Below are 72,089 nucleotides of genomic sequence, written 5' to 3'. Positions count from 1 at the left end.
TTTAAGAAGCAATTGAAGACATGGATGTTTCGGCAGGCCTTTCCTCCAGACAATTCCTGGTGTTTCTTTTCTTTTCCGCTGCACTTGGTTTCTATTTTTGTAAAGTTTTTATTATTTACGCTGTTCTATGTATGTATACTTTTATTATCTGATGTTAGCCGCCTAGAGTGGTCCTGAGTTGGCTAGATAGGCGGGATATAAATAAAATAAATAATAATAAAAATAATAATAATAAGCCGGATTTCATCAGTAGGAATGTGACAGTAAGATTTTGTTTTAGTTTCACACTTCCTTACATTAAATCTCAGGGCACGATCAGATGGGAAAAGATTGGATTGGTCTGGTTCACACTTAAATGGTTCTTATCTTCAGTGTCATCTATTTTATCTTCCACTTCTCTTCACACTGATCCGTTCTCCCCCCCCCCCCCCTGAGAAGGACACAGGCAGGTCTTGGGATCACTCCAGTGCACACACCCCTTTGATGGAAGGCATTAAACCAAAAGCTCCATGAGTGAATGTCCTGGAGTATCCATTACTTCTGAATAAAAGACTGGTGTTTATTTAATAGTTTTCTATTGAAGACATCCATAGTCATGATGAATATAAGGATGTCAGAGTGGGGACCCAATAGATATGCATGATCTTGGGGATGGACCAGAAACATAACCCATTCTATGTTTGATTCTCCTTTCCACAGTACACATTTCTTTTGTAGGAGTGGAGTGTATTGAATAGCAATGTTTGAAAGGCACAATAACCGTACCTGTGACTGAACTGCCACAAAACATTGGCTTTGGTTAATCTAGCAACCAAATCCAACAAGACAGTGCATTGTGTTAGAAATGCTTCTGGCAAGGGGGGAAAAGGTAGATTAACACTTGTTGAAAATCATAGTGCCATTTACCAGAAATGGACAGAACCACAAATTTTCATGCATTAGCCTTCCAAATGCAAAATCAATACCAATGGAAATATTTTCCTTAGGAGAAACGTCTCACCTCTCTTGAATGCCTAGTGTTGAAGTGTCGTCAGCTCGTATGAAAAATCTCTAAAATAAAAAAAATAATAACACAGAAGATGGGCTTATAATAAAAGATGGGTACTGCTCACATTAGGCATATTAGTTTGGGAAAGTAGATGGGCAAATGTGTGGCACTGGGTTTAATAGGGTCCAAAAGTGATAAATGTTGGCAAACAGAAGTAAAGCATCTTCCAACTGCACCCCCAAAGTCCCTTTCTTTTTCCTGAAAGAGACATTTCTTGGCAGATAAGAACCTTGCCAAGCCAGTTCATCCTCCCTTCAATATAAACCAGAGAACGTAATCATATGGAGGTGGATTTCCTGCTATCTGCTGACAAGTTATCTAAGTGGAGATGTGGATGTCATACAAGAACGGAAAAGGAGTAAAGTTGATTTAAACCTCATGCTTTTATTGTGTGTATATTTCTCCCATTATCACATGTGTGCTCCCCACTCAGTCTGAGAAAGCATTATAATGTTAAAGGTGGGAACACAGGCATTTTTATCTTTCATCCTTAATTATACTCATAAATCTCTCTCTCTCTCTCTCTCTCTCAAAAAGACAGACAGACACAGGCACATGGTTTTTCATGTATATTCCTGTAAAACCGTCTCCTAGCACTGATGAAACAGATTTTTCAAAATCAGTGTCTGTGTGGGGGGATATATTTGTAAAAACACTTGCAGACCCCTATATGAATCAATTTGCAGACTTTATTGTTTGATCTATTTTCCCAAATGTTTTAAGCCCTTGGCAGCCACCTAAAAACTTTCCCAGAGTGTGGAAGAAGCTTCTGGAAAGGCATGGCCTGTCACGTGGGGAATTATGGAAGCACAGTTCTTCCAGTCTTCCCTACAACCGTCCACAACATTGAAGAGGACCACAGAAAAGGGTGTGGGTCTTTTTTGACTACTGGGAAAGGAGATCTTAGGGATATCCTCTTCTTCTGACCTGCTTCAGCCAACATTTTTTCAGCATCAAAATTGTAGGTCTGGGGAGAAAAAAGTGTAGGTAGAGCCATTTTTGGTTGCAGCCTCACCACTCTATAGTTATTACACAGAGAATTTACTTGCAATGAAGAATTGTCCTGCAGGCTCCCCTTATAAATAACGAATCACACTGCCAAGGCATAATGCTTCATTTTGGGCAAATGTTCGTCCACAGCAATTGCGGGGGAGGTAGTTCAGAGGTCCAGGATCTTCACAGAGGCACCCTTGTACCATGTGGAGCCTGTAAGCCACACAATTCTCATTGCTGCTGTGATGGTGGTGATTCCCCCGGAGCTCCCAGCAACTAAGAGCACAAACAAACAAGCAAAATATCCCCGATGGAAAGAAAACACATAAATATCTTATACCTTAAGTTTCCAGTTCTCCCCAGTCACATAGTACACTCTTTCTCACATCTTTGCATATGCATTTTAAAAGAATCAGGATCGGAACAAAGAATGTAAGCAATGAGAAAAGTCATCTCAGGTTTGCTTTTCATTTCACTCTGAACTCACAAACTAGCTTTGATTTTGAGGGTCACTGGAGTGTGCTCCTAATATTGGGTGACCACTCAAAATTGTATTCTGTAAACCATTAGTGCTAGAAGGGGGCACTCCAACCCCCAAGTGTTATCACTTTTGGAAGAGTTCTTTTGTAGAGTGATTGTAGACAGCATGGATTTGCTCTCTGACAAATTTGGAAATGGTTGGACAAGTACTTTTAAAGTTCCAATGTCTGTTTTGGTTTATTTTTAAAACCTTCCCACTAACCCCGTGGTCTCATTGAACCACCATTTTTTTGGAGCTTGTAGATAATTCAGTGCGTTTTTTTTTTTTTAAATGCCTACTGCTGCTTCCTGAAAAGGAAATAATTTCTACTATGTGCTTTTTCTTGATTTAGCCTGTCACTTAGATTTTAGAAGACCTTAAAGATGATTGTTTTATCTAAATAACTTGTAGCAGAACAGCTTTGAGAATTGTTTTGTGTTTTAATGGCATGTGGTACTACTACTACTACTACTACTACTACTACTACTACTACTACTACTACTACTACTACTACTGATAGTGATAGTGATAGTGATAGTGATAGTACTAATACTGATACTACCAATACTACCAATACTACCAATACTACTACTACTACTACTACTACTACTACTACTACTACTACTACTACTACTACTACTACTACTACTACTACTACTACTAATACTAATACTAATACTAATACTAATAATAATAATAATAATAATAATAATAATAATAATAATAATAATAATAATAATAATAATAATAATAATAATAATTTATTGTCATTGTAAGTATATACACATACAACGAAATTCACAGACACCCAGAGACCAGACACATGCACACACATAAAATTCCCCAAACACTCCCCACCCACTAAAAGTCCCCCACTAAAAATACAAACATCTACACTGCAGGCCAAGTAACACAGTCCAACTAATTATTCACTACTGGTGGTCTTTAAGCTCATTATTAATTGCAATTATAGCTCTGGGATAAAAACTATTGAGAAAATGTGTGGTCCGAGTCTTAATTGTTCTATATCTTCTGCCAGATGGTAACAGTTCAAAAAAGTTATAAGCAGGATGGGAAGAGTCTCTCAGGATGCTATGTGATTTCCTTAGACAGCGGGATGTGAAGATGTCACCCAGGGTTGGTAGCTGGAGCCCGATGATATTCTGGGCAATTTTAATGGTTCTCTGTAGAGCTTTTTTGTCCGCTGCAGAGCTACTCCCAAACCATGCCAGAATGCCATAGGTTAGGACACTCTCAATGGTGCTACGATAGTATGACAGAAGTAAATACTGAGATAAATTTAACTTGCCGAGCATTCTCAGGAAATACAGCCTCTTCTGTTCTTTCTTCATTAGCATGTTGGCATTTATAGTCCATGAGAGGTCCTCTGAGATGTAAGTACCCAGAAATTTAAAACTACCAACTCTCTCCACTTCCTCACCGTTTATGTACAGTGGTAAATGTACATTTCTCTTCCTACTACTACTACTACTACTACTACTACTACTACTACTACTACTACTAATACTAATACTAATACTAATACTAATACTAATACTAATACTAATACTAATAATAATAATAATAATAATAATAATAATAATAATAATAATAATAATAATGTGAGGTTGTGGGATTTTCCCTTCCCTGGTGTCTTTGTGAGACAGTGAGCAAAATCCTGTAGACCATCTTGACTGCTGATATCGGTATATTTGTCAACATTCAGGCTGCCCTTTGTTTGCCATTTTTCCTATTGGCAATCCAGGTACGAGACTGCAAGGCAATGCCGGTCCTCAGCTTTGACTTGTAGACACAGAAGCAATATCCCACATTCATACATCAGAGGGCTTTTTTATATGAAGGATTGCATAAGTCATTAAGAACATAGGAAGAGACCAAAAGTATAGATAGTCCATTCTGTTCACTTGATGGCCAACTAATTTCCTGTGGGAAGGAAAGACTTGAGGGCATCTCCAACCATGTTTTTCCCCCTTGACATTTAGTCCAGTCGTGTCCAACTCTAGGGGGCAGTGCTATCCCCATTTCCAAGCCGTAGAGCAAGTGTTTGTCCGAAGACAGTTTCTGTGGTCACATGGCCAGCGTGACTTAGGCACGGAATGCTGTTACCTTCCCACCGAGGTGGTCCCTATTTATCTACTTGCATTTTTACATGCTTTCAAACTGCTACATTGGTGGGAGCTGGGACAAAGCGACGGGAGCTCATTCCGTCGCGTGGATTCAATCTTACGACTGCTGGTCTTCTGACCTTGCAGCACAGAGGCTTCTGCAGTTTAACCCGCAGTGCCACCACACCCCATGTTTATCATCAACTAATATATGAGTGTATGCTACCTCTGGTACTGAAAGGAACGTATGTTCATCGTGTCTAGTGACCACACGTAATACCATCCTCCATGATTTTGTTCTTTGAATTCAGACTCCCCAAGTGCTCTCCCCTTGAAATATGGAGGCAAACAAAACACCGAGCAAGCTTAGCAGACTGGCAATAAGGATTAATAACATGATGATTATGAATGCACTTGGGCCATTTAAAGAGCGTGTAACAAAAATACCCTCAGCAGTCCTTAGCATAATCTCAGTAACACAGTTAGCCTGAATTAAGGCATGTGCTACTTTAGAGCAGAATGGTTCTGGCTTCAGGAAAGAAAACACATCCAACCAATACCAGTTTAGAATGAAAACTAAGAAGACTTCTTTTGTTACAACCCATGAAGACTCGGAACAACTTCAGATGTTGTGGAAGAAACATCGCCAAGCGAGTGCCTAGTCACTTCCGAACAGGGCTGGCAGGGCTCAAATAGCCCCTGTCAGAGGAGGATTATCAACTCTCATTTTTGAGAGGAAAAGCGCCTCAGACTTGAGGCAGAGGATTTCTTCTTCTGAATAGTCTTACAGCCTGGCAAGGTCTCTAATGCTTCATTCTGTCTCCTCCAAGGCCCTCATTGTCCAACAGCTTCCACTGAATGACAGCAGCACATTTACTTTCCACTGCAAGGCCAAAAAAATAAGGAAATGATAGATCCAGTCAAAGATGTGCTATTTCTGTGCAATTGTAAGAATTGTCAAGGGCTTTTAACAAGGGAATGTGTACATTTTTAATGTTAAAGAAATTTGAACACCCTGGATGTTAAAAGTTCTTGGCATCCAGAAAATTGTGCATATGATTACAGTCTATGGAGCAAAGATTTGTCCTTAAATATTAGTAGCTTTTTTTGGGGGGGGCAGTGGGTGAGCTAAGTAACTCTCACTTTTGATATCACTGCTGAATGGCAAATGCCATTGACACTTGCAATTGCATTTCTCAGAACTCAAAACTACGGAACCAGAAGCTGTTTTACAAGCAATGTGTGCAAACTTTACACGGATGCGTGGCCTGCCCAGCTGGAAAAGTGTTACTTAAGCTCTTCTAGAGTAGCCATTTGCACAGGTAAATAAGCTAGTACCCTTAAGAATTATTCTGCTAACAACTAAGGGCGTATATCCACCCCAAAGAAAAGGCCAAAAAGCAAGGGACATTCATTTAAAAGTTGGCTGAATACCCCAGAGAGCAGAGGTTGGGAGTTCCATTCCCCACTCTGTCTCTCAGGAGAAAGAGCCACCCTGTGTAACCTTGGGCAAGCTACAACGTCGCAGAGCACCCCCAAAAGAAGACAATTTTAAACCACCTGATTATACGTAGAAGCCCCTGAAATGGGTTGCCATAAGTCATAATTGACATGACAGTATGTAATTATTGTTATTATTATTCACTCAACAGGCACATTATTTGAATAATATGTATATGGTACAAAATAGACACTGGCACTTCGTATTTGTTATCTCAAAGATAGAAATATGACCCACAGATGCCGTGGGGGCCCTATTTCTTCCCCCCAAAATGGCTGGGTCACTCATTGGGCTCTGTGTGGTACTGGGGTCCTTCGGTGGCGGCAGGACACCAATGCCAGTGGAAGTCTAGCTGGCCCTTCCCTGCCCCTCTGCACAGCTGACTGCTCATCAGCTGAGTGGGGAGACCCCACATCTTGCCTCCCTGCCAAAGTAGTTGGCTGCATGGGGAAGCAAGGAAAGGCCAGCCAGGTTCCAGCCAGCATTCGCTTGACAGAGATGATGAAGAACCCCAGTACCATGTGGAGCCTGGTGAGTAGCCCAGGCTGTTCTGGGGGAGCAATTTGGACCCCTGGGGTACCTGTGGTACTACAGGTCACAATTGCATCCATGAGATATAAACATGAAGTGCCCATCTCTAGTATGGTATCCTAATCCAGCGTGGTGCAGTGGATAGAGTGATGGACTAAGTCTCAGCTGAACTGGGTTTGAAGCCCATCTCAGCCATGGACACTCATTGGGACTTGGGCAGCACTGCTAAAGCATCATCTAGTCCAGCCCTCCTGCTTCATGCAAACCAGCCACAGGCACAACATTCTATTTTTGTACATCATTCAAACCAGACTTTGATTACTTTTGTAGCTTTGAAATAAAGCCTGTACAGTACATCAATAGTTCCCCATTGTGTAGAATTACCAAAATTGAAAGCGAGAATGAAAAAGTCCCAAATATTTATTGGAATTAATGGTATACAAAATAGACAAGACTGGGAGTCACCACCAAGAAGGCCCAATTCCTTTTCTTCACCTTTCTGGCCTCCCTTGGTGTGGCTACTTTTAGCAACGTGGACTGAGAGGTATGGATGAAATGAGTATCTGATTTCTGGGAGAGATGTTCCAACAAGTATCAAGGTCCTAAACTAATTAAGGGCTTTATAGGTCATAACCAGTACCTTGTAATGAGCACCAAAACTGACAGGGCAAGGTTATAAGGACAAAATGCAATCATCTGACCCATTCTTAACATCAGGCCAGGTCTGTGGTTCAGTGAGAAGTAACTTGCTAGTTATTTGTTATGGTTGCAGGAGAAACTTCAAAGACATCTCCGTCCATACTTAATGAAATATTTGTTTAATAAATGTGGTCTCCATCATAGTGAAATAGTGTGGATTTTTTTTAATGAAATGGCATGAGTTTGAAAGACCATATTTTATAAAGCTATTGTCAAGAAAACAGCTAACTAAACAGGCAGCAATATTCTAGGAAATGTATAAAACCTGTCAAAAGGAAAACTATTGCTGTTATTAGCCAATTGTTTGCCAGAAAAATAACAAAATGCTGCAATTACGTGAAAAGTGTTTCATAAAGCTAGCACTTAATGATGAGGTTATAATGATGGCATTTAGTTCATTACTTTAAGCTTCCTACATTTTTTCCCTTACACAAATGCCAGCAATCTTTAGAACAGAAGGAAACAAGACCCTAAATTTTAAATGCCTCCATTTTCATTTGGTTCACAACTTGATGTTTTCCTGAGAATGTGGGAAGTTATATATTTCCCTTCCCCTTCTCAGATTCATGTACTGAATTTTTTTTGTTTCTGGTCACAGCTTGGGACTTTGTGCTGCATTCAGTTAAGCACACTAAACAGCAGCAGCAGCAACATGTTTTTCATGTCCTACTGATGTCAAAGGAACTCTTTCTCCTTTTCTCAAACCATGTACCAAACTGGATTAGTTTTATTGATTACAGTTAAATCTATCTTCACCAAACCTTAGGAGCATTTGGCTTTCGAATTCTATACAGCAAGTGTCGATGATGTGGTCCAGATATTATTGGACTACAACTCTCATCAGCCTTAGCTATCATCACTAATGCTAAGGGATCACAGAGCATGCAGTCCTAAAACCTATAGAGAAGGGCACTCTACTCACCCATGACATGGCGGTACCAGGTGGGTGGTGCGGGGCACATTCAAAGATGTTTGAGAAAAAGACCACAATGTTATGCTGTTTGGCTATGAAGCATTCCAAAATAGGACTGGGAATGGTACAGCCTGAAAAAAAACTTTGAGGATAGGAAGGTAGTCAGTTTTTGTTTGGTAATGCATTGCCCTAGCATATTACTAAGTCAAATTATTTATTTTTATGAACCTCTTGTGTCATCTTCATTTTGCAGATCTCACCTTTTTCTCTCTCTCAATCTCGCTCTCTCCACCCCCTCTTCTGACTCCCTCTTCAAACCCCTACCTACTGTGTGTAGAGGAAAACTGTAAGAGATGCTCTGTGTGATTTAGCATTTGGAATTTGGATTTTCCAGAGGTCTAAATCATTCTGAGTTTCCATAAAATAAAGGAGGTTCTCTGCTACAGACAATTGCCCTCTGGTAAGAAAGGCAGTGAATGACATGAATGTAGTGTGAGTATACTAAGCACAAATATTGTAAGCTGCTTTGGATCTTTTAGGGGAAAGGTAAAGGTAAAGGTTTCCCCTTGACAATTTTTGTCCAGTCGTGTTCGACTCTAGGGTGTGGTGCTCATCCCCATTTCCAAGCCATAGAGCCAGCGTTTTGTCTGAAGACAATCTTTCCGTGGTCACATGGCCAGTGCGACTTAGACACGGAACACTGTTACCTTCCCACCGAGGTGGTCCCTATTTATCTACTTGCATTTGCATGCTTTCGAACCGCTAGGTTGGCGGGAGCTGGGACAAGCGACGGGAGCTCACTCCGTTGCGTGGATTTGATCTTACGACTGCTTGGTCTTCTGACCCTGCAGCACAGGCTTCTGCACGTCCCTTTTAGGGGAAAGCCGGTACATAAATGAATGAATGAATGAATGAATGAATGAATGAATGAATGAATGAATGAATGAATGAATGAATACCTGCTCATTTATTTGCCATCCCAAAAAGCTTTTTCAGTTCTAAAAGAGGGCTGCAGCAATAACTAAATGTGATCATAGTTCTGCTCTGAGCCAGCTCAGTTGGTTGGAGCAAGAAAGGTACAGTGCAGAACCATGCAAACCATCTAATTTTTACAGGTGAAAAGGGGGGGACCATACTTATAATCTGGCCATAATATTTTGTACTACAACCCCCTAGACCTTAGCATGAAAAATGTAGTTCAAGAAAGTAACTTATTCCAACTGCTGCATTACCATGCCAAGTCTGTCACAGCAAAAGTGAGTCCAAAGCACCTTAAATAGTAATAATTGAAAAGATCTTACCCTACTTTGCAGAAATTATTTGTTTTGTTGCACATCCCTTCATTCATTCCAATGGCACTGTGGTTTTGCAAACAGCTCTACAATGAATCCCTCACCCTCAAGTGGTCTACAAACACACCAGGGGCAGACTTAATCCAAATTGTAAAATTTACCCACAGATTGGAAGACTACAACTTTACTGTGGTGGTATCTGTGTTGGGGCTGAGCCTTACTTTCAAAGAGGGAGGAGACACCCCTGGCTGGCTCCTTTCATTTCCCATTACAATATTACCTTTCCCCCCCTTTCTTAATTTTCAACTTTGCTGCCACCAGTGTCCTTTTACTTAAGGACAGTTTAATTATTCAGGTGCAAAAGCCAGCACTTCGTACTTGCTCAAAGAAACCAATTTGCATAGGTAACATGAAACAAGAGCTTCGGCTTACTGGATGTCTGATTTAGGTATCCTTCAGTCTTGAGAGGCTATGGTAACGTGCTCTGTATGGAGGACTTGGAACAGCATAGGTGGAAGTGGTAGAACATTTCATTCAATTATTTATTTGTAGTTGTTGTTGTTGTTGTTTAGTTGTGTCTGACTCTTTGTGACCCCATGGACCAGAGCATGCCAGGCCCTCCTATCTTCCACTGCCTCCCGGAGTTGGGTCAAATTCATGTTGTAGCTTTGATGACACTGTCCAAACATCTTGTCCTCTGTTGTCACCTTCTCCTCTTGCCTTCACACTTTCATCAGGGTCTTTTCCAAGACCGATTGAGGCTTGGAAGAGTCTTCTCTTCTCATGAGATGGCCAAAGTATTGGAGCCTCAGCTTCAGGATCTGTCCTTCCAGTGATCACGCAAGGATGATTTCCTTCAGAATTGATAGGTTTGTTCTCTTTGCAGCCCAGGGACTCTCAAGAGTCTCCTCCAGCACCACAACTCAAAAGCATTCATTCTTTGGCGATCAGCCTTCTCCTCCTCCTTGAAATTACTAACATGTGAACCAGTGTTACTTCCTGCTGAGAAGGGGGTGGAGATGTAAAATCTGCCTCAGATGGAAAAAGGCAAATTTGGCCTTTTATCCATTGAGAGGGCCTGATCCTTCAGGGAAAGAGTGACCCCACCAAGATCAGGCAACAAATGACCTAACCAATCAAGATGCCCTCCCAACAGAAAGCTCTCCATCTTGTCTGGATTGAGCTTCAGCCTATTTGTCCTCATCTAGTCCATAACTGCAGTCAGACAATGCTCTAAGTTCTGTTCATCTACCCCAGCATAATGCTTGGCCTCTAATCCCCAGTCTCAACAACCAGTCCAGGAGGAGCATGCTTGACATTATCAAAGGTGGCTGAGAGATCCAAGACAACGAACAGGGTCACACTCCCTTGGTCAGCCTGCCATAACAGGTCATCTCACAGGGCGACCAGAACTGTCTCAGTCCCATGATGTGGCCTGAACCCAGACTGAAATGGATTCCGACTATCGGGATCCTCCAAGAACACCTGAAGCTGGTCAAGCACCAACCTCTGAATCAGTTTCTCCATAAATGGTATTTTAGCAACCAGGCAATAGTTGTTCAGGTCATTGGTTGACAAGTTGTCTTTTTTCAGAATGGGTTGGCTTGTCATCTCCTTCAGGATGGAAGGTAAATATCCCTCCTGAAAGGAGGAATTCATAATCTGAGTGGCCCATTCAATAGTCATTGTCCCAGCCGATTCTAAGGGGGTCTGATTGGGAGGTGATAGCCTTAGAGTGTGCAAGGGCCTTGTCCACATCATCAGCCAACACCGACTAAAATTGATCCAATATAACCAGACCATATAGTGTGTTGAACATCTCAATATGATTCATTGTACCTACGGAGTCAAAATCCCTATGGATAGCCTCAATCTTGGCACAAAAATGGACTGCGAACAACCGGTTGAGGACCTGCAAGTTGTCCTGCTCTGGTGAGGTTGTGGAACTGGGGCAGTTCCACTGTACGTGGAAACACAGATTCAGCACTGAATCTGACTATGGAAGGATTTACTAGCTGTGGAAGAAGACACTGCGACTCATAAAAGACATCATTTCCAAATGGTGATTATTTGTTTATTTGAGGAGGAATGGCAAAGTTAGATCTGTGGTTATTTAGTTCTTTCCTCACACCCACACTTCACACTTAGATACTGTTTCCTCTGCCAATTCCTTCATCTACAACTGTCTCACTTAGGAGACTTCATTGCTCTGAAAGTTTATTTAATTCTGTACACCGTGGTGCAAATCTGTATCTAAGCTGGCATTTAACAGCAATGTGAAAGCTTCACACAAATTTGCCTCAGACGGGTATAATTATATTTTAGCCTGCTGTTATTGTTACCACATAGTTTAGGTATATCTGTATTTATCTTTCCAATCTCTGAACTCCTCTGGAGGTATTATGCCTTATTGAATATGGAACTGTAAATAGTTAATGTTCAAGTTCTCATTGACTTCTTTGGAAACTGGATTACATCCAGCTGGAAAATCTTAACTTGATACATGTATATAATATACCCTGCAAAATAACCAACTTTTGTAAGCAGTTGGTATGTGGAGGATAGAATAAAAATATTTTAACAATTTTTAACAAGAGGGACTTGTATCTTACCAAGTCTTTATTTTTAAATCACTTAACTGTTATCATTTGAAAGCAACCAAACTTTTCACAATTTTTTTTCCTTTCATTTAATTTCATTTTTTATTAAAATCACAATGAAAGTTTCTTTTATTCAATTTTTAAATTTGGCAACTGTATTAATAACTTATATTCCAAGTCACCATGAAGACAATAATAAAGAAACAGGGATGAAACTGCAGGGTAGCTAACATGCTGGATTCTTCATCTTTTTTAGCTACAGGAAGTTGTGCAACAAGAACTCTAACATAATATGCTGCATACAAACCAATCTCCACTTCTTTAGCCAGTAATGATGTCTCCCCCCCCCCCCCCGGAATTTCTTTTCCAATATATTTTAACTTGAATGATCAATTGTACTGCATATTTTTACCTTTCACTTTTTGTGTATTTCATGAATTGAATGAGGGAGTGCAGAGAATACAAATAGTTAATACATTTGAAGACAAAAACACAATTTAAAAAGATCTTAAGCTCTGGGCTGTAAACAACAGAATTAAATTTAACAGGGATAAGTACAAAGTTCCATACCTACGGGGTGGGGGAATAAATGCACAGTTACAAGATGGGGGATATGTAGGTCCAAAATAGTAAAAGTGTGAAGGATCTTGGAATTATTATAGATCACAAGATGAATATGAGCCAACGGTGTGATTTGACTGCAAAAAAAGTCAAATGCTATTTTAAGGTGCATCCACAGAAGTATAGTCTCCAAATCCCATGATATACTATTCCCCCTCTATTCAGCACTGGTCCCATTTTGGAAACAACACTTTTAGAAGGATGTCAACAAACAAGAGTAAGTTCAGAGGAGGGGTGTGAACCTTCCGAAGGGCCCAAAAAAGCCACAACAACCATTAGATCCCAGCCGTGAAAGCCTTCGCGAATACACAACAAGGATAATCATGAGATTGGAAACCAAACCCTATGAGGAAAGATTGAAAGAACTGGGCATGTTTAGCCTTGAGAAAAGAGGACTGAGGGGAGATGTGACAGCACTTTTCCAATACTTGAAAGGTAGTTGTACAGAGGAGAATCAGGATCTGTTCTCAATCATTCCAGAGTGCAGGACATGTAATAATGATCTCAAGTTACAGGAAGCCAGATTTAGGTTGAATATTAGGAAAAACTTCTTAACTGTTAGAGCAGTGGGACAATGGAACCAATTACCTCACTCCCCAATGCGGGGACTATTAAAAAGAAAATTGGACAACCATCTGTCTGTTTTGACTTGGATTCCTGCAGTGAGTGGGGGGGGGGGTGACTCAATGGCTTTGTAGGCTCCTTCCAACTCAATTATTCTATGATTTCTTGGTATTTATCTGCTTTAATACTTCTTTACCAGTCACTCTCTTAATCCATGGAAGTCTTAGTGTCTTGTGAAAAATCCACATTCCAGCACTCTCATATTTTAATAACAGCCTGTGTTAAAGTCCGTGTTTCCATGTTAAATGATAGAACCTAAAATTTCTAGCATTCTAGATTATTTTCAATAAGATCCTGCATGCTTCTGTCCTCCACAGATTTGATGGGGTACATTGATTGTAATGCTGTGAAGGTCATGTGACTCCAAACTTCATTTCTGAACATTTCTTGATTAAAACGGTTCATCAATAAAACATCCCAAATGTGCTACAATTTAAATATAATGGCTACATTCAGACTGAATTCTAAACCATCAGCTGGAGAAGAATAAGCTTAGGCAGACTCATACAGCCACTTCTCACTACCTCCTACAACACTGTCACAAGGAGACTCAAAATGTCTCTTTTCATTTTACCTTACCCACAGATTAGTATATTACTAAAATTCCACACTGAACCTAGCCATAACTGTGGTTAGTAAAAGCAAGTTGGTTTGTTTCAAAGAACCATAGGTGGAGTTAATTTAAGTTTATTCAGAACTGGATAAAACAACCAGTAGTGATTAGTTTAAAAAGAAAGGCAAAGTTTCACCTTAACGTTAGACAAGGGATTAGGCCAGCCCAAAACTCATGTACGCTTGTTCATCCACCTGGTTTTGGTTAGTATTCAAAAACTAGAAAGGTTCTCACCATTTTGGTAGGTAATGTTTCTGTGCACTGAAGCCACTGTTTAAAAAACACATCTCCACTTCCACAATGTATGGTGCATTCTGAATTTCTGTAGGTCAGACTTCTCCCAGACAGGCGAGGTAGCTGGCATTTGCCTTCAACATGATGTTACATTCCAGAATCCATTGAGAAGCAGCTAAATTTGCCTTATCCCATATTTGAATCTCAGGACTCTTAGTTATAACCCACTGAACATAATTGGAGGCCATCAAAGTCTGAAGCCTATCCTTTCTGACAATGTAACTCCTTCATACTCTGTCACTTCATGCAATGCTAAAGAAATGATACTCTTTTTGTTTTATGTAATTACATGAGTGGAACAGTGTAATAGTTTCTGAAGCCACACTAGTAATACCCTGTCACAAAACCTAGCTAAAATGAGATTACTGTATACTCACCCTTTTTCTCTGGATTATACACAAGAATTACACAAGTAAAATTCCAGTTTCAATACTAAGAAAGTATACTCTAGATAGGTATCTAATGGTCGCTGCATACTAATTTTCCTTTCTAGTTGTGGAATAATTTTACTAGAAATGAATAGCTTTATGCCAGAGTTTCACAGATGACAAGATTATAGGAAGTTGTTTGCTTTCTGAAAGCAACCTGACTTTGGAGACCATCCACCCAGCCCTCTGATTCCTTGACCCCTTTCCCAAAAGTAGCAGTAGCAAAAGCTCTCTCCGTACAGGCAGAAAGGCAAACTGATGCCTTCCTCCAACTCCTCTCCAACGTGCTGGCAGTAGTTTTGCCAGGTCTTGGGTCACCATCTGAACTCTCAAGAAACTGCTTGCTACCTTGGGTTTCTAGATAGGGAGGCAAATGTGAGGATGAGCAGCATGGAAGAAGGGTGTGATTTTATGGTGTGTGGAGGCTTTAATCCTTACCTGGTCACCCATCTCATCCCCACTTCCAAATGACACCAGGGTTCAATGTGAAAATGTTGTAGGTTGCACACAATGGTCAAATTCCGGTTGCCCGAAGTACTATATATGTAACACAAGATTGCAGAAACAGTAGGGAAAAATGTAGCAGAGTAGAAATAATATTTACAAAACACATCCACAGTCATGTTATGCAACAGTCACAATGTAAACTGTGTGATCAATTGCTCAACCATGATGGAAACTGTGTGATCTTGAACCATGCAGTCATAAATAGTGTGTTAAATTGCACAATGTCTGGGTGTAAGGCCTGCACACTTTATCAGGTATAGCTTTATGTTATGCCAACCTAAAAGGATTTCAGTTCTATTTGTTTAGAGAAAAATGCAGGACATCCACATGCTCTGACTGCCTCTGCTGTGCATGCATGCACACATGCTACAATTCTTACACAAGGAACAATTTTCTTTGCTACCACAACAGCTGGGCCATCATGAAGTGCCACCCTCTGGTTTCATGCGTTGACCGTAAACTTTCATGGAAGGGAAGCTGCATCTGTTATATTCATCACTGACTGAATTTTATATTTCCTCTGTGGTTGGTGAATTTCAGTGTTTGGTAAATTGGGAAGTTTATCTTATCCCATTTTGGTTCTGGTTACTGTATAATTGTCTGATGGTTTAAGATTAAAAGAAGGGGGGGAAAACCATACAAAAACACTCCAAAGTATTGTGACACCTTCAAGACTAACCAATTCAGTGTGATTGTTTGTGATTTACAGATCTGTTTCTTTAGATGCAACAAGATGTAACTGTTTCACATCTTCAGGTGATTAAAGAGTGGCTGCAAACAATCATGAAAACTATCTTCTGCTATCATTCTCCACACTAGGATTTCTGTCTCCTTTCTAAAAAAGGAAAGACAACTAAATTCTCGCTAATCATACCAATGATTTCAATCTCATTAGTGGTGTGCATTTTCTACAAAGAACTTGCACATTTAGTCAGAGCAACCAAGCTGCCTGACATTCTGCACTACTAAATTTCAAAACATTTAAAATCACCCTGTCACACTTTGAGTAGGGTGATCAGATTCAAACCTTTGATTTCTTATCTCTTAAAAATGCATAAAACCTTCAGTTTGATACTGGATTAAATTATACACGAGATGGGTTTGTAATTCTGGCTTGTTTCCGCTGAATCTGATTTCAGTCGCTGTCATTAGATGTTTGGCAGAACAGAAATAAATCTCCAAAGCAGGCCTGCAATAAAGCTAGCAATTTCTCCTGTGTCCTTTGAGGCTAGTTACAGTGGGCTGTCTCTACCAGGGTACCTAATAAAAATCCATTGGGGGTGTGTGTGTGCGCGCGTGCGCGCTCAAGGGCATGTGTTTACACCCAACTATGGATGTGTGTATTGGTGGAATACTTGATTTCTTCATTGCAGACCCTCTTTTGCAATGCGAATTTAAAACGAATCCTCCTTTTACTCCATTTGGATGAACATTTCAGCTGACTCACTTTCAGCTATTATCCTTCCTTCGCAGCTAGATGCCCCACTTCTCTCCATTACCGGACACACATTTTAACACTGTTTTTGTTTCTCTCTAATTGAAAAGTACAGTAGGCTTTTAGTGGAATACACATGTGTATTACATGAGTTAGCCCTGCATCTTGGAACATTTTATAGACTATTACCTGAAACCAAAGAACACCACACAGAAATCACTCTGGAAACAATTACTAACCTTCAGTGCATAAAAGTTACCTTTAGAGGGAACCAAAGAGCTTTCTTTACCTAAATCATCATCCATAAAGTTTGGAAAACAATCTCCAAAGCCTCTTTCGCTACTGAGCTTTGTTTTCAACTGATAGGTGGGTGGAACCAGGGAGGAAGCTTTGCTTTCTCTCTCTTATTAGTAACACCACTTAGAAAGGTCAAGGCACCTGTGTTTCCTGGCTGTCATACTTCTATCTCCTAAAGTGCCACAGGCTCTGTTTAATTGTAGTTCCATTCATATCCACAACTATGACAGCTCAGACTTAATTTCAGCTGAATGTTAGGATGCTATAAATGACCTCTATACCATCTTCATTAAGCTGAAGGAACTTTGTAAGTGCAATAAAATAATATGGACAAGTGGACACAGAAGTTTCAAATCCACACCCTGGCAAGTATATTCTCCTGAACATTTAAGGCACAGACTTTATTTATTTCATGTACAGTGGTGCCCCGCATAGAAAGGTTAATCCGTTCCGGATTAACCCTCGCTATGAGGAAACATTGCTAAACGGGACGCAAAATGCCATTGGCTTCTATACTCACCGTTAAGCGACGTTTCCTCATAGCGCCGCCATTTTCGCGCCCTCGGTAAGCGAGGGCAGGGTGCAAAAATGGTTGCGGTGGCCATTTTGGGTCGTCCAGTGGCCATTTTGGAGCCGCTGAACAGCTGATTTCCCGGAGTCGCAATGCGAAGATCGGTAAGTGAAACTCAATGCGAGTTTTGGCCATAGAGGCCATCGGTAAGCGATCGCATTAGTGATCTCAAAAAAGAGATCGCTATGCGATTTCGTCGTTATACGGTGCGCTCGTTAAGCGAGGCACCACTGTATTTCTGTTCTTCTCTAAATCCCTTAAGGAGTCAAAGATGAGCTAAGAGACCAAACATTAACTTTTAGGATCTATTTATTTGTAGAAAGGTTTACAACCTTACAAATCAAAGGAATTAAAAGGAGAAGTAGAAGAATGTCACAGTCAACAGGATTCTGCAGATCATAATTATACACTGCAGCTACAAAGCCACAGAATCACACGTAGATAATACCCAATGTTTTGTTTTCTTTTGTTTAGTTTCACAGGTTGGAAACTATATACTGAGATACTTCCAATAATCATCTGAAAGTGTCCTTCTAGAATTTCAGCTGTTGTATTGGGTATCTATTTCTGTTAATTAATATTAAAAGGTACAATCATTTTGCCAATATGTTTTATCTCAGCATTACAATGGGTTTTTTTTGGGGGGGGGGAGAAGAGACATTTTTAAAAGCCACAATACAATGGCATGCATTTCTACAGTCAATGGAACAGAATTTGGTGGCAAGAAACCTGTTTGAAAACAAGCAGTATAGATATGCTGAGACATCTCCAGCAACTGAAGGCTCAACTCAAGGGAGTACTGTTTATTTTTAGACATATATCTCTACTCTACGTCTACGTTGGCTTGGGCATGTCATGAGAATAGCTGATGGTCGGATTCCAAAAGATCTCCTGTATGGAGAATTAGTGCAGGGAAATCGCCCCAGAGGTAGACCATAGCTTCGATACAAGGACATCTGCAAGCGAGATCTGAAGGCCTTAGGAATGGATCTCAACAGATGGGAAATCTTGACATCTGAGTGTTCATCCTGGAGGCAGGCGGTGCATCACGGCCTCTCCCACTTTGAAGAGACCCTCGTCCAGCAGGCCGAGGCAAAGAGGCAGTTATGAAAGCAGCAAAATCAGGGAGCTAGACAGGGGACAGACTGTATTTGTCTTCAGTGTGGAAGGGATTGTCACTCTCGAATTGGCCTCCTCAGCCACACTAGACGCTGTTCCAAGTCCTCCATACAGAGCACGCTACCATAGTCTTTCGAGACTGAAGGATGCCATTGATCGATCTCTACTCCATACATTGAGGAATTTAGGAATGCACAACTTATCTCTCACTTTGCTATGTAAAGGGATCTAGAAGGTCAATAATCTTATATGGGAATTAAGTAGAATATATTGTCCTGTGATGAGTTGAACCTCTTTGGGGATTGGTGGCCTGGCTCTTGCCTGGCTCCAGTTCTTGGAGGGCTGTTTCCAGAGAGTTCAGCTTGGAAAGAGTGTATCGGCCCCATGGCTTGTCATTTGTGGGGCCCCGCAGGGCTCAGTCATCTCTCCAATGGCCGCTGGGTGGGGTCATCTGGGGGAGTGGGGCTTTGTGTCATCAGTATGCTGATGACACACAGCTCTACATCTCCTTTTTTCCAACAGCAATAGATTGCCCGTTCGTTTCCGCATTGACTTCAAGGTGTTAATGCTTACATATAAAGTCTCAAACAGTTTAGGACCTCAATACCTGGCAGAGCGCCTGCTCCCACCTATCTCTACTCATGTCACTCGATCTAGCCAGGCTGGGCAGCTGAGGGGCTTTACCCCGAGAGAGAACTGGAAGGAGAGAACTAGAAACCAGGCCTGCTCAGTGGTGGCCCCTTGCCTCTGGAATACCTTGCTCCTGGAGAACTGCCTGGCACCCTCGCTGGGAGTTTTTAAGAACAAGCTGGAAGACTTAGTTCTTCAGCAGGCCTTTCCCCCTTCCTTTTCTTAATTTCCTAAGTCTTACCATCATGGTTTTGCTTATCTTTGTGTTGTCTGATATTGTTTGTTTTAAATTTTGTTTTATATTTGGAATGCAGATTCATTGAATCTAGATGGGCGGGGTAAAAGCCGGAAAAATAAAATAAATTAAAAAAAATTGTCCAATTTATCTTGTTTCTGGTATTTAGATGGTCTTTTTTTAAAAAAAAAAACTTTGAAATCATGGAGAAGTGACTCTGAAAAAAAATATTGAGGTCTCAATAATTATATAATTTCAGCATCAGTGAAAAATAATATCAGCTTACTTCTGGGGGGAATTTTATCATTGCTTTCCCAAGCTTGAATTAGTGGACGACATTATTTGCATGTTAGGCAAAATCCTAAGGGGGAGGGAACAAAAGGACAAAAAAAACACTATGTGGCACCTTAAAGACTAACTATTATATTTTAATGTGAGTTTTCATGCAGTTGCATTCAAACAATGGAACATTCAGTCCAAGTTTTCATAGTGGAAAGTGGGATCCCTCTAGGCACCTATCAGAACTGTTCTAATATCTACCGGTAAACAGTTTCTAATGCCACATTTATATGCCACTCACCAATTATTACTATTTATTTACAAGAAGGTAAAGGGATATCAGTGCAAACCTTGCAGGCTTTCTTATCTAGGACATATTCCTCTTATAGGCCTGGCCTCATTACATTTGCAAGTTATTCTGCATTTTCGGGATTGCCAAATCATGCTAGCCTGTGAGCAGTCCTATAAAGTGCATGCTCAGCTGAATTCTCTCTCCATGTGTGTGTGTGTGTTTATGTGTATGTGTGTGCGTGTGTGTGTGTGTGTGTGCAACCATTTCGCCCACCTTCCTCTCGGTCTCCCATTCAATGGGAAGGGTTTCAAGTAAAACACCAAGTAGGCGTAAAATAATCTACAACTTGTCAGACAAATGTGGACATGGAGTCCTGTTAATGCATTTGCACACAAAATGTTGGTTCTTTATCTGGGAGAATAATGCAGAACAGCTAGAACAAAATCAAAATGCCCCTAGAGCCACACTGTTGTGCAACACTTTGGACAAGGCCTCTGAGAACACCATGTTCAGAACTTTCAGACTGCCTGGGGATGCTACGTACCACTCTTCAGCTGCCCACTTTTGGTATCTTAAGTGAACTAAATTTACTAGCAGTGTTTAGTCCATAACTTCTCAAAGGAAAAAAAATACACACACCCAACCAAAAAATGCTAAACTTTTTTTAAAGGCTCAGTAGAAGCTACATAGTTGGTTTATACCCTTCATACAAAATACACCTCAGCTGCATGGAAAGTGGTTATTAAAGTTTCCCACAATAAAGACAATATCTGAAAGCTCACAAGGAATACTGAGTGGTCCATTTTACTAAGCTATTTGTAAATCTCCAAAGTTCAGTTGTCCTCACAGATACTCACCACACCCATTTGGGAAGATGGACTAATTTTATAATTTCCTGCTTACAGGTATGGAAACAAACGAACATGAAAATATAACATTTTCTCATTCTCTCTCTATCTATCTATCTTGTACATCACCCCATTAATGTGAACAGTCTACAGTCTCTTGGCAGTTCACAACATGTCAAATTAACATTAAAGTCAACAATACAAAGTTATGATATACAGTAAATTCAAAACAAAACCCTTGCCACTAGCTTAAAACTCTGCACTTAAATAGAAATGACAAATTTAAATCCAATTTGGGCATCTGATATGGTTAAGAGTACTAATAAGAGGCTGTTTTTATTAATTTCCTAAAAATGGAAAGAGAGGACACCTGACAAACCTGTAGGCAGCTTGTTCCAGAGTTAAGGGGCCAAGACAGAGAAACTGCAGTTCCTGGTTTTTAAACTCTTTTAGCTTCATTGGGTTATTTTTACCTTTTAACATCAGACACATTGAGAAGTGAGTGCAATGGGTGGCTGTTTTGTGGGAGAGATGTCTCAACATGCATGAAGGTACTAAATTGCTAAAGGGTTTTTATAGGTCCTAACCTGCACCTTGATTTGAACTCCAACTGACAGAAAGTCAATGAAGGTGCACCAAGACTGGGAGCATATGATCAAATTTACTAGCTCCCATAATCAGTCTGGCTGTCTGTTGAAGTTTCCATATTGACTTCAAGGGCAGCCCTTTTGGACCTGCTGAAGTTTCTGTACTGACTACAAGGACAGACTTACATAGAGAGCATTGCAGTAGCCTATTTTAGAGATTACTGATGCATGACATTGTTAGGCATCTCTTGTATAAGTAGGGGCACAGCTGGGCAATCAGCCAAAGCTATTGAAAGACACCCTTGGCCGCAGTAGAGATTTATACCTCCATATAGAGAGAGCTGGGACCAAGCATATCCTCAAGTTGAGAATCCAGTCCTTCTGGGGGAATGTATCCTCATCAAGGCCAGGTAAATATCCCTCTAATCAATCTGATGATTTTCCCAACAGTAAGATCTCCGTCTTACTTATTAGTCCTCATCCAGTCCATTATCGATGCTAGGCAGCATTCAAGGAACAGTACTGCATCGCCTGCCAATGTGGAAAATTGGAAATAGAGCTGTATATCAAACTCCAAATCTCTGTATGATTTATTCCAGCAGCTTCATATAGATATTAAAAAGCATTGAGGAAATCAGCAATAGCTGAGAGATCCCATAAGGGAGGTCCTAAGGGGAGGACATCACCTCCCCAGTCTGTACCATCAGCCCTTGACAAATGCTCTAGCCGCTGCTGAGCCAAAGCTTCGGCAGCGCAGCTCATCTTTGCCTTTCTCCCTGGATAACGCAGGACCCTAGGTCTCACAAGTGCAGTTGGGCGAGAGGGGGGAACACTAGGTTATTTAAGGGACATTTCCCCCCTGTCTCCGCCCTCTTCCTTTTCTGGCATCCACCCGCCCACCCCATATTCTGGTCACCTCTGGGGCTTGATAGGAATTTTTGACATGCATCCTGATTGGCTCTTGGACGCAGGGATTTTTCACCTGTCCCATACTGGAACTGGGTGCTGGCATTTTATGAGGTGGAAGTTCGGTCACACTGGTGAGTAGTGCGGATAAATCATTTTTTTTTTCTGGTGAGTCAGGTAAGCTAACAGCCCATCGGACCTCCCAGGGCTGCAGATCGTGCGATTACAGTGCTTGGGGGGAAACATGCGCTGGGCCACAACCAGACCAACAGTCAACAAGTAAAGATGGCTTGAGGTCTGTGGGTGGTCACATTGTGGCTGGCCAGGTTCTCACTGTCTTTAAGACTGGGAGAACCTGGGGCCGGGGACTCGCCCATTTGTTGATTAAGGGGTACTTTGAAACCTCTGCGATTTAACCTGATTCCACACTATGGCAGGGGCCCCTTTGCCAAAGGATGGCAGCATTGAATTATGATCAATAAAGTGTGGCCCATGTTTTAACCCATGATACTTGTCTGGCATCTTTATTCTGGAGTGGGGAGGGCAAAGGACTTGAACCACTGAAGAACGGCCCTCCCAAGCACTAAACTTGATAGCCATCTCAGGAAGATAACACGGCTAATGGTATCAAAGGCCACAGAAAGATCCAGAAAGACCAGCAGGGTTTCCCTCAGGAGATCATCTTGCAGAGCAACCAATGCAATTTCAGTTCCCTAGTACAGCTGGAACCCCAGTTTAAAGTGACCTAGGCTATCTGTTTCCTCAAAGAATACCTGCAGCTGATCGGCCACCACTCTCTTGATCAACTTGTCCAAGAATGGAATATTGGCAATGGGCCTATCATTATTAAAATATCCATTGTTAATTTTAGTTTCTTTTGAATGGGCCTCATAATGGCTTCCTTTAAACAGGAAAGTAAATGTGCCACTTGTAAAGATGCTTTAATGACATCTGTAGCCCATTTCATGGTCAACTCTTTTGCTGATTTTAAGAACTGCGATGGGCAAGGACCTAGAGACAAAGTGGTGGCTTTGCAGCATGCAAGGATTTGTCCACATCCTCAGGCTGTACTTATTGAAACTGATCCAATTTAGCCTGACTAGATGATGCATGAGATATCTCCTTCAGATCTATTGGTATCCCAAAGGAGTCATGGTCCCAATGGATGCTTTCTACCTTAGATTTAAAACGGGCTGTCGTATGAAATTGGTTGCAGTTGTCCACATTTTGATGTAAAGATCATTTTTGTCTGGAAGACTTAAGGCCATGGACTACATGGAAAAGTTCTGCCTGTTGGTTGGAAGCAGGCTGAATTAGTTGGATAGTATGGCTTCTTTTCATGATCTTACAGTAAATTTACTACAATATCTTCCAGTTGCTTCCTTGACAGCCACCAGATTGAATTCCATTGAAGCTTTCCTCCATCTGTTCTCTATGAATTATTTCCCATTTTGAAACCTCATACTATTATCAGGTGACTACAATAGTGAATTAAATGGCATTTTCTTTCTAATATTCTGTCTCCATATAGTGTGTGTCATCTGATAACAACATGAAAGTGAGCCCTATCTGGGGTGATACTCCATCTCTAGATAGTGCCTTCCCCCATTATTTGGGAAACACTCCAGAATTACTGTGCTCCTTTGCTCACATTCTCTATTACCAACGATTCTGCAGTCCTGTGGTCTCATATATGTTGATATGCTTTACTGTGTATTATACTGTACTTTTAATGCTGTGAAGCATTTGAAGATTTTTTTTAAAAAATAGCAAGCAGTGTTAAAAGTTTTAAAATTGAATGAAATAAAGGAAATCCCATTGTAACCAATGGGGAAGCATACCGTTCCAGATACAATTCATTTCCCTATACTGTAAAATGTTATCAAGTGAATTATTGTTGTTTTTACTAAGAAATTTAATTGGATTAGCTGTTACTACAAATATACATGAGCCAGTTTCTTGGGGGGGGGGGGGAGAAAGATTCTTGTGATATCTCCTAGTATTTGTCAGGAAAATTAATCTGATTACAATAAGAACATCAATCTACAAATCACAGGAAAAAAATCCTTTAGCTAGTAGTGACCTCCATTCCCAATCCACACCATGCTGTGCCATGTTGCAGAATATGATGTACGTGGACATGCAATACAAAGATCAGTCTTAACGGTAAACCAACCATCAGAGGGAAATATATAGAATGCATATAATGCTACAAAGCAGTATTTTGTTAGCCTTGTTCTACTAACAATACACCCTTCAAAGTAACTTTGACAAATTAAGCTTTCAGTCTGAATCACTAACAAAAACTTACCCATGCTTCCCATTCACAAAATCATAAGGATCTTCAGAAAAGAAATGCTTGGAAAAAGCTCCAGCTTTATACTGTGATGAAGAACCACCCTCTCCCCTCCAACACTCCCAGACTACTCAGTAGCAATATTTCGTATTTTCTTTTTCTTTCAGTTACTCAGCTTGTGAAAAAAAAAAAGTGATTATGCTCATACTTTCTGGTTCAGCATAAGCAAATGCACAGTGTTCATAGCTTCTGGATTTGCACTTCTGAAATGACTCTGTTTTCAACACTCCCCAAAGATTTGTGAGCTGGGCTTGTCTCTCCTGCCCGGCAGAATAGCAAAGTCAGAGGAACTGGGAAGATATAGAGCAGCCAATGCACACGTCCTGATTCCTACTTAAAAGAGTGCATCAGGGAAAGTCATGGTTACATACACAGAAGCCTACATAAAAGCAAAGATGGTCCAGCCCTGTTTAATTTTTGCTTATCTGAAAAGGACATTGGCTTCAAATCCTATTGTCTTGTATTCCCCACCGCCTTGCGTATAAAGTCTAAATGCAGTCAGAGATGAGCTCTCTCACTACTTCAGAAGAAAAGCTCAGGAAGTTCCAGACTCCTCCAGTTACAGATCAGCCTTGAAGAGAAGAATGATGGTCTTAAATGGAAAGGAAAAAGACAATTTAAACGGGCCTTGCTCTATAAGGTTTGAGTCCACATTTCATGACACCCGAGATTTGGTAATGAAAGTGTGATGAGATGATGGGAAAAGTGCACATCTGTTCATATCAGAAAAGGTCTCTTTGCAGGGAACAGTCTCCCTTAAATTCCATCTGTTGGGGAATTGCTCTAGCGGAGCCACAAAAGTAGCAGCCCTACATCATGGACTAGGGTTGGGATAGAGCACAATCACCTTTACATTGTGTGATTGCCAGGAAATGCATTGCACTAGACTGCTACACAAGTGGTCCAAAACAGAACCTATTTCTCTATGTGATAACACTCTAGATTGAGTAAATGGGGTAATGGTATCTCTTGGGGCTGGAAAGAAAAGATAAGGAAGAATCTATGAAGAGTTGTGCAGTAGTTAATCAAGACAAGCAGGCAGTACAAACCAATGATTCTCAATTTGTTTGTGTTGCATGGAGTACAAATGTAGGATATCCAAATTTAGTCTGAAGAGAATTTTATTCTAGCTCAGTTTTTATAAGAGTTTTCTGAGATTTGTTAATTTCTTCATTTTTGAAAAGAAAGCAGTGGAGTAAAAAGCAAGCAAACAAAACAAAACAGAACAAAACAATAACACACACAAACAAACCACAAAATATAACAACACACACAAAAAACTTTAATGCATGAGAAACTCAAATGCAGCATATAAATAAAACTAATAAATAAATGAACATCTATCAAGGTAAAAAGCTTCAAGCTGTTAACTCTCAGAAGTCTGGATTTGTATCTCTGTATATTTAAGTAGATTAGTACTAGATTAATGTTGCCACTTCTTCCTCTTCTTTTCTACCTCCTCATTCCAGACACTATCAAGTTTTAACTCACATATCTATGGATTTCTCACCATGCCAGGAATCTCTGTAGTCATTGTATTGTTAGAGTTTTTGCAATCTCGCATGCTGCCTCTAATCCGTGTGGCTGGAAAGGACCTTTCCAAGCTGGGGTGACTGTCAATCTATCCAGCACTAATCAATTGTTTTGTTCTGCTTCTGAATTCAAAGAGAGCTCCACCTCTCCAGTCTTTTTCCCTCTCTAGAGTCTGTTGCAGTCTGTTGCTGAAAGAGTCATAATCGTCAGTGTGCTGTTTGATTTATTCAATTGTAAATAAAAAGCATTTTATTCTTTGTCTTACAAATGTCTCGCAGTGAGTTTTGGGGACTGTAAGTGCCAGTTAAAAAGAAAAGGGGTGAACTTTGAAGCTATTTAGCTATGAATACCTAAACGTCTGCTGTGCAGCTAGAGAAATTTGACATGTATTTGGCTAGTGCAGCTACAAAACAAATTTGTTCAATTTTAAAGAATTTCCCAACATTTGTTAATCTCATATTTGGGACTGAAAGAACTTGAGGTTTGAAAAAAAATTGAATCTGGGAGTAAGCAAAATGGAAAGATTTCCCTGCCCCTGCCCCAAGCTGCATCAGATACAGAAAAACTTCTCTGACACTTAAGGCGTAACTACAAGTCATGTCAAGGATTTGGTTTTGTTTCTTTGTTTAGCATCCTGCGTTTAGCATCACATGTAGGTGCTCTCTTACCATAAACCACCCACAGCACTAAAATTAGATTTCAAAAGTTGAGCACGCAGAACAGATTTGGTGTTTCAGAGAAAGAATCCTACCTAGATTCCTGAGAAACAGCACCATGACATTAGGAGACATCAGCACCTCAAGCTGCTGTGTCTCACAGAAGAAGGCAATTTTGATAAAACAGCCCCCTAAACGCCCACAGTCGCCTCCCATTGTGAAACTGTAGCCAGAGGAAAGAGCTAAACTGGAAATACGCCTGCAATTTCCAAAGACTTCAGACTCCAAGGGAAATGTGCTCCCTAAGGTGAAGAAAAGCAACTGCTGTCTTAAAGGCAGGAAAAACACAGCCAACGATCAGCAAGATGTTTAGAATAGAAACTACTGATGCCCTAATATCACTGACAAGGCACGAAAAGCTGCATTGGAAAGAGGTCAAGAGGACAAGTAGCAGGCCTTGAATTTGGAATAACATGACTAATAATCGCCTGAGACACTGGTATGTAAACATCAGCGACCATTAAGATCATTAACCTTGTCACTGCTTGAAAAATGCAATATTTTGATCAAATTAATAAGGGGATATATTTACAGGGAGCTTGAGATATTAAATGGATGTCTAATGCTGGAGCACGAAGACCTAACTTCTGAAAAGTTCTTCTGTACAGAGAAAACAAACAGGACTAAAATCGAAGACAGCACTGCAGAAAACAAAACATTAGTATAGATTTTGCATTTACCAGAGAGTTGTATTCGCGAAGGCTTTCACGGCCGGGATCTAATGGTTGTTGTGGGTTTTTCGGGCTTCTTGACCGTGTTCTGAAGGTGGTTTTTCCTAACGTTTCTCACTGTCCTCTGAAGATGCTGGCCACAGAGACTGGCGAATCTTTAGGAAAAACCACCTTCAGAACACGGCCAAGAAGCCCGAAAAACCCACAACAACCAGTACCAGAGAGTTGTTAGTACCTACACAACAACAACTGCTTGGTTGTTGCATAGGTTATAGAATAATTTCTGATGCTATGTACCCCATGTACCTCACAAGTAGCTGTGATTGAAGGCATTTATAACTGAGAAGGTGAGCATGCAGCCTATTGTAGGTCAACTTCTGTGTGGTTTAAGCTACAAAAATCTGAACTAACTAATCAACACCAGGTGACTAGCAATAATAATGTAGCTGCTTATGTCTGGGGCTAGGCTTCTTCATTTTGCTTCCCCTTTATCTCAAAACTGGCGGGTCTCATTGCTGCTGTTTGGCTTTTCAGCTACGTGGAGTGCTGCTGAGATCCTTTCAAGGCACAGAGGGGGTTTTTTTTATCAGGTGTGTAGCCTGAGTGGAATAAGTAAACAGGTGGAAGGAACCACCTGCAGATATTTGACATGTAAATTAGATCTATGATAGCCAGACCTTACATAGGTAAAGCTACCTCCAAATGCTTGGGGAACCATTATCTTCTGAGTTTTTAACCTGTCACTCACTTGTTAGACATAGACCTCCATGGATTTCAGGGAAAAATGTGGATCCTCTGCCAAACCTCTGATTTTAAATAGGTGCCATTTATGAATTTCAATAGAAATTTTAAAATAAATGCTCATCTTGGTTTTAGCTAACAAGTTAGCAACCTTCATATGCAATAAAACACAAGTTATCCAGAATTATATATGATCTTTTCACATATTTTTCCTTTTAGCTATTTTATTTGCTCTGTGGAGTGGTTTCACCAACATTATATTCTAGTTGCTGTAGTTGGGACAGGATGGGCATATGAACAAGAGCACAAGGATCTTTAATATTGACCTGGAAGAGAGAAGTTCAGGATCTGCAAAAACTACACCTGATAAAATTCTGGTTTTCATGTGACTGCTAGAGGTGCAGGGATCTGTCTCCTTTCTTCTACGGCCTCTCCCCATAGCTTAAAGCCCTATTATCTTTCATGATGCCTGGTGATCAACCTCAAATACATAGCCAGGTAAAGGTAAAGGTTCCCCTTGACAATTTTTGTCCAGTCGTGTCCAACTCTAGGGGGCGGTGCTCATCCCCGTTTCCAAACCATAGAGCCAGCGTTTTGTCCGAAGACAATCTTCCGTGGTCACATGGCCAGTGCGACTTAGACACAGAATGCTGTTACCTTCCCACCAAGGTGGTCCCTATTTATCTACTTGCATTTGCATACTTTTGAACCGCTAGGTTGGCAGGAGCTGGGACAAGTAACAGGCACTCACTCCGTCACGTGGATTCGATCTTACGACTGCTGGTCTTCTGATCCTGCAGCACAGACTTCTGCGGTTTAGCCCACAGCGCCACGGAAGAAGAAATTGTAATAGGGCCCATGTACTTTGACTGTGTTCTTATGTTTCCTAGAAGCAGGAAAGGACTAATGTCATTTTAGGAGTCCTTCCCCTTTCAAATTTGATGTTTAAAGTTATTTCTTTTCCTGGAGGAGGGCTGAGGTAAAAAGTGGAAAGAGTCTTAAAGTGTCTGTAGAAATTTTGGTAGCAGAGGGAGCAAGGTAACATAGTGGCATGTTAGCACACCATTATAACTAGGTACATTAAAAATAATTAATGTAGGACTGGAAGAAGTAGGGCTGAGGACAGGACTGATCAAAGATGCCATCTCAGTTCTGTCTGAGAGAATTGCAGTAGTCATGCTGGACTGTTTGGACACTGTACTTCCAATTCAGGAAGCCCAGTCCTTCCTTAAAATGTGTGTGAGTTTTAGAAACTGGAACAGGAAGAACACTTACAAAGCAAGATTAAAATCAGCCTTTGAAATTACCTCTAGTTTTTATCAACCCAGCCACTCACTTAGCCATCTATGTTTTGTGTCCAAAGGCCTCAACTCAGTTATAGAACATCTTTGGGTGTATTGTTGGTAGTGGGTTTTCTTTTTTTTTTCCTTGGGGAGGTTGTTTATTTTGGGGGAAGATTGTTACAAAGGAAGATGAAATCATTCAATATAAAGGGGATCTTGTCATACAAAAGGCTATGTAGATTACGTAGAAAATAGTGTGCCACCAAAGTTTATTTAATGTTTTGTTCACTGATTTTGAACATTTCAGAACTGTCTAGCGTATAGCAATGAATGCAGGCCCTTGTACAAGGAATAATCCATCAATTCAAGCAGAATCCACTTACTGATGGCCAAGCAAAGTGGTCCAATCAGTTACCTGACCAACCTCCTGTTTTTGTTTCTTCCTCCAAAGTTACAAAAAAAAAAAAAAAAGGAATAGTAATTTTCAAGCAGTAGGTAGTTTGATATATTTGTTGACACTGATGGTTCAGGAAAAATTGTGATTCAGCATTCTTATGGCTTTCGAATTCTACTTGTATGATACTTGAAGTCTACAAACTCAAAAATCCTGAATGTCATCCACAACATATTCCTTAATACCACTTCTTCCTAATCATATGCATGCTCAGGGGCCACTGCATTGATGCCTATTGCTTAAGGAACATAAATGTTTGGCAAAAAGAAGACAAGTAATCATGTTTTGTTCTTTGCTAGGAGCCCATTTAAACTCTCAGCACATTTTGTAAGCTTTTCTGAAAAGATCATAATCAAACAAGTAGTAATACTACTGTCAGTCCAATGGAATATGTGATATATAGAGAGAATAAAAAAAGATTTATGGGAAACACACTTTACTGATGGAATATCATCATCAGTTTAGTCTCAGTTCATATATCTAGTTACGAAATCTTTAGCCAAACTTCAGCTCCTGTTTCTGAGATAAGCAGCAGTGCTTTTATCTTCATTCCAGATAGAAATATGTCTATTTCTTTCAACATATGTGATTTTTTTTCTTTTTAAAGAATGAATATATTTAGAATTATGCTTCGGCAAAGAATGGGGCATAGAGAAAGCACACAGAACAGAAGTTTTCATCAATGCTATTGCCATAATAGTCTGGATTAGGCACGGTGTTCTTCTTGGAGTAACATTCATTTGCTGTCAGCGCTCCTGTGTGAAAACAAATTTGCCAGATGATTAATGAATTTCACAAACAGCACGTGGCTTCCCCACTCTGATGGCTCGCCCTGGATGGGATGGGATGCCGCAGGGTCCCCTTGGCTTCACTCCGGCACCAAAATGTCTCTCCCAACATGTTATCAGATAAACATGTTTAGCTGTTGTTGCACTCTTCTCTGTCCTTCAGGACAATTATTTATTTATTGAAGATATTAAGTAGATTTTATCCATTGGTTGTGACAGTTATCTTATTCAAAAGCAAAAGCTTTGGAACAGAAAGTGATACACTTCCCCCTCCTTTCACACACAGCCAGGAGACTCTTCTGCCTTTTTTTTCCCTATTGTACTAACCCTGAAAAATAGCACACAGAGATGTCCATAAAGGAAGCACCACTCCCAGTGCTTCTTGGGAGCAAGAAACTGGAGCATTCACAGAGAACAGTGGAGCAGAGAAGTCAGGACAAAGCTTTTGGCACTAGAAAAATGCAATAAACAGCCTGGAACTTTGATAGGTGGAGATGAACTCTTGCTGGGCCCGACAGGGCACCATTATTTTCATGGGAAAACGGAATATTTAAATAAATAATGTCAGCTTATTCGACCATTTAATATGTCACTGCCAGCACTGATTGTTTTTTCATCTACAAGGGCTCTGGAAGATTTTTTTTTCCCACCGGCAGTTGCTCATCATTTAGTCATTATTAATATTTTATCTTATTTTATTTATATGCCACTTTTCTCCCCATAGAGAAGTCCAGGTGGCTCACAGTCAATTAAAGCTACACACTAATCACTATTAAAAACACTATAAGGGATAACCTTAAAAACAATTCATATAGCACAATATTAAAATTATAGTTTGAAAGACATTTTCAAAACATGTTAAAAATCTCTAAATCGAATAGATGAATCATCCCTAAGCCCCTTGCTTATGGTTTAAAAAACTGCCTGATGTTTTTCCTGTAGCACCTATATGAAAAAATCACTCAGTGAACAGCATGTAGTTATTTTTTGAAGCAAAACACGCTTGACTATAAGATGATGTCAGACCAGAAATGATTTAAAAAGTGGAGAGATAAGCATTCATCAAAAGTGGTGGCAGACATTGCTAAGGAACCTCTAAATAGAACAGCTCTACTTTGTGGAATAGAATATCGGGGGGGGGGGGGGGCGGGAATCTGCTGTTTTCTATATGACCTCAAATGCACTGATAGCCACTCATAGGGAAAGAGCTGTAATGAGGCATCCAAATTTGTGTAATGTCCAATTACTTTGCCCTATGTTTAGATGCCTGCCTTGTTCAGATTCAACAAAAACAAATGGTAGCGAGGTCAACTGAGCAAAGGTTGAACACCAGCACAAATTACAGCTCTAGGAGAATCTTGTCCCCAGCCTGGTATCTTCAGATGGGTTTGTTTGGCTACCATGGCCATGTTGCCTGCAGGGCAACTGCTATCATAGAATTGTTGAGAAAGGTTGTTTTAGATCATTTTCAGACTTTTGCAAGAAAGAAGGTCTAGATGGGCAAATAAAGGAGGGGGGGGGAACCAAATTCATAAATTTTTTCCCAGCTGTAGCTGGTAGGAAAATGTTCATAGGAAGTAAAATGCCCTTTTTCCTCCTGATGTGTCTCCCATTACTTGTGGTTAATCTCACAGTAGCAAAGCTGTGCTTCCCTTGATTTCCTCTCACTCATGCTGCAGTTAGAGGAGAACCTAGCCTCTGCCACTGGGAACTATTTCTCTGTCTTCACTCTTTTAATAGCACTGGAATCCCTGACCATCAAAACTATTTGTCAGGAAAGTTAAAACATGTCTCTTCCTTTTCCTTCCATTTTCTCCTGTGCAAATACACTGCAGTAAAAAAAAAAAAGGTGCTCATTAGAGATGGGGAAAAATAAAAAAAATGGCAATTAGTTTTGATCTGTTATTCGTTAAGGTTAACATATCAATAAATACGAATATGCGAATATTCTTCGATGAATCGATGGATCAATCCATCAATTTGTCTGCACTTTAAATGCCTATAACACTGGCCCCCAACCACCTAGAAACACCAAATTTGCAGAGAAGCTGCCTCAGACACCTTTCTACAACGCCTGAAAGTTTGGTGAACATGGAATCATGGACTCATGAGTTCTATAGTCACAAAGAGCACCACCAGGAAAGCTCCTCCAAGGTACTTAGAGAATCCAGAATCACAACAGAGCTTCCTATGACTTTCCCCAACACGCCTGCCAACTTTGGTGAATATTGGATATCGAACATCCGAGTTATTCATCCACAAATTGGGTCCCCCCAGGAGAGTTTACCACACGGCACAGAAGCCCTTTCTGCCTATCGGCTGCCAATCAGCTGATCAGAAGCCAATAGGCAGCCATGCCCACACATAGCCAGCCTCCCAACAGCCTCCCCACCCCTTCCTTTCCCTTCCTTAGCCCCCACCCCAGTCCCACCAACACCCCTTACCTTAATAGCTACTCCATCAGGCCTTTGCAGCCACAGTGTGTAAAAAGGGAGACTGGCTGCCCTTTGCAAATATGGCGGATGCGGCATCATTTAGGGTAGGGAAGCTGCAGCTGCCATCTTTGCAAAGGGCAGCCTGGATTCCCTTAAGGCAGGCTAAGGCAGAATCATTTTTACATGCATGGCTCCGAGGCCAGAAGACCTCGGCAGCAGCAATTAAGGTAAGAGGGTGTTGGTGGGGGTGGTGTGGTGTGGTGCCTAAGGTAGGGAAAGGAAGGGGTGGGGTGGTGGCTTCCTTTCTGCCACCAATCAGTTGATCAGTGGCTGGTAGGCAAAATGGTATTTTTGTTTGTTTGTTTTTTAAAACAAAAGAGGAATAAAAATGGGTAAATATTTGTCCCTTTGTATTTGTGGGGGTTTCTGGAACGCACAAATATGGATTGACAAATATTTAATGAATCGGCTATATTCGTTGGAAAAACCAATCTGTTTTTATATTCATCCCCATCTCTAGTGCCCATATGGTTCATACTTGAAGAAAGGTGACTATTGATGTCAGAAACAGACACCCTGCCATATGGAGGTGGGGGAAAGTATAACCTACAGAATTGCAATGACCTATAGAAGTTACATTTTACCAAACTCCGGGAAGCAATGGAAGACAGGAAGGCCTGGTGTGCTCTGGTCCATGAGGTCACGAAAAGTCGGACACGACTTAACAACTAAACAAAAACAACATAGAAGCTACCCTCATTGTTTGCATGTGTGTTACATAAATGCAAGAAATTTGTTCCTGAGCAAATAAAAATCGTGTTGCAATAATCTTCAAGGATTTCCTTAGTTAAAACAGTGTTTTGAGTGTTCAACTGCTATAATTTTAACCACCTAAGCTATTTCTGGTTTTTAATATAGTATATAGTTTCTAATTAAGGTAACACTTCTTTGTTCACTTAATACCATTAAAATTTTGGAACTGCAGCTTTCCTCTGCATATTCACAAACTCTCATTGCTTGGTGCTTAAGGTGGTCCTTCCCATTTCAATTGGACCTTGGATGTTCACATATAAATATTACTTCTGTCAACCCCTAACAATAAATGACACCCTAACTAGAAAATCCGCTGCATACTTAATAAGCTTAAAGCCATAACCCTTTGCATATTTATCCTGGAGTAAGTGCCATTAAGATTCCCAGAATGATGCAATGGAATAGAAAGATCGATTAGGATTTTGGAGAACAGGGTTTAAATGCCTGCTGAGCCACAGAAACTCACTGAAGGAGAGGAATGGGTAAAACCACCCCTTAAATATCTCACCTTGACAATCCTATTAGAGTTGCTATACATCAGTTACAAATTGACAGCACAGAACACAGAGACACACACAGATACAGAAAAACCCCATTAAACACAAGCTCTTTCATTCATTAGAAGAGCATCTGCATTTCACACACATAGAATAAAACGGACTACTCTGCCCACTCTCTTGTTGCTTTTGATACGTAAAAGAATCTAAAGAGGGAAAGGCTATCTATCCATATATCCTCTCCAAGTGAGCCAGAATTTTTTTGGGGGGGGGAGGGAACAGCATTAGCATAGTCCTCTCATCATATACTGTATAGCCTACACTCAACTTCACGCAAAGTGAATAAGTGCACAGTATGAACAACGAACAATAGTAGCCCATGGAACATACAGGATGATTGAATTCTGCATCTAAACCTGAACTCTGTTCCAGATATGTTCTTGGACAAACAGCTCCACTTTTGTTCACATTAATTTAATATAACAAATAATACAGTTTCATCTTCTAAATTCACTAGCAGCATAAGTTAAATGGGGAAGTTCTCTCTCTCTCTCTCTCTCTCTCTCTCTCTCTCTCTCTCTCTCTCTCTTGATCCCATGCAGGCATTTTATTTCAGTAAAAAAAAATATAAGAAACGTGAATGAGTATGGTGTGGAGAGAGAGAGAATTTTATTTAGAAATCTGGGAAGAACATCACATAAAGAAATAATAATTAAAAGAAGAAAGGCATTCGCTGCTTATAAACTGTAGTCTATTTTTGATTAAGTTCATGGAACAGAGTAAAAAAAAGCTACAGGAAAGGAAGGTTGCTAATTATCAAAAGATTTTTGATGTGTAAATAATGGAACCAAGCCATAAAACCTGCAATGTTACCAGAATTTTGCTGGACTTCCACACTGCTGTCACCTGCTGTCAAGTTGCCTCTGGTTTATGGTGACCCTATGTATTAGTGATCTCCAAAACGTCTTGTCCTCGGCAGCCCTGCTCAGCTCTTATAAACTCAAGGTTGTGCCTTACTTTATGGAGTCAGTCCATCTCATGGTCTTTCTTTTTTCCTGCTGCCTTCACCCTTTCCCAGTATTATTGTCTTTACCAGCAAAGCTTACCTTCTCATGATTTGGCCAGAACATGACAGTTTCAGTTTCATCATTATTGCTTGCAGAGAGAGTTCTGGCTTGATTTGATCTATTATTTTCTTGATTGTCTTTCTGGCAGAGAGGGAATCCATAAAGTTCTCTCCCAGTAGCATATTTCAAACAAATATATTTTTCCTCATCAGCTTTCTTTAAAGTCCAGCTTCCATACACATGTGATCAGGAATCCAATATTGTAGATGATTTTGGTCTTGATCTCCAGTGACACTCCTCACAATTTATCTTCTAGATCCTTTATTGCTCCCCTTCTGAGTGTGGGACGTGGTGGCGCTGCGGGCTAAACCGCAGAAGCCTGTGCTGCAGGTTCAGAAGACCAAGCAGTCGTAAGATCGAATCCACGCAACGGAGTGAGCTCCCGTCACTTGTCCCAGCTCCTCACCAACCTAGCGGTTGGAAAGCATGCAAATGCGAGTAGATGAATAGGGACCACTTCGGTGGGAAGGTAACAGCGTTCTGTGTCTAAGTCGCACTGGCCATGTGACCACGGAAGATTGTCTTCAGACAAACGCTGGCTCTATGGCTTGGAAACGGGGATGAGCACCGCCCCCTAGAGTCGAACACGACTGGACAAAAATTGTCAAGGGGAACCTTTACCTTTACCTTTACCTCTGAGTCTCAGTTGCCTTCTGATTTCTTGGCTGCAGTTCCCATTCAGACTGATGATAAAATCAAGATATACAAAATCTTTAACAATTTCAATTTCTTCATTGTCAACATTAAAGTTGTGAAGTTCTTTTGTAGGCATGATTTATTTTTTGTCTTCTTAACATTCAACTGCAGTCTTGCTTTGGCATTTCTTTCACTTTCGTTAAAAGTTGTTTCATGTTATTGATGCTTTCTGACAGTAATTGTTTAACCTAATATTTTTACATTATCTCATCTCACCTCTGGTTAAACTATAATAGGGAAGCAACAGACTCAAGCCAGGTACTGATGTTCTGCTGGCTACTATTGTTCATAAGATGCACAAGTTCAATTTTTTTAAATGGCCTTAAGCAAACCTCTTATTGCTGCTCATACATGTATCAGCATGTAAAACATTTCAGCATAAAGAGGGATAAACAGTTAATCATAATAATAACTAATAAAGATATAGTCAAAGTTATTGCAAGATCCTAATGTATACTGAAAGATTGGAAAACTCTGTATCAATTTTCTACCAGTCTTCCTTGTATCAAATGTAACTAATTATTGGCCAGATTTCTGAAACCAGAAACCAGATGCATGAATTTTCATTTAAGAACCAACCTTGGCAAGGAACCACATCTCCTTTACTTCATCATTCTCTGCCTGGCTTCCTTCCTCTCTCCCATCCATTGAAGACATTCCAAGCTTTCTGGTGGAAATACCCCCCTGGCTGGTTTTCCACTACAGGTTAATACCAGATTTAAGGTTGTTGTATTTTTTTCATGACATGTTGCCATCAAATTAAAATTATTAGACTTTTCTTTTGAAGAATTACCTGAGGTGAAGTCTAATTGGACTTCAGGCCATTGAAGGAGGACGCCAAAGAATGGGACTGCTGCCAGCAGGAGCTGAAATGGCTCACACATAGAAAGTAATCAGAGAAAAGAACTTGATTTCATGCCATGATTTCCAATAAGGCTGGATATCGGTCTGTTCTGGGGGATAAAGAGGACTGGTGCCTGTTACATAATTTAAAGTCAGACACTGTGCCTCACTTGTAAGGAAAGGCCACTGACATTAAATATCTTATTTTTCTAAGGTATACCATGGTCTCATATTGAATGGCAACACTGAACAAAGGAAAAACTGAACTCTTAGGTGTAACTGAACCACTTTCTCTTCCTCATTATGGAAATACAGAAGTTGCCAACAAATATTGCAAAGCTCATCTGTTCACTGTCTAAATTAAATTATGAGTTGCAAACTAGAAGTTAGATGCTGTGAGCCTCATCTGGCCATCAGGTTATCAGACATTATATTTTACTTAACTCAGTTGTTTGCTTGGTCTTCTTATGGAGTAAGGGGGTGATGTATACTCAACTGCACTGTATATGCACAGAATTGTGTATTTATTTAACCAGGGATAAAATAATACCATATGGTTGCCATATCAGACTGAGAATTGTGAATATGTAATTCAACCATTTTGTGGAGATGTATGTTCAGTAGATGGACAGTATAAAAGTATTTTTGCATGTCATAGATTTATTCCTTATGCATAGAGCTCAGCTCCTTTTTAACATGCTTCCTGATGGATTTTCTGAGAAGTTATAAGTCTACAAGCTGATGCTATTTACCTTGTATTAGAGTTCTTAAACTTACAATTGTGAGAATGATTTCATCACTAGCACAAAGTGGGATATTTACACAGCAGTGCTAATTTTAGTGACTACATTATTCTGTGCTATGCAAACTCTGCTTAAATGTTAACTAATTAATGTATTAACAATTACATACTGTATTTATTTACCATTGTTATTGTTAAAAATACAATGCTTCACTTGCAAAAAAGAACATTAAACACATTTTATACACATTTTACTGTAGAATGTGTTTATCCTCGCTCAAGACCAGTAAACCTTTTTGCTCTGGTCTGTAGGAATTGTTTATGAGAGAGCTATATAAAATCATATCCACTGCTAGATCCATTTAATATTATCAATGTGTATGATGCCTCAACTTGAAGCAGCAAACAGGTCTCCAAGCTTAATGGCACATTTTCTTACTTCATAGGTGGGAAAATTAGTTTTTAAAAACTGATGTTTATATCATCTTATTACAGCTATTATAATTATTTTTGAAATTTTTGAGGGATCTCCTGCAACTGTGGACAGGGGGAATCCAATGCTTATTTTCCCCCTTTCCAATCAGATGTTTTAGAGATTAAGGGAGAGCCAAACACAAGAGAAAAGAAAATCACAGCCATGTTCACCTTTCTTTGTCTTCCTGCACTCTTCCACCCCATTTCCAGCATCATGTAGTGCGTTTGACAAATGATGGTGTGTGGAGAAAACGTATTTTGGGTCTCAGGCCATTAGCACGTTATCACGAGAAAAACAGAAACCATGGACAGTGTCACTGGAGACCCATTCAAAATTCTTTGAAAGTGAGGCTTGGATGAAGATCTATCTCTGAAAGAACTGTGGCATAAGGCTGAGTTTAAAAGCCTGAGAGACCCAGGTGAAGACACTGAGCATTGCATGAGAAATGGTCAGAAACAGCCCATTCTGGAAAGGAAAGAGGGGATGGTATCTCTCTCCAGAGACTTGCGTAGTAAATGATTTAATGGCTACCTGTAGGAAATGCCTTTTGCTTTATTGCTTTCTTTCCATTTTATGAAAAAGAATAAGATGTTGTCTCTTTTCCCTTTTCCACCTTGCCTTCCCAACTCAGCAGGCTCCATTCTGTCACAGCTTGAGCCCTGTCATTTTGCTAGAGACCCTCCAAAATCACCTTGCACATGGTCCGGCGGATTAAACTGTGCGGTATTTAATGGCTACACGTTAAAATAATAATAATAATAACTCCCCACCCATAACTTCAGTTCTCTGCAGTGGGTTCCTGCTTCTGTGTGCTTCATCTCTGAAGCTTATTCAAGCAAAACCAGCAGGATAAAAGCTGAGAACTGACTCCTGACTTTTTAAATAGGTGTCAAGAAACATGGATCATTTTCCTAAGATTGCTTAGCACTTGTTCTGATTTATGATATTTGAAGAGCTAAGTTGATGCTGACACCTAGTAAAATGGATCTTCCTGATTCTCAATCAGCCATAATGTATACATTGGTTTGGTTGTTGTGGGTTTTTCGGGCTATTTGGCCGTGTACTGGAGGTTTTTCTTCCTAATGTTTTGCCAGTCTCTGTGGCAGGCATCTTCAGAGGACAGGAGGTAGAACTCTGTGTTCTGGTGTAGTGGGTGGGATTGTTGAGTATTTATAACTGTGGGATCAGGGTTTGTTGTTGTTGTTGTTGTTCTTTTCAGGAGATTGGGTATTTCCTATGATCAGGGTGTTTTTTGTTATGGATGTTTTGTTGTATAAAGGGGGGGTGATCTGTCACTGTGATTAAAACTATTCTGAATAAATATTCTAAATGAAGAAATATAAATAAAAAATGGAATTGCCTGAATGATAGGGCAGTAACTTTTTCTGATTCATGAGAAGCTAATTCTAATGTTACTTTTGAAGTCTAGGGCTCAAGAGCAGTTTCTCTGGCAGCAAAGGGGACTGTTTTCAGAATTTAAGTGAGTCAGGAGGTCTGCTGTTCAGGTTATAGGCACTACATGATGTCTATGTTAAAGCGTAGCTATTAGAGTTGAGCTATTTGTATTCATATCCCCAAGGATATGAATATAAATACAGTGGTGCATCGCTTAACGACGATAATCTGTTCCAGGAAAATCGCCGTTAAGCGAAAACATCATGAAGTGAAATAAAAAAACCCATTGAAACGCATTGAAAGGAGGGGCAGAATCTGTTCTCAGTCATCCCTGAGTACAGCATACACAACAGTGGGCTCAAATTACAGGAAGCCAGATTTTACTTTAGTATCAGGAAAAACTTTCTATTAGAGCAGTATTGCAATAGAACCAATTACCTTGAAAGATGGTGATTACTCCAACACTGGAAGCTTTTGAGATAGATTTAGACAACCTTCTGGCAGATATCCTTTGATTTGTATTCCTGCACTGAGCAGGAAGGATGCATGCTCACTGGAAGGACAGATACTGAAGCTGAGGCTCCAATATTTTGGCGATCTCATGACAAGAGAAGACTCCCTGGAAAAGCCCCTGATGTTGGGAAAATGTGAAGGCAAGAGGAGAAGGGGATGACAGAGGATGAGATGGTTGGACATTGTCACTGAAGCTACCAACATGAATTTGACCCAACTCTGGGAGGCAGTGGAAGACAGGAGGGCCTGGCGTGCTCTGGTCCATGGGGTCACGAAGACTCAGACACCACTTAACGACTAAACAATAACAACAATTGAGCAGGGAACTGAACTTGATAGCCTTATAGGCCACTTCCAACTTCATTATTCTATGTTTCTAATATTCTATTCTATCAATTTGGCAAATGTGTTCTTGTTTGTTATTCTGGGGAGTAAAAAGATGAATAGATTCAAATAAAAATTGGTTAGGAAGTTCAGGTCAATCTTTAGTGAGGAATGCCTCCTGTTCTGTATCCACCTTGAACAAAACAAGCCACTGTTTTGACAGACACAGTTATACTGTAATTCTGGAATGTTATGTGGAGGAGAAAAATAATGCGGTTTGTCATCAATTTCTTGGTGGTGCACACAAGACCTGACTTGTTGAAATATTGTAGCTCTGTATTTATAGAGAAAACAGAGCGCTGATGCTATTCAGCATCATATTAGTCCCAGGGAGTAAAAGAGTTGTGTTAGAAAAAGAGCTTTGGATTGTAACTTTTAGTAATAATTTAACCAATAAGGGGCTTCATATTATAAAACATACACAAGGAGAGAGAAACCCTGATAATTCAATTATTGCCAATATATCCATTGGCTCAATACGAGCACTATTAAGCAGTAGCAATGAAAGGATCTAATTTGTGCTGCCACTAAAGACAATGACTGCTTAATCAAAAACAGATAATAGAAAGCCACCAACAACCTTCCACCCCTCCCTGCTCCTTGGAAGAATGCCAAAATCAAAGATTTTTCAAGGCAATACCAAAGGGATGCTCACAAAGTGATCTAATCACCTAAGAAATTTACATTCAGGGAAAAATATTGAATAAGTGTATAAGTGAACAAAGGCTTGGGCAGAATTGGTCTTCCTCACCAAGAAGATACTGAGTTTGGTATCACCAAGACTTGCATTTACAAAGAACTGAAATCCCATGTACAAATTAATCTAGAAGTACTAATGAGTGGTCTTATCCTCCTTCTCACAAATGGGTCTTCATAACAATATTTACCAAATTTGCCAGTTCTGAATGTGTAGATTTAATGGTATGCATGGATCATCAGCCCTTCTAAGAAAAGACCTTTAGTGCATGGAGAGGCTATTTTTGATCTAAAATATACAAATTTGAAGTTCGTCGCTGTCGTTTAGTCGTGTCCGACTCTTCGTGACCACATGGACCAGAGCACGCCAGGCCCTCCTATCTTCCACTGCTTCCCGTAGTTGTGTCAATTTCATGTTGGTTGCTTCGCAGACACTGTCCAGCCATCTCATCCTCTATCGTTCCCTTCTCCTCTTGCTGTCATACCTTCCTAACATCAAGGTCTTTTCCAAGGAGTCTTTTCATGAGATGGCCAAAGTACTGGAGCCTCAGCTTCAGGATCTGTCCTTCCAGTGAGCACTCAGGGTTGATTTCCTTTAGAATGGATAGGTTTGTTCTCCTTGCAGTCCAGGGGACTCTCAAGAGTCTCCTCCAGCACCACAATTCAAAGGCATCAATTCTTCAGTGGTCTGCTTTCTTTATGGTCCAGCTCTCACTTCCATACATCACGACAGGAAAAATCATAGCTTTGACTATTCGGACTTTTGTTGGCAAGGTGATGTCTCTGCTTTTTAGGATGTTGTCTAGGTTTGTCATCGCTTTCCTCCCAAGAAGCAGGCATCTTTTAATTTCGTGGCTGCTGTCTCCATCTGCAGTGATCATGGAGCCCAAGAAAGTAAAATCTGTCACTACCTCCATATCTTTCCCTTCAATTTCCCAGGAGGTGATGGGACCAGTGGCCATGATCTTAGGGTTTTTTTTTGTTTTGTTTTTATGTTGAGTTTCAGGCCATTTTTTGCACTCTCCTCTTTCACCCTCATTACAAGGTTCTTTAATTCCTCCTCACTTTCTGCCATCAGAGTGGTGTCATCTGCATATCGGAGGTTGTTGATATTTGAAGTTACTTGAATTCAAATAGTCATTTCATTACAGAAGCAGAAAAACACGACCACTGCATCTTCAGGCCTTGTTTACTCTTGAGCAGGTACTGTATATCTATTTTGCATTTGCAAACAGTTGTTTAAAGACCTTTTTGTGGGACATCTCATGATCTTGCTCTGTTAAATGAGGGGTGGACAACTTCAATGGCTCTGGGAGCCATTTTCGACTCTCAGCATCGTCCAACCCCTCCCCCCCAAAGGTGGGTTTTGGAAATTAAGAGAGTTGATGTCAATCAGTTCAGGGGAGTCCTGCAACATATTGAAAAGGCAAAATGCAGATCTCAGAGGCTTCAGGAACAACAATACCTCTTTATTTTTTCTGGAGAAATTTTTTTTTACTGAGGAATTGGGGAGTGAGCCACATTTTGTCCATGTCAATATTTGATGGAGCTAAATGTAAGACAGATATAAAGCAAAAAATCCCAGAAAGCCTGCCAGGCATGGTAGGAAGTATAGAACAGGTGTGCCAATAATTTGAACCAGTAAAAGGTACTCTCCTTGTGTTCACCTCATGGAAATGCAGCATAAAATCACAACTTGCAGTTATCTTATTTTAAATAGAAAGTGATGTAACTATTTCCTTTTTCAATAAATACAGTGGGGTCTCTACTTAAGAACGTCCCTACTTAAGAACAATTCCACTTAAGAACAGCTCCATTTGCTAAATTTTGCTTCTACTTGAGAACAAAAATCCAGATAAGAACAGGAAAAAAAACCTTTCCTGCTCTTTTTTTAACCTTAGGTCATCTTAGGTTAAAAAAAGTTCTCCCCCTAGTGGTAGAGTATGTATTAACCAGCTTTGCATTAGTTCCTATGGGAACTAATGCTTCAATGTACGAACGCACCTCTACATTAAAAAAAAACCAGCCAGAACGGATTAATTGGTTTTCAGTCCATTGCTTCAAAATTAGCTTCGTCAGAAGTGCTTTTAACACTGTTCCCTGACCTAAGGGAAAAAAAAGAAAAAAAAAATCCCCCTCTAGTGGTAGAAGGCGGAATAGCAGCTTCCCATTAGTTTCTATGGACGGAAAAGAGCAGATACGGATTAAATGGTTTTCAATGCATTCCTATGGGAAATGCAGATTCTGCATAAGAACTTTTCCACTTGAGAACCACCTTCCAATACGGATTAAGTTCTTAAGTAGAGACCCCCACTGTAAAAAATATATAATTAAGTTAAATTATAATAATTAATAAAGAACACCTTTACCCCCTTTGAAGTGTAACTTTGTTCAGTTGCTTGTATAATTAGAGGGGATGTTTCCTCATTCAGTGGTGAAGCAGGAATGTCCAGAGCTTGGGAATTTACTTTTAAAATTGAATTAGTTACAGTTACAAGACCTGAGGAAGAAGTTGAACAAATAAATATTGTAAAAATAACATTCTATTTTCTCATGACACAAAGTGACTAAAATTGTTACTTTTTGTTGCTTTAAAATAAAGATGACAGGGGATTATGCTGCAAAATACAGTAAAACTGTATATTCCTTGTAACTAAAAACATAATTAAACAATTATAGTTGTACTGCAATAAAAATGAGATTATTCTTCATGTCACTGAAATTGCAACTTAGTTATCCCTTTACTACTGCAAAAAATAACTAACTACAAACTACATCTTTAACTAATTACCTTTAAAAGTAAATTTTCGGTCCCTCAATGAAATACCTTAAATAAATAAATGAAAGTGGCAGAAGACAGATTATAACTAGAGATGGGGGTATTCGTGTTCGTATGTGAATATGGATATCCCCTCCACAGGTGCAAATAATGAGGTTCCGGCCCCCTGGAGCCAGACCAATCACTCACACTTCCGCCACTGCCACAAGCTCTGCAGAGTGTTCCTATCACTCCATTGCTCGAGATGGATTAGCCACTCTGTAACCTGGCAGAGAGACTCATCATCCTGCCTTCTGCCAGGACTGGCTAATCTATCACGCGCAACAGAGTGATAGTAAGGTTCTGCGGAGCTCGTGGCAGCAGTGGAATCATGAGTGGTCGATCTGGCCCCAGTGGGCCGGATCCTCGTTATCTGCACCTGTGGGGGGGGGGGGGGGGACAAAGAATCCCCTTGAAATATTCCTCTTTTGATGCTAACTTCACCAATTTCTTCACCATAGGTCATTAAGAAATTTTTCCATTTCCATGTTTTTCTTGAGGAACTTCTGAATATTTTTACTAATTTCCCCCCTCCCAAAAAAATTAGGCAAGTGTTAATCCAGCTGTGTAGAAATGAGTCAAATGTCTTCTTATAGTCTATCCAGGCCATGTTAAAATTTGTTTTTTGTCTTTTTTGCATTCTTTAGTATAATTTCATCAATTAGTAGGTGATCTTTCATGCCTCTTGACTTTTTAAAGTTCACTTTCTATTCAGTTGGGTATAGAGAGCTTTCAGTTAAATAATTATATGTTGATCTTGCAGGTACTTCTGTGACGAGCTTGAACTTCGTTGGAAGGCATGTAATTGGTTGATAATTACTGGGTTTACTGCCCTTTTAATGAACTTTTATTATCAGAAATGTGCTAGCTGTTGTCATCCAATCTTCAGTTGTGGAATTCTGAAGTGATTAAATGGCACTGCTATTAATTGATGGGGACTTGTTAAATGCTTTAGCCAATATGTTGCAGCTCATTTGGACCAGGTGCACTCCCGTTTTTCACAACCTTTTCTTGCCTCATTTCAGAGTCAGAATCTGGCCCATGCCACCCTGGCAGCTGCAGGATCAGGGCCAGCCTGACCCAGGAATGACCTGGTGTTTGCAGGCTGAGGCTCTGGCAGCGTAGCAGCTACTGGAACACTCATGAGCCTCATCTGGAAATCAGGAGGGAAGGCCTATTTAAGGAGTGGTTCTCCCTCCCATAACTTGCCACAGCAACAAAGGTCTTTGGCCGCACTATGTTTAGTGTTCCTAGTGCCTTGCTGCTCCTGAGCAATGCTGTTCCTGAGCTCTTGAGTTCCTGTGTTCCAGTGTTCCTGCATCTGTATCTGTTCCTGCCTTGGTCCCGCTCTTGCCTCTGCTTGCCTCCTGCATCTCTGCATCCAGACCCCAGCATTCCTGTCCTTGCCTTGCTCCCTACTTACTTCTGCTGGCCTCCTGCATCTTAGTACCTTGTTCTGGCTCCATGCTCCCGCCTCTGTTTGGTCACAACCAACTGCACAGTGAGTGTCTTTGGATTTAATACCCTGCGTGGTGAACTAGGTCTTGGTCCCCTTGCCCTTGGAGGGAGGCTGCCTGTGACATCTTGGACTTTGACATTCAGTTGTTATTACAATATCATCCATATATTTTTCTTGAGCTCTTTTACAAATGTCTTTAATCCATGAGGTGTTTTTGTTATGTCCAGTTGGGCTTTCCCACATTTATTTCCAAAATTTTAGAGCATCATATTTACATGGGCCTAATTTCCTTTAGCGTGTTGGTTGGGATTGTTCTTTTGGCATCATTCAGTAGACCTTTCACTGCTTTACTTTACTTCCATAAGTTGTTCCTCTATTAATACATTTTCTTCCACTATTGTGTCTACCTCTACCATCCATTTCTCTTCCATATTGTGGTCACTGTTCTGTATTGTTTTTTTTTCTTTTGCCAGCTTTTCTAGTTCTTGCAATTCCAGTTCTGAAAATACTTTACTCCATTTGACAAACCTTCTCTGGCCCATTAATCATTGTTCACTAAGTTCAGTCATTACTTAGGTGTTTCCCTTTCCAAATTTCCATTATTCTTTTCTGAAAACCACGGGATGTTGGGTTTGCCTCATAATAACATTTCATAATTTCTAGATTTTCAGCAGGAGTCCACGTTTTGACTTTATGTTGTTCCAGTAGCTTTGCAGCATCCTGTCCTGGTTCCTCAACAGGGTCTGCTGAGCCCTGTAGCCCATTTGTCACCAGATTCCCAGGGGCAGTAGCATCTGACATGGTCCTTGATGACCTAGGCGACAACCAATCCAGTATGGATTTCTGTTTATTTCCTATCCTTATAATTGATGGTTGGTGGACACAGTTGGTCTTGCTTCTCAGCTGAGACCTGTCTGGCTTGGGACACCCTTCAGCATAGCTCTCAATCTCACTGAAATGTGCAAGCTCTTCCGTCTCAGCAAGGTCTGTGTCCATTGAGGAGTTGATGATGATGAATTTCATTTTTACCACCTATTTGCCTGAAGGCCACTCTGAGAGGTTTACATATATAAACAATAGGCATAAAATAAATTTAACAAAAGAGAAAATAGAAATATTAAAATCCAAATAAACGGTACCATCAAAACATAAAACATTTAAAATTGCAGGCTGGATCAAGTAGACTAACTAAACTCAGCTGAGTCCGCAGGTATAACATTTTGGAATGCCTGTCTAAATAAACAGATTTTAATGACTTTTTAAAAATCACCAACAAAGAGGCCAAACAAATTGCAGGGGGAAGTTCATTCCACAGCCAAAGAGTGGCCACCAAAAAGGCCTGTTTCTTGTCTTCTCCATCCAGGCCTCTCTTGGGGTTAGCATCCTCAGCCAACCTGCTTGAGATGTTCTTGTAGGATGGGCAGATCTTGTTGCAAGCAGGTGTTTTGCCAGGTACTAAGATCCCAAACTATTTAGGGTTTTATAAGCTACATCCATCGCCTTGAAGCTGGCATGGAAACCAACAGGTAACCAGTGTAGGGTGACCAGAATTGATATGGCGATATTTATTCACTCCACTCAGTAATCTGGCCACCATGTTCTGGACGTATTGAAGTTTCTATAACAGCCTCATGGGCAACCCCATGTAAAAAGTGTTGCAGTAGTCTCATCTTCCGATTATCAGTGCGAGGACCAACATGGTGAGGGTCGTTGTGAGGGACCTAGGTAGGGATGCATTTGGGAAAGCTAGCTAAGATGGAATAGGCTGACTGGACCACAGATGCCATCTAAGTGTCCACAGACAGTGTTGGGGCCAGTAGTACACCTCATCCTTTGCAGAGAGAGCAATATCTCCAAAGGATAAGAAGGTGCCCAATGTGCTAACAGCTGGAGTACCCACCTGAAGGACTTCCGTCTTGTCCAGGTTCAGCCTCAATCTGTTTGCCCCCATCCACTCCAGTACTGCAGCCAGGGAAGAAATAGCATCCACTGCAGAAAGGTAGAATGAGAACTAGAGCTGTGTGTCATCAGCATATTGGTGACATGGCACTCTGAATCTCTGAATGACCTCCCCCAGCTGCCTCATATAGATATTAAGCAGCAAGGGGAGATGATTGACCTCTGACGGATTCTACTATCTCCTCAAGTTGCACTCTCTGGGGATGGTCCTCCAGGAAGGACAGGAGCCAGGACAAGTTGTAAGCCAAATAATGTGAGCTGGAATTTTAGTTCTTTTTTAGCCCCTGTGGTCCCAGAGTTATATGATGCAACCATGGAGGCATAGGAAGGAAGATGCCAATACTAAGTCACACTCTTGGTCCCTTGCATTGTGAACACTGACTGGCAGTAATTCCAGTGTTTCAAGCAGAATCTATAACTCTAGTTGGAAATTCCTGCAGTTATCCACTTGTCATCTGTCTCGGCAGTAACAAGATCTGACTCTGGTAAGCTTCCAATATTAGATAGGATCAGGCGTGTTTGGGTACTGTGTATGGAGACATAGGCAAACACATGATCATGTGATCTGACAAACTCAGTTATCCCTTTTTTGAGATGCTTTTACATTTTGTCTTGTGTTAATGTAATAAGACACAAAATACATGTTTAATTACTTCTCCCCATTTCACACATTTTTAAATAAAACAAAACTAACTCTTTTTTATTATTTTATCCTCAAATTATCTTCTACTGACAGGAGTTCCTACATGGAATGCCTCCTAAAAATCCAGTCCTGTCCTTTATGGGTAATCAAATCAATTACAATATAGGAGACATGGTGGCAATGATGTACAACTGAGCAATATGCCGACATTTGGTTCATGTCTTTTATAAATACATAACTAGTTGAATTTAATACAAGAATGACTTCTGATGCATTTTTTGAAAATAGTTGCCTTCAGTATGAACAAGGTATTTCTCAATAGTAAGGCTGTGATTTTCTTTTGCTAAATTTTACTTTTTTGGTCCCTTGTCATGTGATCAAGGGCTAATTAAAAGGAGTTTATCTTAACATTATATAAAAGAATTATATCACAACACACTACTGAAAAAACAGACTGCTTACCAAATCTTTGATTAGTCAATCAGCTGGTATGGATTAAAAACACAATTGATTCCTTAGCTCAGTTGTAAGACCACAGATCATACACTGGTTACAGTTTCTTTGCTCCCATTTTTAAGGGAGATGGATAACATGAAAAAGGGCAGATTAGATGTTTAGTCCTATCCAAACCTACTACCTTATTTAAAACACAAAACAAACAAAAAAAAAAACCCTCTTCCTTTGACATGAATAGTGCCTTTCATAGAAGGGAGAGACTGTGTACCTTTGCCAGCCATTTACTACACTTCCAGCTCACTTACCTTGGTCATACAGGCTTCACCACGTCCGCTCATGCTAAGGATGCTGTACACACTTCAGTGCCAGCATTAGGCCATTTTGGATTAAGAGTTGGCTGTCCAATGGCACTTCAATTCCCACCTTAATATGAAATGACAATTCCAAATAGATACGTTTATTTTCAAAATAATTAATTTTGGCTTAACATTTTTAAAAGCATTTTTGAAAGTTTTGAAGCCAAAAAACATATCAATGTTCCCAAATAATTATGGCTTAAAACTCTTAATTTTATGAATATTTCCAACATTTAAAGGGGCTTTTGTGACAAATAAGGAGGAAAAAGCAAGCAAAACTCCAGAATTTTCTTCAGGATGGAAGCTACAATTTCAGAACAACTTGGCTCCACACATTTAGTGGGAAATGGTATTCTATTCAGTACAAAAATTAGAAAGTAGTGAAGGAAGTGAAAGGTATTAAGACCACAGAAGAACTGAAAAAAATAAGCTATTTGACAGGAAAGAGAGAGAAGCTATTATTTTATATGAACAGTATCAGAGCTGAGTTGTGCAGCACTTTCATGAACCTAATCTACTTTGAGATGCATGAATTATAATCTCTATACATATACATATAGGTAAAGGTCAAAGTTCCCCTTGACATTTAGTCCAGTTGTGTTTGACTCTAGGGCACGATGCTCTTCCCTTTCTCCAAGCCATAGAGCCAGCGTTTGTCCATAGACAGTTTCCATGGTCACGTGGCCAGCAAAACTAGACATGGAATGTCATTACCTTCCCACTGTGATGGTACCTATTTATATACTCTCATTTACATGCTTTCGAGCTGCTAGGTTGGCAGGAGCTGGGACAAGCAACAGGAGCTCACTCCATCATGTGGATTCGATCTTATGGCTGCTGGTCTTCTGACCTTGCAGCACAGAGGCTTCTGCGGTTTAACCCACAGCACTACCACGTCCCACGACATATACATATACAGTAGTACCTAGGTTTATGAATTTAATTTGTTCTATGGGATGTTACGTAAAGCAAAAAAATTTCATAAACTGAAACACAGAGTGCCACAGGAATGGGGGCGGTGCTACAAACTTCCAGGCACAATGCATCCTGTGGAAACTTTCTTCGTATTAAAACAAAAAACAAAAAACCGTAAACCAAGGCATTATTTTCAACGGATTTCCATTCGTAAACTGAAGATTACGATAACTGAGGTGTTCGTAAACCATTGAGGGGTCTGTTGGGGGGGGGGTGACAATTATTTCTGCTTGGATATTAAGGATTTTTTTCAAATACAACTTTCATAAAACCATAGAATATTGAGTTCGATGGGGCCTATAAGATCATTAAGTCCAGCCACCTGCTTAATACAAGAATCCAAATCAAAGCAGATCTGATCCCATTTTCTGTTGAATGCCTCCAGTGTTTGTCATGCTCACCACCTTCCAAGGTAATTGATCCATTGTCCTACTGCTCTAACAATTAATTTTTCCTGATATTTAGCCAAAATCTGGTTCCCTGTAGCTTGAGCCCATTATTAAGTCCTACACTCTTGGATGATTGAGAACAGATCCTGCCCCTCCTCTGTATCGTTACCTTTGAAGTATTTGAAAAGTGCTATCACATCTTCCCTCAATCTTCTTTTCTTAAGGTGCCCAGTCTTTTCTCATAGGGCTTAGTTTCCAATCCCCTGATCATCCTTGATGCCTCCCTCTGAATTTGCTCCAGTTTGCTGGCATCCTTCTGAAATTTGATGCAAAGAATGCAGATTACGCAAATTGGAGATGGTTGCTGCTTTGTCGTGTGGATTTTTAAGGACTAGAAACATCAAAACTTTCTTTAACGAGCATCGAATCATCATTATTAGTTATTAAATTTTTATCCTGCCTTTCTTTCCTGATGGGGAGTCATTCTGTGGTTGTGCTCTCAATCTCCCTAACTCTCCCTCTCAGCACTTTATTTCTTAAAGTAAAATAGCACTAGTTTTGGGCAGAGACAAAGCTAATGCCATTTCCTTTATAGGGAATTTATGGATTTTTTTTAAAAAAAGGTGTTCATTGTCTCCCTGTCACCTAAGGATAAGAACTCTTAAGTGGCTTGAAAATTCCTTGTTAAAGCATCTCATCCAGTCAATTAAATCAAATTATTTAGGTAGCAGTCTTTATATTTTCAGTTAAAGAGTTCTCCCACTTTTTCAAATATTATCATTTTTTATGTCTGCCTGTTTTGACCTCCTTTGAGATTCATCTACTGTACTCATTAGGAGACACTCATTAGGCCCATTAGAAAGAAACTTAATATGGCGGAGGACGAGATTGGCAATTATAGGCCCGTCGCCAATGTTCCTTTCATGAGCAAAGTGGTCGAGAGGGTGGTCACTGATCAGCTTCAGGCCCACTTGGATGAGACAGATGCCCTGGATCCATTCCAGTCAGGCTTCAGGCCGTGCCAGGGTACAGAGACGGCATTGGCCGACCTGTATGATGACCTGTTGAGGGAGGCTGACGGGGTCAAAGTCTCTGTTGGTTCTCCTCAACATCTCAGCGGCCTTTGATACCGTTGACCATGGTATCCTCCTGGGGAGGCTCTTCCAGTTGGGAATAGGTGGCTTGGCATTAGCCTGGCTCCGTTCCTTCCTGGAGGACCGACCCTAGAGAGTACAGTTTGGGGAGAATGTCTTGGCCCCGTGGAATCTCAATTGTGGGGTCCCACAGGGGTCGATTATCTCCCCAATGCTGTTTAACATCTATATGAGACTGCTGGGTGGGGTCATCAGGGGGTGTGGAGCCTCATGTCATCAGTATGCTGATGACACCTAGCTCTACATCTACTTTTCACCAACTGCAGGTGATGCCGTCCTGTCCCTCCAGCGCTGCCTGGGGGCCGTACTGCAGTGGATGCAGGAAAATGAGCTGAGGCTTAACCCGGACAAGATGGAAATTCTGAGGGTGGATTCCCTTGGGGTTGGTGGCCTGGGTGGCTCTCTCACATTTGGGGGGGTGACCCTGGCTGCTATGAGTGGGGTTCGCAGCCTGGGAGTACACCTGGACCCGATGCTCACCATGGAAACTCAGGTGGTGTCGGTAGCTCGCGGCGCCTTTTTCCACCTTTGGCGGATTGCCCAGCTGCGACCCTACCTTGACATGGGGGCGCTCACTACCTTGGTACATGTGCTCGTAATCTCAAGATTAGACCACTATAACACGCTCTATGTGGGGCTGCCTTTGAGGCTGATGTGGAAACTTCAAGTGGTGCAGAGTGCAGCAGCCAGACTCCTTACTGGAGTGAGAAAACACTGTTCTTGCCAAACTGCACTGGCTGCCCATCCGTTTCCGCATTGAATTCAAATGCCAGCTGAAAACATGGATGTACATCCATGCCTTCCCTCCTGTCAACTACTGATTTCTTTTGCTTTGCTATTTATTATTTATTTATTCCTGCACTATTTGTTATTGTTGTATGCTAATGTTTTTATGTTTTTTAATTGTTTTGATATTCTGTAAGCCACCTAGAGTGGTAGAATATACCAGTTGGCCGGGATATAAATAGCACTTACTGTCTTTAGACAATGCAAACAGTATTTATATATCTTGTGTGCGAGTGCCCTCCCCAAGGTTGCTAATATTTATTTATTTATTTATTTATTGGACTTATATACCGCCCCATAGCGCTACAAGCACTCTCCGGGCGGTTTACAATTTTTAATTATACAGGCTACACATTGCCCCCCCAGCAAGCTGGGTACTCATTTTACCGACCTCGGAAGGATGGAAGGCTGAGTCAACCTTGAGCCGGCTACCTGGGATTTGAACCCCAGGTCGTGAGCACAGTTTTAGCTGCAGTACAGCGTTTTAACCACTGCGCCACGAGGCTCTGCGCCACATTGTTGTTGTAGTGAGGGCACACTACTGAGAGGCATGGCTACCCATTCTTCCTCTTTCTCATAGTGATAGAGAGCTAACTTCAAAGCCTTTCTTTGGGCCAATCCTAATGGCATTATGTAACCATTGTCCTATCTGAACTCTGTCGACTATGTGTATACAGTGGTGCCCCGCATAGCGATGTTAATCCGTTCCAGGATTAACATTGCTATACGGAAACATCGCTAAACGGAACAAAAAACCCCATAGGAACGAATTAAACCCTGTTTAATTCGTTCCTATGGGGCAAAAACTCACCGTTCAGCGAAGATCCTCCACAGGGGCGGCCATTTTCGCTGCCTTGGTAAGCGAGGCGCGAAATGGGCGGCCATTTTGGAACCGCTTATCAGCTGGGCGGCGGGCTCTCGGGAAGGAGTGCGGGGACCTCCACCACTCTCCTTCCCAAGCGCCGGCCGGCCTTTCCTCCCAGCTGGGCGGCGGGCTCTCGGGAAGGAGTGCGGGGACCTCCTCCACTCTCCTTCCCAAGCGCCGGCCGGCCTTTCCTCCCAGCTGGGCGGCGGGCTCTCGGGAAGGAGTGCGGGGACCTCCTCCACTCTCCTTCCCAAGCGCCGGCCGGCCTTTCCTCCCAGCTGGGCGGCGGGCTCTCGGGAAGGAGTGCGGGGACCTCCTCCACTCTCCTTCCCAAGCGCCTGCCGGCCTTTCCCCCCAGCTGGGCGGCGGGCTCTCGGGAAGGAGTGCGGGGACCTCCTCCACTCTCCTTCCCAAGCGCTGGCCGGCCTTTCCTCCCAGCTGGGCAGCGGGCTCTCGGGAAGGAGTGCGGGGACCTCCTCCACTCTCCTTCCCAAGCGCAGGCCGGCCTTTCCTGCCAGCCGGGAGGCGGGCAGTCAGGAAGGAGTGCGGGGACCTCCTCCACACTCCTTCCCAAGCGCCTGCCGGCCTTTCCCCCCAGCTGGGCGGCGGGCTCTCGGGAAGGAGTGCGGGGGCCTCCTCCACTCTCCTTCCCAAGCGCCTGCCGGCCTTTCCCCCCAGCTGGGCTGTGGGCTCTCGGGAAGGAGTGCGGGGACCTCCTCCACTCTCCTTCCCAAGTGCCGGCCGGCCTTTCTCCCCAGCTGGGCGGCGGGCTCAAGCGGTGGCAGCGGCGGCTGCAGGGTGGGGGGGGTGTCCCGAAGACTTCCAGGCAAAGGCCTGGAAGCCTTCGGGACACCCCTACCCTATTCCTGCTGCCGGCAGCCGCCCCATGCCGCCTACCCCAGCCGTGCTCGGACGCCTGGAAGTCCGAGAATGGGTGGGGTAGGTGGCCCGGGGCGGCTTCAAGCGGCGGCGGCAGCTGCAGGGTGGGGGGTGTCCCAAAGGCTTCCAGGCCTTTCCCTGGAAGCCTTCGGGACACCCCTACCCTGTTCCCGCCGCCGGGAGCCACTCCGCGCCGCCTACCCCAGCCGTGCTTGGACGCCTGGAACGGCTGGGGTAGGCGGCGCGTGGCAGCTTCAAGCAGCGGTGGCTGCAGGGTGGGAGGGTGTCCCCCTACCCTGCCCCCGCCACTGCTGAGAGCCTTCCGAGCTCTCAAAGGGCTTTCTCCAATGTCGGAGGGGGGCTCTTTGAGAGCTCAGAAGGCAAATGTCGGCAGTGGCTCCGGGGTCCTTCCGAGGCCACCGCCGACATTTTCCCCCAGCTGAGCGGCAGGACTCCCGCTGAGCTGGGGGAAAATGCCCCTTCCGAAGGGGAATGCAGCCGGTGGCTTCGGAAAATGCCACCGCTGGCATTTTCCCCTAGCTGAGCGGCGGGGCTTCAAAGCTCCCGCCGCTCAGCTGGGGGAAAATTGGGCTATGGGGAAAAATCGCAAAGCGATTTTCCCCCATAGTCAACATCGTAATGTGATCGCAAAATCCGCATCGGTATGCGGATTCATCGTTAAACGGGGCGCTCGTTAAGCGAGGCACCACTGTACTGTCAACTGTCTGTGAGCTTGTAAGGGTAATAAAAGAAAGTCCTGGGGGCGTGGAAGGTCTTCTTCCAGCCGTCCTCAAGAGAACTGCTGGCAGACATTCTTGCGTGTATGTGGCTGACTTCTTTAACTTCTCTCTCTAAGACTATTTGCTATCCTAATTACTTGTGATCACATAAACTATTAGCCTTCTCATTTCGTGACCCTACAGTCTTGCAGATCTCCTTGTGTAATTTATGACATCTGATTCCTACATGTGTTGAATGTACATAATATAATCAACTCGTCTTTGAAAAGGATAGGAAACTTTACAGTTAGCCCTGTGTTGATATTGTAGGCCGTGTTGTAGCCTTTCTGTTGCTTGTCCGGCCTATTCAGATTCATGCTTGTAAAATAACCTACAACTCTTACAACATCTGAGTCTCATGATAACTCAGCACATGATAACTTTCCTCAGTCCTGGGAGACTAAAACAAAATCCTGTGAAACAGTCAACATGCCACAGAATTAGAAAGAAGTAGCTCATCCTTCAGGAAGATTACATGGCTATCTAATCCTCTATCCTTTCTGGATATTTCCTCAATGGTCTTTGCTCACTCATTCAATCTAATAAATATCCCCCTCCTCCCCCCGTTTCTGTTGAGAGACATAACAGTTTCAACATAGCAAAATAGCTCTTCCTAACTGGTGCCATTAGAAATGTCTTCCACTATACCTGTCCCAACAGACTCATTCACTCACTGAAGTAAAGGATTGTATTTTCCCCCTCCATCTCTCTGTTTTTCAGAAGGTGATGAGATCATTTATTGTTCTTACCTTTAATGGAGCCTGTCAATGGGTTTGGGGGTGTTTTTTTTGGGGGGGGGGTAGGCGTGTTCTTGTTAATTTTTCTGCTTGCTGCTGCTGCTGCTTCTGCTCCAAGCAACATGCTAAATCAGACCACACTTCACAAAAGAGTGGGTGGAGTGGGAGATCCAGAAAGAAATGATAATAATAATAATACAAATAATAAAATACCACAAAAGAAGAAACTGTTTAAGCTGGTTTGGGTAATGGGGTAGGGGCAGGGGAGTAAGTTTGGGTAGAAAATAACAAACTTTTTTACTCCCTGCGTCTTTCGTATATATTGAAAAGACAAGTTTGGAAAGGAAATAAGTAAAAACAAACAGAAAGTGCCAGGGTTTCTTTATCATACCTGGAGTAGGATATGCTAAATTCCACAAGCTTTCGTTACTGGCGCCAGGTGCTGTGTTTTTGAAGGAAAAAAATGGCATCCATGGTTCTATAAAATGTTCTGTTGGGGCTTCAAAGCCATGGCAACCCTATGTGGCACAGGATGTACTCAATTAATTATGTGATTTTTTAAATGACATGCGTGAGGAAAAGTAAAAATAAAAAAGTTGAAGAAGAAAATGTACATTAGAAATGAGAGAGACGTAAACTGAAAGGCCTTGTTGTCCGTCTGCCAAACAGCAGTAGCAGATAAGGCCTGTAGTTGCTGTGGAAACACAGGCCTGTAGGAGCCAGAATCCAATTTCAGAAACCACAAAATCAACATAAACGTGTGCAAAAATAAAAAGGTTTGTTTGGCAAGCAATAAGGAAAAGGCTACCAATGTAAAAAACAGATGAACCAGGGTGACCTTAGCCAACTTTAAGCCATAATAATGACGGCGTCCCACATAGATTTGGCACCTCCAGTAATGAGACACAGTCCATGTTGCCTACAGTTATCTTATAATTGGTACCTTTTTAAACAGTGAACATCAGAATGAACTAGTGTGGAAACTTCATTAAAGCAACATTAGGGGACCTTATTTATGATTCACAGGTTAAGAAAATCGGAGCCAAACTTTTCAGTTTTGTTGTGATATCTGCCATCATTGGTTTTTGCTAACGACACACTTCCTTTTGCTAACTTGGTTCTTATAAATAAATTATAATTTTAAATTACAGGACAACTGGTAAATTAAGCATTGGAAGTTTGCTAATTTCAAGAGAGATTCATTGTTTATGAACTATCAAGGAAGATTTGAGCTTGTCCTTTATGGAGGTAGTTGTGATGTGCCATGCAGCTGAAGACACCCAATCTTGAGGCAGTAGACTAGATGTGAGGTTTTATTTAATTTTGTCAGGATTAAGCTGCACTTCTTCATATTAGTTACAAATCTGGATGTTCGCAGCATCCCTGTGACATCAAACCAGAAATCATGGAATGGCCTTTTCTAGAGCTTTATTGTCTATATTAAATACCCTGAGGGAACACTGAAGGACACCATATTTATTTATTTATTTATTTATTTTATTTCTATCCCGCCTATCTGATCATATTAGACCACTCTAGGCGGCTTACAGTAAAAACAACAATGTAATTTTAAGACTTTACAGCAGAAACGTAAATAATAAAAAAGAATAAAGAACACAATAAGAAAAAAGATCGTCAAGGGTTTTCTGTTGGGAAGGCCCGCCTATACATCAATGTTTTTAGTTGTTTCTTAAAAATGCCCAGCGAGGGAGCCGCGCGAATCTCAGGGGGCAAGTTGTTCCAAAGGCGAGGAGCCACCGCCGAGAAGGCCTGGTTTTTGGTCTTTTCCTTTCGGGCCTCTCTCGGCGTTAGGCTCCTCAGCCTTATCTCCTGGCTCGCGCGAGTGACACGGGTAGATCTAGGTGGGAGAAGGCGTTCCGCCAAGTATCGAGGTCCTAAACCGTTTAGGGCTTTGTAAGTAAGCGTTAACACTTTGAAATCAATGCGGAATCGGATGGGCAGCCAATGCAATGCGGCCAGAGTGGGGGAGATATGTTGGTATCTTCTCAGCCCACTGAGTAGTCTGGCCGCCGCATTCTGCACCACCTGTAGTTTCCGCAGCAATCTCAAACGTAGAGCGCATTACAGTGGTCTAATCTCGAGACTACAAGCGCATGCACCAGAGTGGTGAGAGACCCCACATCAAGGTAGGGCCGCAGCTGGGCTATCCGCCTGAGATGGAAAAAAGCGGAACGGACCACGGACGCCACCTGGGTCTCCATGGTGAGCGCCGGGTCAAGATGGACACCCAAGCTACGGACCCCATCCTTGGCGGGCAGGGTCACCCCCCAAAAAATGAGGGAGTTTCCCTTGTCCCCAGGTATGGGGGAGCCCACCCTCAGTACCTCCGTCTTGTCCGGGTTCAGCCTCAGCCCGTTCTCCTGCATCCATTCCTGTACAGCCTCCAGGCAACGCCGAAGGGACAGAACGGCATCTCCTGCAGTTGGAAAAAAGGAGATGTAGAGCTGTGTGTCATCCGCATATTGATGGCACTGCGCTCCACACCTCCTGATGACCCCTCCCAGCGGCCTCATGTAGATATTAAACAGCATTGGGGAGATGATCGACCGCTGTGGGACCCCACAATTAAGGCACCACGGGGCCGAAACATTCTCCCCAAGCTGTACTCTCTGGGGACGGTCCTCCAAGAAGGAACGGAGCCAAGCAAAAGCCCGGCCACCTATCCCCAACTCGGCGAGCCTCCCCAGGAGGATACCATGGTCAATGGTATCAAAGGCCGCTGAGATATCGAGGAGGACCAACAGAGACACTTTGCCCCTGTCGGCCTCCCTCAATAAGTCATCACACAGGGCGACCAATGCCGTTTCTGTCCCATGGCGCGGCCTGAAGCCCAACTGGAATGGATCCAGGGCATCTGTTTCATCCAGGAACGCCTGGAGCTGATCGGCCACCACCCTCTCGACTACCTTGCTTAAGAAAGAAACATTGGCGATGGGCCTATAGTTGCCAATTTCGTCCGCCGCCAAACTGGGTTTCTTTCTTATGGGCCTAATGAGTGTTTCCTTGAGGGCAGAGGGAAATCTACCCTCAAGGAAAGACCCATTAATTATTACAGTAGCCCATTCCGTTGTTGAGGGCCTGGCTGCCTTGATTAGCCAGGCCGGGCAGGGGTCCAAAGAGGAGGTGGTGGCACGACAGCGATCAAGCGTCCTGGTCACAGTGTCCGGCGATACGGGCTGAAAAGAGTCAAAAGACACCGGGCAAGACGGAGCGCTGGACATCTCAACTCGACTCACTGTATTCAAAAAAGGAGCGAGATCCCGGCGGATGGCCTCCACTTTGGATTTTAAAAATGCTGCAAATTGGTCCGGGGTAAGACTAGGGGGAGGCCTATCTCCCAGGTCAACTCCGGATAGGTCACGTACTATACGGAATAGTTCCGCCTGCTGGTTGGATGCCTCACTTATCCGGTTAGCGAGGTAAGTTCTACTGGCAGCCTTTACCTTAGACTGGTAAAGGTTAGTTGCGACCTTAACAGCTATACGATTGAAAACCGTCGGGTCCTTTCTCCATTTGCGCTCCAGCCGTCTCCTGACCCGCTTCGACACCCGAAGATCCTGGTTAAACCAGGGCGCCGGGCGATCTCTGCGGCGGAGAGGGCGTTTAGGTGCGATCGTGTCAACGGCACTAGTCGCGGCGGTGAGCCAGCCGTCAACCAGGGCCTCGACAGGAGCGCCAGCCAGGTCAGCCGTAACCCCTCTCATGGCATCCTGGAATCCAATCGGATCCAGTAGCCTTCGAGGGCAGACCATGACAATAGATCCCTGCTCCCTGCGAGGGGGGAGGGCCAACTTGAGGAAGCATTTTATTAGGTGGTGATCCGACCATGACAAGGGGACCGACTCAAGGTCAGTCACCATCGGTCCACTTTCACTCCCATTGGTGGAAAAAACCAAATCTAATGTATGGCCGCCCACGTGCGTAGGGCCGTTGACATGTTGGGACATGTTCAAGAAGGCCATGGTCTCCAAGAACTCAAGAGCTGGTCCAGCAGGCTCTGCCCCCGCATGCACGTTGAAGTCCCCCAAGACCAATAATCTCGGGGAGCCCAGCAGTGCCGCGGAGACAAAGTCCACCAGCTCCGGTAGGGAAGTGGCTGGGTCGCGGGGAGCACGGTAACCCAGCAAGATCCCAATACCGTCCCTGGCCCCGATCCACACGTGGAGAGCCTCAAGACCTGGTTTTACCACCGAGGAGCGCCTAATTACTTCCAGGTTGGATTTATAAACGATGGCAACTCCCCCCCCGACCCTCTAGTCTGCCCTGGTGTTGGACAGCATAACCGGGCGGGCAGATGAGAGCTAGAGGGGGACCCCCCTCTCCGCCAATCCATGTTTCGGTTATGCAGGCCAGGTCTGCATCTTCCTCCAGAATAAGATCATAAATTAGCTGGGTTTTGTTAGATACAGACCTGGCGTTCAACAACACCAGGCGTAGAGTAGAGGGTTGGCTGGTCTGACTACCTCGGCACTGGAGGTTGGTCTCCATCTCAGAACAAGGAACAGCCTTTAAACATCTGTCCCTTGTTCTTCTAACACGAGTAGGGAAGGAGCCAACGCCATATCGCCCTCTACCCGTGATGACAGAGATGTTTTGTGGCCCCCCGCTGGGAAGGCGGGCCCTCCAATCCATGACGAGAAGGAAAAATAGAAAGAAAAATAAAAAAGAACTAATAACTTAATATAATTAAAGAGAGAGAAAAAAAAAGAATTATACAATACAACAATAAACTCAATACATCAATAAAACATGTAAACAGTAGTATCAAACTTAATAATAATTAAGATAAGTAATCAAAAATAATAAACAATAAAGACAAAAATAATAATAACAAAATAAAATAAATTAATAAAAATATTAATCACAAAAACTAAATAATTAACCCCCACAAATAATAACTGGGAAAAAACATTAATAACAATGAAACAATTACAATAGGCATCAATTATAATTATATCCAAATTAGAGAAATTCAATAAAATTCAAATTATACAGTTTAAATAAATATAATATTGAAATTTAAAATATGCATTTACTTCAAATGGATTAAACAAAAAATAGAATGGGGCAAGCTAATGACAATAAATGAAGTAAAACAAAATAAGACAAAAAGCAACAAAATTAATATAGTGAAAAAGCAGAGAAAATAAACCCAAGCTTCTCCCCCCATATAATTAGTCCTGTCTTACAGCACCCTAACAGCAGGTCTTATTTTCCTCAGAGTGGTTGTTGGGTATGAGTTCAAATTCATGGGGGCAACAACCCCCACCCAGACAGTCAGAGGTAGAGCTTGATATAGCGTTGCAAGGAGGGAGAACAGGAAGAGAGCCACTGAAGACATGATACCTGTGCTGGCTCTCTCGGCGTTATAGGGTCGAATGGCCTTTTCTAGAGCTTTATTGTCTATATTAAATACCCTGAGGGAACACTGAAGGACACCATAGGCCAGGGGTCTCAAACATGCGGCCTGAGGGCAATTTGCAGCCCACCAGACAATAGTTTGTGGCCCCCGCCTTGCCTGCCCCCCCGACGCCCATGTGTCCTCTGCTGTCAAGAGTCAAAAAAGCCTCACCTCGCTCACCTGTCTGCTGGCTGGCAGGCTGCAGTTCCGAATGGAGGGTGCAAGAGGCACTGTCTTGGGGGAGAGCTGGCGAGCGAGGCATGCTGCTGGCCCTTTTCCCCAAGTGGCCGAGCCACCACCGAGCAATGCCTGAGAGTGGAGCTTGCTCCCGGCCCATCCTCGAAGAGCGCCTCCAAGCCGTCAACAGCAGCTGCCGCCACCGCCGCCTCTTCCAGGGAAGTGGCTCTCAGGCACTCTTTCTCTCTTGGCACCCCCAGCACCAGCCTGGCCAGCAGCCGCCTCAGCACCCAGCAGTGCTTCCTCCTCCTCCTCCTCCTCATCGTCCTGCTTCAGCCGGCTCTGCTCTGGAGGCTGCCTGGGCTGGCCTTGCAAAGTTTGCTCCTCTGTCATGGTGGGGGTAATTGCTGCTGCTGAGTGCCCCTTTTTTTGAGGGGGGCCCTCAGATGAAGATTGCCGGACCCCTCTCTCTCTCTCTCTCTCTCTCTCTCTCTCTCTCTCTCTCTCTGTGTGTGTGTGTGTGTGTGTGTGTGTGTGTGTGTGTGTGAGATGCACACACCTGTTGGGGGCCCCACCCCATTCTGTTTAATTTCGCGGGTACCGATGGAGGTTTTTCTCCTTTAGCAAGGTGATTCTGTGAGGGTTTTTTAAAAAAATGTATGTCGTGTCCTTCCCCCCCCCCCACTAGGCGGTTGCTGACGCTTCCTCCCTTCTCTGCTTCTTTGTCCTGCTGGTGTTGGTGTTGGTGGTAGTGAAGAAGGAACCAGAGGGGGCTGTGGCCGGTGACAAGGGCCCAACACCCCCTCCTGCTCCTCATCGGAGCCCCAACCGGGATAAGGAAACTCCCGGGCGGTTTCCTTGGGCTGTTGCTCCGCTTGGTGGAAAATCTGATGCAGCCCAGCCTCACCCAGTCTCTGCCTCCAGAGGCCCCAAGGTAAATTGAGTTTGTGACCCCTGCCATAGGCCATAGGTGTAGACAACATATGTCTCATGGACTGTGTGCAGCTCCTCAGGGCCATTTCCCATAGTCACCCCAGAGCTTTCTTCCCAAAAGTCAATTGAAAATTGAAAATAAAAAGTCCTATTTCAACTTCTAGATGCCTCTAGGAGCTGCAGATTATTCATTGGGACCTGGGGAGGATCACCTAAAGCCCTTATCCCCAATGAAAAAATTGGGGATTTAGAAAATGACAGAAAGAGGCTATTTTGAGGTCCAGTTTCTAAAAGCCCCTGAAATAGCCTACACTTGTCATAAGCCAGCTGGAGTCCATCACTCTCCAGGAAGCACCTAAATCACTGCATTTAAAAAGAGACTACAAGTTTGTGAATTCTATGAACTTCTTGGTTTATCTCTTTTAATTATCCCTGGAACTTGACACCATTACACAGCCACAACTTGCTAGGTCTCTCCACCCTCATATCCCACAGCACAAGCAGCATAGTACCTTCATGTCACCAAGCCACTAGCACAGTGCTTCCCAACCCCTTTTTATAATAGTCAAGTAATCTGCAAACCTCCTCCCTGCCACATTTACATTAAAATGTATTTATGATGGGGCAAATAAAACATATAAAATATTTTTCCAAATGTAATTCCAAACAAATAAATTAATATTAATGTAACAAGACATAAGTGGAGGGGGTTGTAAATGTGCCTCTACTGCAGGGGTCCCCAACCTTTTTCACCGCACGGACCGGCTGGGGAAGATGGGACAGCCCTGCGCTCATGCGCATATGCAAACAGCAGCAGGGCGCTTGTGCGGACACACTTGCACTCATGCGCATGCGCAGATGGCAGTGCAGCGCTTGCACAGGCATGCTGGAGCATGCACACAGGTGCAAACAGGCTGTGTGGGGGTGAGTGCATGCAGGGGTGGGGGTGTGAGGTCTGTCTTCACAGCCTGGTCCGGCTCAGGCCACGGACCAGCACCAGGCCGTGGACCGGGGGTTGGAGACCTCTGCTCTACTTGATAAAATTTGAGAAGGAAAAAAACTTGATGCACTTTGAGCTTAATTTACTTTTTTGCATGTGGAAATTATCTTCCTTTCATGTTTCCCCAAAGTGAAGAGCTCCTCCCCCCATAAGCCAAATGAGCACCTCCCCACAGGCCCCACCCTATGCCCCACCCCTCCCTGGTTCTCCCCCCTCACATTTTTGCTTCTCTTGGCTTCTTCCTTCATGAGTCATTTTGGGTTTGGAGGAGTCCTTTTCCTCCCAAGTCCCCTCTCAAGGATGAATATAATGTGGCAACCATCGCCACACTCAGAAGAGTGGGAGACTCAGGCAGAGACTTTTTTTTCACCTTTTGTATGTTGAACAATCTTGTAAAATTTTAATCCACTGAGAGCTCTTACAACAACATGGTTGCAACATGTTGGTTTGACCAAAGAGGTCTGTCAGCAAGGGGTCTATTGAATCTGTAGAAGAGCCTGAAAGCCATTGAGAAGTGTTTGTTTAGCTTCACAGTCCTATTTTTTTAGAGGTGGATGGGGATTACTATGTGCTGTTGAGCTCCTGATCCCCTCTATATTGGATTGCTTTTGCTGCTTGCTTGCGTGTGCATCCATCTTAGATCATATCCTTATTTGACTTATTTCTTTATTTTGGAAGGGGGACATTACCCCCATTCCTTTTGATTATCTATACAGTACTTCTACCAGGCAGCCTGCCTTTGTGAGCATGTCTCCTTGGAATTATTTTTGGACTACTCCCCCTCCATTTCTTTGGGGACTACTGAAGTTATTTTGGGGGGATTATATGTTGGGGATAGAAATTATAATCGGGCAGTTATGGTAGAACAGGGGCTTTGATTGTATTTTTTGCCTTTATTCATTTGCTTGCTTTTCTTGGTTTCTATTTTTCTATGTAAACGGGTGCTTTCTTTGATTGATTCAGAAAATGTTTGTTAATTTTCTCTGCATTTATTCTGTTAAAGGTGTATATTTTTGTGTAGTTGTAGACATTTTTTTCATGTACCGTTGTCTGCTTTGGAGTCAACTGATTCTCTGTTGTCTGGCCTATGCTTTTTGAAGTAGTTTTAAAAGTTTCTTTAGGGATTTTGGACTGCCAGGAAACAATCTGTTTCTAACTAAACTGTTTCTAACTAAAATGTTCTAACTAAAGAATCTCAAACAAGTAGTCCCTTTCATGTAAAATGAAAGGTCCAGTGCACAAGAATTTTTTAAAAAAGATAGGCACCTCCCAGAAAAAAAAACCCCAGAATGGAAGAAATGCCCCTCCTCAAAATTGGCATGCACATCACTAATAGATCAGAGATATTTCTTATATAATGGTCACACTTGCCCTGTTTGTTTATTTTTTTAGAATGAAGATGTACCTTATCAGATTAATATGGGAAGTGCCTCAAGGACTGCAAGCAGAAGGGGGGAAATTGCCGTAAAAGATTACCTCACCTTGAATAGCAAGCAGACAATCAAAAAGTCAGATGGGGAGAAAAAAGATTTTTTTTTAAATGGGGTGAAACATTTTGCTTGTGATGCTTCCCCGTTGACTAGGAAAAAGAAAGGTTCTTAACGGGTGAAGTATAATTTCTAGGAATCTTTGCTTGTCTAAGTAAAGGCTCTGTTTTTAAAAACTCTTTAAAAGCAAGGGATCAAATAAAAAGAAGATTAAAAATGCTAACAGGAAAAAATACAAGGAGCTGTCTTGCAAGACTAAGCTGTATCCTCTGAGCTACTCTCTGGCTCTGAAGTTCCTTCACAAGTGTTAATGTTAAGTCTTTCCTATTTCACTGGACAGATTTAATAAAAGATGACTGTATGCTGACATGCTGTGCTGGATGTACTCTACATATACTTCTCAGCACTTTAGTATTGTCTAAAATGGATTAAGCTGTTGGGGATCAACTATCCTCAGTGAGGGACTGCATGGTTTTCATCTCAGGCTTCCAAGAGAATTGCTCTGTCAGCTAAACCTAGAAGCAAGTTGGCCCACCCACCCTGCAATGGCCAGATCTGCCCCCCAAAAGGTGCACGTGTGCTTAATCATGAGCTTCTGTTATGTTGTAGAGGCCCAAAGGTCTAATGCCAATTCAGAGGCATAATGATCTCTGATAGGGCTTTACTTCTTTTTCTTCTTTGCCTGTGGCTGGTTGTCAGGAGTAGCAAGCTTAGAACAAAACAAGTATTTCTGGTGGCCTCTTATATTCCAATTATCAGCAACTTTTCAAATTTCAAATGGTGGATATACCTCAGAATTGGCAGTTAATAAAGGCTGGGACATGGAGGAAAAGGGACATATGAAAAACAGTTTCCTATGGTGTAATATTAGTCACTTACCAATGGATCACCTACCTCTTCCAAATATAAGTGGCTAACAATGTAATCCTATGAATAATTACTCAGCTGTAAATTCTGTTGAGTTCCATAGTGATTTCTCACAAATCAAGAGGCTATGTCTGGGAAGTAAGGTCTCCTAAATTCAACATAATGTAGATCTGAGGAAAAGTATATAGTGGGCAGGACACTGAATGGGTGCTCTGTGTAACATTACACACAGTAAGAGCCATTAATAGCATTCAGAATACTTCTGAGTACAAATGAACACAATTCAGCTGTAATGCATACTTGTTTGTGATTAAGCCACAGGGATCACAATGAGGTTTATTTCCTAGTAAACAGGCATATAATTCAAATGAATAATACAGTTTTCTCTTGGGATTAAGATACATTTGGATGATGCCACTGCAAATTGCAATTAGGAACACATTTTTTAAAAAGGTCTGTTCATGTAGAAAACTAGAAATCCTATGTAAGTCTAACATAATCTCCATACAGAGGAGTCACTTTTCTTTCTGTGTAGATTTCTCTGTGTGCATTATGAAAGGCTATGTGGCATACTGGTTAGGTGTAGAGATGGGGACGACTCACCATTTTGGTGTCAAAAGTTGACTCACGAAGCACAAAGCTGTCCCCTGCGATTCCCACCCCCACCGACACCCTCTACCGTAATTGCTGCCACCACAGCCATCACTGCCATCGCCATCAGGCCTCCGCAGCCATGGCCGGTAGAAAGGGAAACTGCCCTTTGCAAAGATGGCGGCTGCAACTTCATTTAGGGTAGGGAAGATGCAGCTGCCATCTTTGCAAAGGGCAGTCTGGACTCCCTTAAGGCAGGCTGCTAGAGATGGCAGCAGTGGCAATTACAGTGGAGGGTGGCGGGGGGGTAGGGGGCAGCTAAGGTAGGGAGAGGAAGGGGGTGGGGATAGCCTGTGGGGGTGGGTGGCTGCCTATGAGCCCACTGATCAGCTAATCATGGGCCAGTAAGGAGAACGGGAAAGCCATAGGAAGAGAGAGAAGGCTAGCCTTCCCTCTCTTCGTATGGGGGATGAATAAAAACGGGAAAATATTTGTCCCTTCATATTTCTGGGGGCCTTGAACCCACAAATATGAAGGGAGAAATATTTAATGAATCGCAATTTCTGACTAATATTGTGATCCATTTTTTTTATTCATCCCCATATCTAGTTATGAGTTTGGGGTCGCAATTGAAGAGCTCAGAGTTCAGATCCCCTACTCAGCCATGAAACTCACCAGCAAACCATGAGTCAGCCATATAGTCTGTCAGGCCAATCTACCTCATGGAGTGATGAAGATAACATGGAGGAGGGGCAGTCATGTAAACTTGAGGAAAGACAGGATATACATGCAAATAACAAACAAGGAAAAAGATGCATTCAGAGATATGAGTCCGATCTACAGTCTAAAGTGGTATAGCCCACTTATCAGTATAGTATTTCAATCAAATCCAAGGATGAATATAATGTGGCAACCAGGGCTGTGCCCTCCTCCATGATACATTTCTGGAGCCCTCAGAATCTCAGGAAATGTTTTCTGGAATTTGAAAAAAGGTGCATACACGCAGGAGTGGCACCTTACCTGCCATTGAACTCTGCGGCGTTTTTGCTCCCTTGGCCCTGGGAGAGGTAAGCGACATGGGCCATGTGATGTTTTTGTCACGGACCGGCGCTATATAAGGAAGCGCCGGTCCGTTGTTGAGTCCTCTTTCGCTTTTGGCACCCACCCACCCACCCTGTTTCCAGTGCATTTGTTGGGGTCGCCTGTTGTGGGGCCGGATAGGAATTTTTGACCTCTATCCTGATTGGCTTTTGGATGGGGGGATTTTTCGCCTATCCCACACTGGAAAAGGGTTTTGTTGGCATTTGATGGTGGTTTTTTATAATCGGTCACACTGGCAGGTAGTGCGGGAATAACTGGTTGTCACGGTGTGTCCCTTTTGTAATTATCATAAAGCCAACAGCGCGTCGGTCCTGACGGCTCTGCGGATCGTGCGATTACAGGGCCGAAGGCGGCTGATGCGCTGGATCACTTTCGGACCAAAGGTCATCAAATACAATGGCTAGAGGTCCGGGGTGTTATAGGTTCCTCCGGTCGTTAGACAGCTGGAACCTGGGGCCTGGGACTCGCCCATTGACTGATAAGGAATTATTTGGTGTTATTTCCCCACACTACTTCAGGCCCCCTCAATTTTGGAATTAGTTTATTTGGTTGAATTAAATTGGTTTAATAAAGTGTGGCCCATATTTAAATCCAAAGAATTGTTGTCTTGCGTCTTCATTTTGGGGCTTGGGGGAGCAAAGAGAATTCTGGGGCACAATTCTACAAGTTCCTTCCCGACTTGTTCCGCAGCAAAACAAAACTTTTTTAAGTTTAGTAGTGGGACCTACAGCAGGCCCCCTGTGGAGGACCTCAGACTCCAGGCAGATATATGCAGGAGGAGGCAGTCTTTCAGATATCCTGGCTCTAAACCATTTAGCGCTTAATAGATCAAAATCAGCACTAGGGATGGGCACGAACTACCAGTTTGGTGGTTCATGCTGGTTCATTTTTCGGCCAAAGAGAAGTTTGATGATTCTCAGCCCTGTTGTTTCTGGCAGTTGCCCACTTAGAGGCAGTGCCTGGAGGAGGCTTGGCAGGAAAGCACCTGGAGGAGGCTTGGCAGGGACTACCTCTGAGTAGGTAGCACCCACCGGAGGAGGCAGGGCTGGGAAGCGCCAAACACCTGTTCAGCTGAAAAATGTCTCGTATATTTCCTAGCGCCCATCTGTTGTGTGTTCATGAACTGCCGAACCGGCGGTTCATGCCCATCTCTAATCAGCACCTCGGACACCAGGGCATTTGACGGGGTTGCAACCATGCAGTGCGCCCTGTGTGGCCATGTGAAGCAGTGTGTTGTGATCTTGTGTTTCAGTGCTCTGTTAGAAGGCCAGTCACTTCATGTCATGTCAGTCATGTGACCAAATAGAGCTGGCAACATTGTGAACTAATCAGGATCTGTGAATTAGTCCTTGAAATCTGCAAGTAAAATTTGGAAACCTTTCTACCTGAAACCAATTCTTCTGCTTCGTGCAGACAATACTGAAATAGACAGTCCAGTGGCCTGACTCAGCGGTAGGCAATCTCTGCTGTGTGCTGTTCAGCACCTTAAGAAAGCATTTCATGTATCCATTGGCACATCTGGTCTATTTCCTAGTGCCCATCAGTCATGCAATCAATGAATGTCATCTCTGTTTCTCCAATCTCCTCTATATTCTGGTGTTGCTTGTCTAAAATTCACAGTTAACATTGCAAAGCAAACTAATGACTTCTGTGAGACGTCTGCAGTGGTTGTCTCTCAGCTTACAGGTGAGGAAGAAACAGAGCAGACATAACAGAAAGAAAACATAAAAGAGAACCATAACTACCAGTTTCCACTTCTGATTTCCACTAGTGACAGAGACACTTATATAAGAATGGTGACCAACTCCCTTCTCAAGTCCTTGCCTTGCCATTATTTCAAACTATTTTATCTTGATCTAATGATAACATGAGCTATTGTTAAACAAAAAACAGAACCTTGCTGATGTAGCACCATTCAGATTTTTTCAAAATCTCGGTTGTAAACTCAGCAAGTGTGTTCCAAATGCTTCATATTTTCATTTTTAAAATTCCTTATCTCTACAGTGTCATAAGAATCCAGCTAATGATGCAAAGAGGCAATTGACCGCAACTGATATTTCAGTATTTCACTGTCCTGGAAGCACTAGGAGGTCATTATCTGGAAGAGGGAATACTTATATTTACACAAGGGCCTTGGTGAGCAGAAATGATGGGAAAGGAAGTAAAGAGAAAAAAGGAGAAAGAAAATAAATGAGGATTTGGTAAAATATGTTTCAAAGTTAGGCCATGCATGACAAAAGCTCTTTAAACCTATCTGGATATATTGTTTTATGTAATGTGTCTTTCTCTTTCTAAGTAGTTTACCAGTCTATCTGCGGTTGACAGCAACACAGCTGCATTTAAAATGATAAATATTTTTAAACAATCCTGTAAATCTTCCCAGACTTATGACCTGTTCCTACCTTTTCCTAAAAACAAAACAAAGCAGAACTTTAGCAAGTAGCTCATGATCAAGGGACGTGGTGGCGCTGCGGGTTAAACCGCAGAAGCCTCTGTGCTGCAAGGTCAGAAGACCAGCAGTCATAAGATCAAATCCACACAACGGAGTGAGCTCCCGTTGCTTGTCCCAGCTCCTGCCAACCTAGCAGTTCGAAAACATGTAAATGCGAGTAGATAAATAGGTACCATCATGGGAAGTTAATGCCATTCCGTGTCATGCTGGCCACGTGACCATGGGAACTGTCTACGGACAAACGCTGGCTCTATGGCTTGGAAACAGGGATGAGCACTGCGCCCTAGAGTCGGACATGATTGGACTAAATGTCGTTCTCTTGTTGCTTTAAGAGTATATGAAACTGATGATTTCTTTGTGGGGTGTGTCCAACTGTTGGCCGGTAGTGTGAGTCAATATACAGAAGGAGCCAATAAATGCAAAAAATTAAAAATAAAAACCAGGAGCTCACTAATTTGCTTCCCAGATGGTTCCCCTGATCCATATAATATCATAAATGCAAAGGATGGCGAAATACAGCACCAGGAGCCTCGTGGCGCAGTGGTTAAATGGCTGTACTGCAGCCAAAACTGTGTTCACGACCTGGGGTTCAATCCCAGATAGCTGGCTCAAGGTTGACGCAGCCTTCTATCCTCCCGAGGTCGGTAAAATGAGTACCCAGCTCTCGGGGGGGGGATGTGTAGCCTGCATAATTAACTTATAAACCGCCCAGAGAGTGCTTGAAGCGCTATGGGGCGGTATATAAGCAGCACGCTTTATTCTCTAAATAGGGAAGGGGGTACCTGGCTTGTGGCACAAATTATTCAGTCACTACATTGTCTGGCTGTCAGAAGTATGGAGTATCTACCAATATGATTTGTCTGAAAATCATACCAGATAGTTTTACCAGATAGTGACAACACTCTATTATCTTCAGATCATCAGAGGAGGCCTTATTGTCTCTTTCACCACCCACATAGGTATGCTTGGTGAGGACATGGGGGAAGGCCTTCTCTGCCACTGCTACCAGACTTTGGATCTCATTGCCAGGCTGGCCTGATCGTTGCTTTCCTTCCACAAGCAGGGGAAGATGTTTCTCTTCAGGCAGGCTTTTCCTTAGTGACTGGCTATTTAGGAGAGGTTTTTTAATGAGATAGTTTTTTTGTTGCTTCTAATTCTGTTTTAGTAATGTTTTACCTAACATTCTTAATATAATGTTATGAATTCATTTAATATTTAAATAATTCACTGTTTTTAGCTTTAATATTGTCTTTTTAATTATGTCTGCTCTGCTAGGCGTGGAGCTGCCGCAATGGGGACACTTTGCCTGCCCAGAAATTGGTGTCACAGCATGACGATACTGCTGTTAGGGAGGGACAGAGCCTTCACGAGCCGGCATCCCTGTCGCCTGGCCTCTGCTTCGATCGGCTGAGCAAGAGGGAATCTGTGTGATTCTGTAGGAAGAGGTTTCACTTTCCCCACATGCGGGTCACACATCAGCACATCCCATGTTTTGGAGTTTTTTCCTTTCTTACAAGGGAAGGGTGAAGGGAAGGTGATCCCTCCCAAGCACAGCAAATTCAGTGTTTTGATGATGATGATGATGAGGATGATGATTAAATAAATTGGAAAAGGAAGAGTTGGTATGGAATTTGAATAATATTGACAGAGTGAAGGGAAGTAACAACAGGGCAGAAGAGAAAGGCAGTTAGCCATGGGGATGAATTAAAGTTTAAAGTGTAAGGTGAGGGGAGAGTGAGAGATAGAAATAGAAAAGGAGGGAGAAAGGATGAGTTAAAATAAATAAATAAATAAAAATATAGGTGTATGGGTAATTAAAATATAAATAATTGACATAAAGAAAATAAACTAGGATAAAATGAATTTAATATCTAAGAATAGACACAAGCCTCTCTGTAAGGGTGCAACAAGAAACCATGCAGATTCCAACACCAATGTTCCATATGTGGTGCGCGCCACACGGTTCAGCCACGTGTTTCAGGGGACACCCAGGAAGGTGTAGCAACAAGGAAGGATTTGTCCCACACAGCAGCCACCTGACCCATCTGCTGATGTGAAAGGGCCCCAGTCAATTAGCCTGTCAACACTGGCTGGCTGGTTGATATCCAACCCAGATAGAGAAGCAGCTTGTTATTTG

At 42.2% G+C, this 72,089-nt stretch overlaps 2 long non-coding RNA genes across 2 annotated transcripts; both read right to left on the bottom strand.

Annotated features, from left to right (window-relative positions):
* Positions 1–18,405: 18,405 nt before the first annotated feature.
* LOC144586314 (uncharacterized) lies at positions 18,406–51,830 on the bottom strand. The gene is made up of 3 exons (XR_013541080.1): positions 49,308–51,830; positions 37,413–47,933; positions 18,406–31,018 (listed from the first exon to the last, which is right to left on the bottom strand). It is a non-coding gene; the product is annotated as an uncharacterized LOC144586314 (long non-coding RNA).
* Positions 51,831–55,857: 4,027 nt separating this feature from the next.
* LOC144586313 (uncharacterized) lies at positions 55,858–56,402 on the bottom strand. The gene is made up of 2 exons (XR_013541079.1): positions 56,314–56,402; positions 55,858–56,062 (listed from the first exon to the last, which is right to left on the bottom strand). It is a non-coding gene; the product is annotated as an uncharacterized LOC144586313 (long non-coding RNA).
* Positions 56,403–72,089: the final 15,687 nt, after the last annotated feature.

Source organism: Pogona vitticeps, chromosome 2 (assembly GCF_051106095.1).
Source record: "Pogona vitticeps strain Pit_001003342236 chromosome 2, PviZW2.1, whole genome shotgun sequence".
Lineage (NCBI taxonomy): Eukaryota > Metazoa > Chordata > Lepidosauria > Squamata > Agamidae > Pogona > Pogona vitticeps.
This window is presented reverse-complemented; position numbering and strand designations above follow the sequence as displayed.